We start from the raw sequence: 57708 nt of genomic DNA, 5'->3' as shown, positions 1-57708 counted from the left end.
ACAAGATTTACAATACAAGACTAGGAAAGCCCCAATGAATATAAGTAACAATTTAAACTTCAACATTTGATTTTTAAAGTCGTATCACGATGAGGGGGAGGGAATCTTGGTTGCCCCTCCTGTTAAAACTATTAATAAATACTATTTATTCTAAAAAGTGAATGTTAAATGAAGAAAATCGCTGTTTTCAGGTATGAATAGGCCACAGTTTGGCCCACTTTTACCATCATAGCTTGCATAAGACTGAAAAAACTGAAACGGAAGACTAATTGAATCCAAGCAGAAACAAAGGAATTTTGGACATGAGAAAAATCTTAAGGAATCTCTGCCTTAACTCGATGCTGGATTTATGTAAATATTTCTTATACTTTCTGCAAATCAAAAATAACGAATTAATTAAGGTTTTAAGCGAAATATTTTCATAATTGATAGCAACAATTTAAAAGTAACTAAATTTGCTTATATAAAAATAGTAATTAATAAGTAAATCAATAATAATTAAATCACTTATATAGTAATAATCCTCAACGCCTCGCTCTCTACGCTAAAGTTTTACTCTTTCTCTCAACTCTACTCTTTAAAACAGTAAAAATTTAACATAAAGAGCTGGGCGTTGAGGAGCCCAATTAGATACCAATTTAAAAGTTACTACATTCACTTATATAGTATTAATATATCATAGTAATAATTGTATAATATATGTAATATATTATAGTAATAATATATCAAAACAGCAATATGCACATAATTTTTAACAATAAACATTTTCAGGAGAAAAAAATAGTAATAAAATAAACATAACAGATAAACTTAACTTTTATTATAATTCTTAAACGCCTTTTCCCTAATATATCCCTCAAATTATTCTTGTGCATATAAGTACGTTTAAATAATATAAAAGGCATAATACCCTACTACAAGCTAATAAACTGTTAGCGAACCAACAAAAAACCAGAGCGAATTTCCAACTGGACTCAAAATGCTTTCAGTGAGCTTGTAAGGCGTAATTTTGCTATTGGTGGCATTGGTGCATATAGACTTCAAGAATATTATTAAAATATTTGGAATACTATTATGGAATTCTTTTATTAAATATTTCATTTTAAATAAAAAAAAAGCTAAAGAAAAATTATTCTTTGGAATGAAAGTAAGGGATTGAGATATTTCTGACAGGAGGTTTGATGTTATGTTTAAAGAAACAAAACAAAACAACTGAGTTTGTTGTTCAATTTATGTATGCTGTGGTGCGTATCATGCATTTTTTCGGGTAATATGAAAAACTACAACAATGTTGATTAGTCTATAGATTTTTAGAAAGATAAAATTTACTTTTAAAAATGGCTAAAACAAGTCCAATTGAGTCAAATTTGCATTTTAGAGTCAATAAACACAAACAGAAAATAACAAGCAAATATAATCGGGGTTGACAGAAAAAAAAATGTTCAACAAGGTTGTTGAAAATGTCAAAACAATAAAAACTCGCAAAATTAGAACAGGATACATCAAATAAAACACAAAAAATATAAAACACAATTTAGTGAAAAAAAGTTAAAAACACATTTAGACAATAAAAAGAAAGTTCAAATTTGCAAAATAACCATTAAATAGTTGTAAGATAAAGTGAATTTGGGAGGGAGGGAGGGAGGAGGAGATTCACTTACTTAATATATTAAGTATGTACGTGATGAAAGCTCTTGTATATCTTTCAATGGAACATTTTATTGGGGATATGAAGGAAGATTTTTGTTCAAACAGAACAAAGGAGGCAAGATCAAAGGGGGAAATTGACTAGGGAAAAGGAAACTTAGTTGGAGGTTATGACAGGTATTGGTGGTGAAATGCAAGGAAATAGAAAGAGAAGGGATACAATTCCAAAAACATCCCCCTTGCGAATGTTGATGGTCTAGTAATTAAATTTTGAATTCTGTATGCAAGTCACTTGTTTTTCAAACTAAATCTTTTAGTTGTTAAATCATGTAATTGTCATAACTAGTCAACACAAAAGCTGCCAAATCAATGATTTACTAAACTATTGACAGTCGAAAAGGATACCCTTCGACAACCTAACTATCGACATAATCAGGTTTGAAGTCAGACAGGTACAGAGAAATTTACTGCAAGGTCTTTGAAAAGGCACTAAAATAGGTAGATTATACAGACAGCATAAGAAATTTAATTAAATAATATGTCAAACATTTAGAGTTATGCATGGCGTCGGGTTTAAAGCTCTCCCCCCCCCCCCTACGAAAATGTGTGTATTAGTGCTTAGCTATTTAACCCATCATAATCATTTTCCTTCTTTAGGGAGACTCTGGTGGACCGTTGATGATTGACAATAAGGGTGGCAAGGTTATTCAAGTTGGTATTGTATCTTTTGGTAACGGTTGTGCATTCAAAGACTACCCAGGCGTTTATCAGCGAGTATCCTACTACTTAGACTGGATTGAAAAAGTTATCAACGATTCGTAATAAGAGATGGCCCTGTCAGCACATGACATTTATGTTATTTTATTATTTATTGTATATCTTCGTAATTATAGTATATATAACGTCTAATACCAATCAATGATTCTCTTTTTTTGCTTTTTACAATGCTGTAGAACGATTTCATCATTTTTTCACAATAGTTTTTTGTTTTTTTTCATCAATAGTACGTAATGCTTTTGTCATTTCTTTTTTGGTATAAGCATATACCTATTTTTATGGCACTTGGTATTAAGCAAGTGACATATAGCGATCGTAAATTCTGTCGGTCGGTCTGTCTGTCCCGGTTTTGCTAGTTTAGACACTTCCAGATAAGCTAGGACGATGAAATTTGGCAGGCGTATCAGGGACCAGATCAGATCTAATTAGAAATAGTCCGTTTTGCCGACTCGACCATCTGGAGGGGAGTGGGGGGACGGTTAATTTGGGGAAAATTATAAAAATGAGATATTTTTATCTTATGAACTGGTGATCAGACCTTAACGAAATTGATATTTAGAAGGATATCGTGTCTCAAAGCTCTTTTTTAAATCCTGACCGGATCCGGTAACATTGGGGGGAGTTGGATGGGGAAACTTAAAATCTGGAAAACACTTTGAGTGGAGGGATCGGGACGAACTTGGTGGAAAAACTAAGTACAAGTCCTAGATACATGATTGACATAACCGGAACGGATCTTCTCTTTTTCGGAGAGTTTGGGGGAGGGTTAATTCTGAAAAATTAGAAAAAATGAGGTATTTTTAACTTACAAAGGAGTGATCGGATCTTAATAAAATTTATATTTAGAAGTACCTCGTAACTGAGATCTCTTATTATAAATCCTAGCCGGACCCAGTGTCATTGGGGGAAGTTAGGGCAGGGAGAACCGGAAATCTTGGAAAAGGCTTAGAGTGGAGAGATCAGGATGAAACTTGGTGGGAAAAATAAGCACAAGTCCAAGATAAGAGTTTGACAAAACCAGACCGGATCACTCTCTTTGGGGGAGTTAGGGGGGGGGGGTAATTCGGAAAAATTATAAAAAATGAGGTATTTGTAACTTACGAACAAGTAGTCAGATCTTAATGTAATTTTATATTTAGAAGGATCTTGTGCTTCAGAGCTCTCATTTTAAATCTTAACCAGATCGAGTAACATAGGGGGGAGTTTAAGGGGGAAAACGTGAAAATTGAGGTATCTTTATCTTACGGATGGGTAATCGGATCTTAATGAAATTTGATATATATATAAAGATCTTATGTCTCAGATGCTTCATTTTCAATTCGAATCGGATCCAAGGACGTAGAAGGTTCGAGGGGGGAAACAGAAATCTTGGAAGCCGGAAATCTTGGAAAAAGCTTAGAGTTGAGAGATCGAGATGAAACTTGATGGGAAGAATAAGTACAAGTTTTATAAACGTGATTGACATAATTGGAATGGATCCACTTTCTTGGGGGAAGTTGGGGGGGGGTGTTAATTTGGAAAAATTAGAAAAATTTTGGTATTTTAACGTAAGAACGGGTGACCAGATCTTAATGAAAAGTGATATTTAAAAGGAACTCATGTCTCAGAGCTCTTATTTTGAATCTCGACCAGATCTGGTGACGTTGGGGGAAGATGGAGGGGAAACCAGAAATCTTGGAAAACGCTTAGAGTGGAGAGATTAGGATGAAAATTAGTGGATAGAATAAGCACATATCATAGATAAATGATTGACGTACTGGACTGGATTCGCTCTCTTTGGGAGAGTTAGGGGGAGGGTCCGGTGCTTTTGCGAGTTTGGTGCTTCTGGATGTGCTAGGACGATGAAAATGGGTAGGCGTGTCAGGGACTGCACAAATTGACTTGATAAAGTTTTTTTCCCGATTCGACGATCAGGAGGGCTGAAAGGAGAGGAAAAATTAGAAAAATGAGGTATTTTCAACTTACGAGTGGGTGATCGGAACTTGATTAATTTTGATATTTAGAAGGACCTTGTGTCTCAGAGCTCTTATTTTAAATCTCGACCGGCATTAAGCCTCTGATTTTCCTTTTAAATCAATCTATTGATTTAATATGAATATATATATAATATCAATATCAATCCTGTACGGACTGTAAAGTCTAATGCCGTATCCTTTACCTTTTTTTTATTGATTCTTAGAGTTTTGCTAGAGCTTATGCCATATGAGCTCTTGGCTCTTCCGACTTCGTTACAATTGCCATATCTCTTAGCTTCTTTTTCTTCTTTCTTAGATTTGTTATCTTCTTTTCGTCACCGGTAAACAATTATTTTTGGATTTTTTGTGTTTTCAGTAATCAATGGTTTGGCCATTTTTTCGATAATCTATAAAGGTTTTACTATTTTTTTTGTCAACAGCATATAATGGTTTTGCCATGTTTACACGTCGGATTTGCTATTTTTACCAACAGCATACAACGGTTTTCCATTTTTTGCCAACAGTATATAATAGTTTCATAATTATTTTCTGCTAATAGTATACATCTGTTCTTCTTTTTTGTCATTCTTGTTATTTTTGCCAACAGCACACAACGGCTTTACTGTTTTTGCCAACAGCATATAATAGTTTGTGCTGTCATTACACGTCGGTTTGTCATTTTTCTCAACGGTACATAAGGTTCCGCTATTGTTTCCCCTCGGTACTCATCATTCTCCGTTTTGACAACGGTAGATGCCGTAAAAATTTTTCCATTTTTTACCAATAGAACACAACGGTTTTACCATTTTTTTTCTAATAGTAAATAGTTGTCTTACCTTTTTTTTGTCAGCGGTACACAATATGTTTGTAATTTTTGCCATTATTACACATTGGTTTTGCCGTTTTCATCGACGGCACTTTACAGTTATTCTTTTTTTTTACCAACAGCACTTAATGGTTTCACCATTTTTTGTTGCTAGTAGTAAATACCTGTTTTATCTTCTTTTGTCAATAATATGTAAAAGTTTTGGAACGTCTTCTCATCGTTACCTATCGGTTTTGTCAATTCTGCAAACGGCACTTGGTAATTTTTCTCCTTTTTTTTGCCAACTGTACATAATAATTTCTCTATTTTTTGTTGCTGTTAGTACATACTTCTTTTATTTTCTTTTTGTTAACGGTACGTAATAGTTTTGAACTTTTGCCATTGCAACACGTCAGTTTTGCCATTTTTACCAGCGGCACTTAACTTTTTTCTTTTTACCAACAAAATATATTGGTTTGCCCTTCATATTACCATCAGTTTTGTCACTATTGCCAAAGCTGCATATTAGTTTCTCCATTTTTTTTTTTTTGCTAAGAGTACGTTCTTCTTTTATTTTTACTTCATTCATCACCAGGTCACAATAATTTTACATTTTCTTGCCATTGGCACGCGCTCGTTTTGCCATTTTTTTTCGACGGTATATACGGAATTTGCCTGTTTGCCAACAGTAATACAATGGTTTCGCAGTTTCTGCAAATCGGTATATATCTTGGTCATTCTCCAATAAATTCAGAGCTTGTCATGCACTACGGTAAGTGTCATGTATAGTACCGTTTACAGTTCTCAAATACTCAAGGATGTCGGACCGGGTACATTCACCAAAAGCAGGCGTAGAAAGAAGCATTCATGTTGATTGGGGTGAACGGTGTAGAGTCTTCCTATCGTGGTATCTTTGAAGATGGTAGGTTGGCCGTAAACCCACTGGTTATCTACTTCGATGGTGGTACCGTTGCCATTGTAGGTTTTTTCAGTCATTTTACAATTAGAAATTTCTCTTTCAACGGTCTTCTTACAATTAAAAATTTATCTTTGAACGATATTCTTAAATACCTGTGTCCTGGTCGTCATTTATATTCCCTGTGTCCTGGTCGTCATTTGTGTCCCGGTATCCCAGTCTGTAATTTCTCTTTTTTTCTTTTTTCAGTTTCCTTTTCTTCTTTATTTTTCAGCTTCACTATGAAATACATATCGCCGAACCTTTGTTTTTTTAACTAAAATCTGGTAGTCATTGATGAACTTTTCCAAGTCAAAATCCCAAACCCAATCATCATCGCTATCATTTTCAGTTTTAATATGTTTTGACTCTCGCTGTCCAGGTGGATCTTCATCTAACTGCGCGGTTTTGCGTTCTTTAGCCTCAAGCCTGTTTCCTTGCTGTTCTTTTGATTCCTCGGCACGCTTTCTTTTCTGACTTTCTCTATCAGCAGCAAGTTTTTTGGCATAGACTCTTTGAGCATCTTCATCAGTCATTGTAAACTTAAACTTAATAGAATTCTACGCGAACATATGTCTTATATAACTTGAATGACGTCACCTTCAAAGCAAAATGATGGCAACTAATTTCATGACGTCAGCCGAAACATGACGTCACCTGATCCACAGATCCACAGATCCACAGACAACTTATTTTTATATATATAGATAGATTGCTATAGTGTGTGGCAAGAGTCCAATGATAAAATAAAGACTATTGCAAACGACATAAAATTCATACGGGGACTTTATGTGCTGAATATTATTGCATCAAACTCGCGGTTGATTACCGATGACTTAGCTGAATCCATTGAAGAATGGTCTCAAGAGATGTTAGTTATTTACGGTCTGTCTCGTCATAAAAAAATTTCCATAACGGTTGTTCGTCATAATTGCATTCATCAGGGCAAATGTATGAGAACACTTGCTTTGAATTGTACTTACTATATGAAATCTTAATTAAAATCAATCCCTAATAGCGCTTCTCCTGATGACTTGTGACAATTCACTGAAACATGGTAACAGGTGAAGACCTGTGACATCCCTGTGATACACCTTATCATATGCAAGGGTTTTCAACCTTGTTCTTGCAAAAGTAACTTTATAAACTAAACAAGATCATTGTATTTATTTGAACAGTGGAAACTTACGATTTCATTGTTAGATAGCAATGTTTCCTATATTCCCCCCCCCCCTCTCCTTGTTTTCCAGTGATTTTGTTAAAAATTCCCCTTTATTATAAAAACGGACATATACTTTGTATCATTTTCTTGAATAAGCCGTTTCCTTATTACCACAGCTTGCGGAAACTCAGACTAATCAGACATCATGACCAAGCCATAGAAAACCAAGCAAACTCATAGAAAATAACTAAACTGTAGAAATCGAGAACAACTCTAAAATACAGACCAATACATAGAAATCCTAATCAATGCATAAAAATCCACATGAATAATAAAAATCATATATAATAAAAATTATAAAAATCTAGAATAAAAATCTAGAGCAACCCCATAGAAATCATAACCAATGCATAGAAATCCAGACGAACTCACAAAATTCGAGAGATCAACATCTATAAATCCAGAGCAATGCTTAGAAATCCAGAACAATGCTTGGAAATCAAGACCAATACACACAAATCATGACCAGACCCTAGAAATCCCGATGAATTATTAAAAACTAAGACCAAGCAAAAGAAGGGTGGGGTGGCTGGGCCAGGCCGGCAAGCGCAGCGCCAACTGCGGGCCAGGGCGAGCTGGCACTATGTCAGCGCCTTTTTAAATGTCTGTAAATATACTCATGAGCTAATTTAATGTTGTTTTTTAATGTTTCATGTTGTTTTTAAATATATTTATGTAAATTTATAGTGCATTTATTTATGTATTGAAGAAACTATGTATTCTATTTTTTGAGTATTTATTCAATAGATTGAGGTCAGGTTTGGTTAGTTGTATTTTGACAATGGGGAGTAACTATCAGTATAAAACTCAATTCAGATTATTTCTTTGCAGACCATTAATCTCTGGCAAAAATACACTTTTAACAAAAATAATACAAAATCGTAACCAAATGTTTTTAGAAAATCATAAAAATATCTATTATTGCTATAGTGTGTGGCAAAAGTCCAATGATAAAATAAAGACTATTGCAAACGACATAAAATTCATACGGGGACTTGATGTGCTGAATATTATTGCATCAAACTCGCGGTTGATTACCGATGACTTAGCTGAATCCATTGAAGAATGGTCTCAAGAGATGTTAGTTATTTACGGTCTGGTCTCGTCATAAAAAAATTTCCATAACGGTTGTTCTTCATAATCTCATTCATCAGGGCAAATGTATGAAAACACTTGCTTTGAATTGTACTTACTATATCCTCACTAATAAGTTCTCTTATAACTTTAAACAAGCAAATATATCCGGGTGAACTGGGATTTTTATCCTCGGCATATTTTCAAGTTACTAATAAACCCTATAGTTAATTTCTATTGGATCTCAACCAAAAAAACACCCAAAGAGTTACGTGTAGTCAAATATATTCTTGATAATGAAATTAACGTATATTTACCCGTGAAAAGTAAGCAAGTTCATTAGTCGCCATCATGACAACAAGCCCACTAGACTTCATTAGTCACCATCATGACAACAAACACACTAGACTTGAGATCTCTTGTTCATGTGGACAGGGTTCAAGTCATGGTGTTGCTGGTTATTTGGATTGGATCATTTACTTGGCTCTGTAAACTCAACCAGAGTTGACCCAGTTCTAAATAGATACTTGAAGAAGGTAAACACTGTTTACTAAACAGGAAGGGTGTGCAAATGCATAGAATGACAGGCCCAAAGCCCCTGTTAAACTTCCTGGCTGAAAGGCCATAAAACAAAGATCAGCACTGCCAGTAGTGACTTTAAAAGTCCAGTGTTGTATTCTTTTTTTTAATCTAATTGGCATGTACAGAAAAAATGTTGCTTAGCAATTGGTATCTTCCTATATGAGGAGTTAAATCACCTAAAGTAGGTGCTAGGAACCTCCAGAAAATCTGTTGACCTCAAGAAGGAGCATTCCTCCATTAACTACTACTGTTAGTACCTCCCTATTTTATAAACTTAGAAGTACCTGCAGTTAATATGTGCTAATGTACAAATTAATTAGCAACTAAAATATAAAAATATCAAATATCTACTAGTTTGAACTTACTTGAGATCCACTAGGCTGCAGTAAAAAGAAACAAAGTTAAGACTAGTCTGGTGTTTTGGTGGCCACTTATTCTTAATAGTAAAAAAAAACACAATTCAACCAAAGAAAAATTAAATAAAACAAATCAATACAAATTCAAGACATTTGGCTCTTATGTGCCTGCAGACACAGAAGCTCCCATTATCAATCCAAGTGCTTTTCCCTGACATAACTGAACAATTTTAGCCAAATACAGCATACTTTTGTATTCATGCCCCTGTTGCCAATGAGTAGAAAGTCTCATGTTACCCTATAAGGCTTGCATCTCTGAGTACTACATTGGTTTCTGTGAAAAACAGCAAGAATAGTCAAAACTAATTCAGCTTCACACAGTTTTTAAATTACACTGAATTCCAAATTATATTTTCAAACTTATAGCATGGGACTATCTCAAGCACCAATAAAAAGGGGGGGGGGATATTGCAAGAGAAATAAATATTATATTTAAAAAGACCATCATTTAGAGAGTTAAGTACGGCTCTAATTTTCTTATCATTGTGTTTCCTTTAGAAGAGCAGCTCTAATGCAATTATACCATTCTCCTTGTGCTCTAATTTGTCTCAATTTCTTGCCGAAGTTGCTTAAAATACAATTAGTATTAACTATCAAATCTTGATTAATAACACATAATCTTATAAAACAAAATCTACTCTTTTCTTTAGAATAAAGGAGGCATGACTTCAGCTTCTTTACCTTACTTTAATTACCTGAATTCGCATTTTGGAGGAAAATCAGGTCCAATCTTGGAACTGTTTGGCTCCATTGTTGAGATGGCAGTTAAAATATTTTACAAACAATATAAAAATGGGGTTTTGACTGTGTTTATAGTGAAACGCCTTTCGAATAAGAGTTTGCTAGGATAGATGCAACTAAGGCCCACTTGGTAACAGTGGCCACAGATAGATATGATCAAGGGGACCATTCTCCTGTAATTAAGAGTTGACAACACCACACAACGTCAGTTTCTGATACAGTATGCAAGTTGGCTGGGTATAACAAGCAGCATCAGCATCCTAGCCCAACTCTTTTGTATACACATACATATTAATCACAACGTATGAGACACAGATGATGGGCAGCTAATCCTGAAGGTTTGGCTTTCCATTGCTTGTTAAATCCCCTTTTGAAAACTTTGGCTGATGCAGAAGGTGCTGTCTCCTCATTTAAAACAGTTCCAATCATTAATGAACCTCTGGCTTAAGAGATCTTGCCTAATTCTACAGTTAACTCTGGGCTTGTGAAGCTCCTTAGAATGATCTTGTGTTTGTCTTTTGTTGGGTATCTGAGTAAAGAGTTTATTTTGGGGTTGGTTGGCAAATTTATATGTGAGTATTATGTCACTTTGTTATTTTTTTTTATTCTTTGCAAAAGATCTAATATCCTACAGCAAAAACTAGTTGAGGGATAAATTGTAAAGAGAAAAACAGGGTGATTTTAGAAAAGGTAGATGATGCAATGGCAAAATTTTCACTCTAAGGCTAATAGTTGAAAAGTCCTGAGTCATCAGAACCCTTTAGTCCATACACCCATAAATTATGAACGTGTGCTTGATTCAGCCAACAGAATAGCTTAAGTGAAGATTCTATCCTTATATGTTATAGCCTACCAGACACATATAATAAAGGGATTAGTGCTATGCACAAGAACAACATTGGTACAGTTAAGGCAGGAAATGAGGCTAATAAAACAGTTTTTCTACCATTTAACTATAAAGGAAATAGAAGCTCAATAAGTCTATCTGGCTATATATAGTCCAATATATAGGTTTACACAAAAATGAAAAAAAATAACTTGAACAATGGGATTTTTACCTTGTAACATGTAGCATGTCCATTAATCACATTGTGCTTACCTACATAAATTATTTTTAAATAATAATGGATATTCAACAATCTGAAATTCTTTCACAGCCATCTGTAGTCTAATATTTTTAACAAGTCAAAAAATAAATCCACAATGAAGAACAAGAGCTAAGAGCGCATATAGCACTTGTGACGAGGCAAGAAGAGCTAAGAGCCAAGAGATCATATGGTATGAGCTCTAACAAAATTCTATGAATCAATAGATTGATTTAAAAGGAAAATAAGAGGCTTAATGCCGGTCAGGATTTAAAATAAGAGCTCTGAGTCTCGATGTCCTTCTAAATATCAAATTCACAAGATCCGATCACCCACTCGAAAGTTATAAATACCTAATTTTTTCTAATTTTTCCTCTCCCTTTAGCCCCCCAGATGGTCAAATCTGGGAAAACGACTTTATCAAGTCAATTTGTGCTGGTCCCTGACACGCCTACCAATTCTCATCGTCCTAGCACGTCCAGAAGCACCTGACTCGCCAAATCACTGAACCCCTGCCCCCAACTCCCCCAAAGAGAGACGGGGAATTAAATCATTTAAATTTAAATCATTTTTAAATAATAATGGATATTCAACAATTCTGAAATTCTTTCACAGCCATCTGTAGTCTAATATTTTTAACAAGTCAAAAATAAATTCACAATGAAGAACAAGAGCTAAGAGCGCATATGGCACTTGTGACGAGGCAAGAAGAGCTAAGAGCCAAGAGATCATATGGTATGAGCTCTAGCAAAATTCTATGAATCAATAGATTGATTTAAAAGGAAAATAAGAGGCTTAATGCCGGTCAGGATTTAAAATAAGAGCTCTGAGTCTTGATGTCCTTCTAAATATCAAAATTCATTAAGATCCGATCACCCATTCGTATGTTATAAACACCTAATTTTTCTAATTTTACCTCTCCCTTTAGCCGCCCATATGGTTGAATCTGGGAAAACGACTTTATCAAGTCAATTTGTGCAGCTCCCTGACACGCCTACCAATTTTCATTGTCTTAGCACGTCCAGAAGCACCAAACTCGCCAAATCACTGAACCCCTCCCCTCAACTCCCCCAAAGAGAGCGAATCCAGTACGGTTCCGTCAATCATGTATCAAGGACATTTGCTTATTCTATCCACCAAGCTTCATCCTGATTCCTCCACTCCAAGTGTTTTCCAATATTTCCCCCTCCAACTCCCCCCAATGTCAAAAGATCTGGTCGGGATTTGAAATAAGAGCTCTGAGACATGAATTCCTTCTAAATATCAAATTTCATTTAGATCCGATCACCTATTCGTAAAATAAACATACTCCAATTTTCACGTTTTCCAAGATTTCCAGTTTCTGCCTCCAACTCCCGCCAATGTCACAGGATCTGGTCGGGATTTAAAATTAGAGCTTTAAAGCGCAAGACCCTTCTAAATATCAAATTTCATTAAGATCTAGTCGCCCTTTCATAAGTTGAAAATACCTCAATTTTCAGAATTAACCTCCCCAACTCAACCAAAGAGAGCAGATCCGGTCCTATTATGTCAGTCAAGTGTCTTAGACAGGTTCTTATTCTTCCCATCCAGTTTCATCCTGATCTCACTGCTTTAAGTATTTTCTAAGATTTTCGGTTCCCCTCAACTGCCCCCCCCCAATTACGCTGGATCCAGTTGAGATTTAAAATAAGAGAATTGAGTCACGAGGTCCTTCTAAATGTGAAGCTTCATGAAGATCCAATCACTCCTTTGTAAGTTAAAAGTACTTCATTTTTTTAATTTTTCTGAATTAACCCCGCCCCCCAACTACCCCAAAAGAACGAATCCGTTCAGGTTATGTCAATCATGTATCTAGGACTTGTGCTTATTTTTCCCACCAAGTTTCATCCCAATCCCTCCACTCTAAGTGTTTTCCAAGTTTTAGGTTTCCCCCTCCCCCCCCCAATGTCACCACATCTGTTCGGGATTTAAAATAAGAGCTGTGAGACACGACATCCTTCTAAATATCAAATTTCATTGAGATTCAATCACCAGTTCATAAGTTAAAAATACCTAATGTTTTCTAATTTTTCAGAATTAACCCCCTCCCCCCCCCCAACTACCCCAAAGAGATCAGGTCCATTCCGGTTATGTCAATCATGTATCTAGGACTTGTGCTTATTTTTCCCACCAAGTTTAATCCTGATCCCTCTACTCTAAGTGTTTTTCCAAGATTTTAGGTTTCCCCCTCCCAACTCCCCCCCTTATGTCACCAGACCTGGTCGGGATTTAAAATAATAGCTCTGAGACACGATATCCTTCTAAATATCAAATTTCATTGAGATTCAATCACCCATTTGTAAGTTAAATATTCCTCATTTTTTCTAGTTTTTCGGAATTACCCCCCCCCCCCCTCCCCACCTCAAAGAGAGCGGATCTGTTCCGGTTATGTCAATCATGTATCTAGGACTTGTGCTTATTTTCCCCACCAAGTTTCATCCTGATCCCTCAACTCTAAGTGTTTTCCAGGTTTTAGGTTTCCCCCTCCCAACTCCCCCCCCCACAATGTCACCAGATCTGTACGGGATTTAAAATAGATTCTAATTTAATCTGGTCAGGTCCCTGATACGCCTGCCCAATTTCATTGTCCTAGCTTACCTGGAAGTGCCTAAAGTAGCAAAACCAGGACTGACAGACCAACAGACCAACAGAATTTGCAATTGCTATATGTCACTTGGTTAATACCAAGTTTGGGGTTCCCCACCCCAAACTCCCCCCAATGTCACCAGATCCGGTCGGGACTTAAAAAAAGCTGTGAGACACAGTATCCTTCTAAATATCAAATTTCATTGAGATCCGATCACCTGTTCATAAGTTAAAAATACCTCATTTTTTCTAATTTTTCAGAACTAACCCCCCCCCAACTACCCCAAAGAGAGCGGATCCGTTCCGGCTATTTCAATCATGTATCTAGGACTTTTGCTTATTTTTCCCACCAAGTTTCATCCCAATCCCTCTACTCTAAGTGTTTTCCAAGATTTTAGGTCCCCCCCCCCCCCCCCCCCCAATGTCACCAGATCCGGTCGGGATTTAAAATAAGAGCTCTGAGACACGATATCCTTCCAAACATCAAATCTCATAAAGATCTGATCAACCATTTGTAAGTTAAAAATACTTCAATTTTTCTATTTTTTCAGAATTAACAGGCCCCCCACTCCCCCCCCCCAGATGGTCAAGTCGGGAAAACGACTATTTCCAATTTAATCTGGTCAGGTCCCTGATACGCCTGTCCAATTTCATTGTCCTAGCTTACCTGGAAGTGCCTAAAGTAGCAAAACCAGGACTGACAGACCAACAGACCAACAGATTTTGCAATTGCTATCTGTCACTTGGTTAATACCAAGTGCCATAAAAATCACAAACAAATGCAAAGGACTCCAATCTTGTTGGCCACTTTATTACTACAAAAAGGATTTAGAATTTCACAACTTCTCTGAGGCATTAAAGAAAGTTAGTGAATTACTATAATTAGGATTTACAAGTAAACTATTCTAAAGTAGAATTTGAATTGAAATAAGGTTGAGGTTTAAAAAAAGTTAAATACCATTTGGTTCTCATGTTGGCCAACATAGTTGACACTATTGTAGATTTATACCCTATAGAAAATTGATGTTTTCTTTTATAGCATCATTTTATTTATAACCCATTACAAAAAAACTGGACAGGACCCAGAAAATGACATATGTATATATTGCAACACCATCTCTTCCCTTCTTTTTTAGACTCCATATTTTTCAGTACTTTCTCCTTGATAACCAGGCTTAGTAATAATCTTCCTCTCTCTACAGAACAATTAAGATCACCAACAGAAGCTCTGTGACCATTTGATTGAAAGTTGGTGATGAACATTCAAGCATTGCTTTGTATTTTGTGCCAGTTTCTAGTTCCTGTTATTTTTGTTTCTATATTTATGGCCAGGTCCAATTGGAAACTACAGACAGGTAAGGGAGTAAGCTAAATCCTTCTCAAAATTATATTCTATGTGTGGATACTTGTTTTACCAGTTCTAAACTACAATTTTAGTTTGAAACTATGAACTTAGATTTCCTTGTTTATAAACAAGGAAATCTAAGTTCATCGTGACGCTGACTCCAATCTGAAAGCTTCAGCATTTTTTGTCAATAAAGTGAAAGTTTATTCTTTCAATGTTGACTTTACAGAAGTCATAAACTGCAGTTGCTGTCTTGATTTGATTTTCATCTGAAAGTTGAAGGCTGGCTTTTCTCAAAATTCTCTTTACAGTTCCTCCCAAGCCATCACATATTGATTTCCAGTGGCTTGTTGCAAAGAATGAATGTTCAGCTTTCCTTCCAAATTCTTCATGTTGGTTTGTTAGGTTTTTGAAACTATTTCTATTTTTGTATTGACCAGCACAGCCGTCAGTGAAATAATGAACTTGGTTTAGTGACCAAGAACAATGGTTGGAAATTAAAACTTTATCATCCTTTCTCAAGCAGAGTCAAGCTGGATGAATTGTGCATCCACCTCTGTTCTAGTGATAACTTTGAATTTCATTTTGAATGGTGTAAGAATAATTTTCACTAACATCCATTACTACAATTGCTGTATTCAAAGGCGGATCTTTTTTCATTTTTTTGAAAGTTTTAGACTTTGATTTTGTAATATATGGATGTGGGATTAGGTTTTCTACAGATTTGTTCAGTAAATTAATAAAGCCTTCAACGCTGATTGATTGCTTAACTATTTCTGTCCTGTCAGTATTAACCCATTGGCTTATGATTATTTTTTCTTCTAAATCATAATCTTCACTCAATTTTGCAGTTAAGTATTCAATCAGGGCATCATCAGATGGACAGTTGTCACAATGGCGTAGCATACACTCACTGTTTTCAACATTACAAACCAACATCTTGATCAAATCTTTGTAACTTTATGCTGCATACACATACCGTATGGGTACCTGCTGACCCAGCAAGGACACACCACTTTGGTCTTAAACTGCAAAATTTCGAGAATCCTATTTTCAAGTCGGGGCATTCCCATTTAAAACAAGAGTAAAGCTCTATCAAATTACTGAGAATAAGTCTTTTTTGCCTATAAATATTTTTTTTTTAATGCTCACTTTATCTTTTGCTCCAGGTAAAACTCTGGAATTCTCATCACTTTGGTAAAAGTCTGTGACAGGTTTAACTGTGTTTCGGAGAGTGTGTTACCTTTTTTAGGGTCAGGGATAGCTAGGATACCTTTCTCTCGTTTAAGTTTTCTTGCTTGTTTTACCATATATTCAGTCACCTGAAATTCTGTAGCAACTTTTTTCTGGCTCCAAAGTGAGAATCTGGACTTTTTGGGATCTCCCAACAGACATAAGTTTTTCTTTTAAAAGGCCCACGAGCCTATCAAAATCTTCTGCTTTTTCGATAAAATTTCTTTCGTCTTCTTTTTCATCTTCTGATATTTCAATGTCATAACCTAGAGCTTTGGAGATTTTTTTCTTTACTTCTTTTGTTACTTTTTCAACTTTTCTTTTGCAATACAATCCCTTACTATGTGATGGCAAATTATGAAGTTTAATTGGAGTTAAACCCAAATCATCTAAGGCTGCATTTGTTTGTGAAAGGGAGACATTTCTAGATTCAAACGAATCCAATTCAATCATTAGTTCGTTATCAGATTCATTTTCAGTGATTTTAGTTTTTTCTTCACATAAGTTTCGACATGAAGGGCATATCTTTTGTCCAGGTTTAATAAAAATATTTTTTTCACACAATTGTTTTGAAAAACTTAAAGATACATTTCTTAGTGACTTTTTATTGGCTTTTTGTGTTTTTTTAATGGATCTATGCATACTGTTTGATATTTTTCAAACACACTCAGAAAGTAGTAGCTGTGATGGGAACAAACATTTTTAAATTCAATTAAATCGATTCCAGATCTAAGTTGAATTAATTCTTTTTCTTCCTCGGTTAATTCTGATACAGATCGTAATTTTTTGGAAGGTGTAAGGTTTTTTGGAAGGGGAGTTAAGGGCTGACATGGTGGAAAGGAGTTCCACAAATGGGATATATGCCGACAGGTTGGAAAAGAGTTCCTTACCTGAGAAAATAGTAGATAATAAAAGAATCAAATAATTTTTGAAAAAGATCGAATAATAATCTGAAAAAGCCATACATCTTTTTTGTTTATCTGTTAGCCTATGTATCTAGGAGTATTTAAAAAAAAATATGAACACTCTACCAGGTCTGAGACCTGAGATATTGCAATTTTAGTAAATCCTGACAATGGTTTACAAATAAAAAAAAATTTCTGATTATAATATTTTTATTATTTTTTGGAGTTGAGATAGGTTAGTGAATGTATTTTTTCTTTATTTTAAATATATTAATTAAATATTATGCAAAGTTTCATGGTGATATCTCAAATAGTTTTCAAGATATTAATTTTTTAAGCTACAAGTTACATTGCAAGATGCAAAATTCAAGGCCTAAAATCACGTTAAATTAAGAAAATTAAAGAATTTGTAGAAAAAAAAACTATAAGAGATAGAGAAGTAAAATTTGGTATTTATCAATAGGATAGCAAATGCAATAATTGTGCCAAGTTTCATCAAAATCTAAAGAGGTGGGTTTCAAATTAATTATTTGCTGGGTGATTTGACATGGAATGACCCTTATTGTAAAATTGATTTTTGCCTGAAATGACCCTAGTTCAAATTGCTTCAGCTTTTGAGTCTGAAAGTTTTTCTTCCCTGAGTCCATGATTATACTTGACACTTATAATTCTAGCTTGCAGTGAACTTTTGACTTTGTATTCTACTCTTTCTGTTTCATTCACTTTCTTAGAAATTAATTTCTCCAGTTGGCTAAAAAGTCTAGTTCTACATTTGCTGTTTGATAACCCTATATCTAGGGCTGGTATTGCAGCATCTAATTTGTTAGTGAAAGAATTTAAGTTAACTTCAACCATCAGTTTTATTGCTATCTTGGTATAGCCAACAATACAAGAAAGAAGAGCAAAGATGTTGCTGATTTCTATTGTTTCTTTGTGATCAGTTTCTGAACAGTGGACTTTGCCCAGTGCTTTTTTTCTTCTGTGAGATTGCACACTATCAGATCTGAGGAGACCTTTGATTTTTTCCATTGCATCTTCTTCTATTGAGAATATGATATTTATGAAGAATGGAACAAGACAAACTTCCTTAAGAGATGTCTGAACTATTACTTTGATTATACCAGAGTTGTTTGTCTGTATTTATTTCATGCATTTGGAAAAAAATAAAAAGCTGGGACCAAATTTGAAGTCTTTTATATGGAAACCTGTCTAAAACCTATTCAACTTGAAAGTTAATTTCAAAACTATGTTTTTCTTGCTTTTTGGAGGCAATTTGGTATGCTTTGATCCAGTTGAGTTCCATTTGAAAATGTACTACAACAGAAAGAGAGTAAAGAACCCAAAAGTAGACAGCAAGCTAAAATGTGTAGAGATCAGCAGCATAGTAATACTGCTATGCAATATACATATTTAAGTTAAGTCTAATATCTCTAAAACGTGTGACACTTCAATATTCCAGCCTTGTAAAGGATGACCACTTACCAGGACTGCCCTGTAGCTTACAAAAATAAAATTAAATTAGGTAAAAAATACAAAAAGTTTGTATATTAAAAGTACATGTTGCAAAGCAGCAAAGTGTTCAAATCTAGTATTAAAAATTGTTTCATTCCTTCATATCCTTGGTTTTATGAATCGTTACAGGGGTTTTAAGAATAAGAGAAAGAGGTCTAGTTTTAAATAAGCTTAGTACAAACTTGCAATTTCATGGAAACATGTATTAACAACATATTTCAGCTGCTTCAGACATTTTGGAAAAAAAGACCATGATTTCCCAACAATTTCTTTCTCAGTAGATCCACTGGAATTACTTGGCTTACTGATGGAAATATTTTATAACATAGTTTTAGACCAAAAATTATGTTTTGTAAGGGTCTATACAATAAATCGTTTTCTAGGCAGTCAATTGGTTTTTGTTGAATTTGCATGGCATGGTTCCACTTGACTTTTCTGAAGCTTTTGACAAAGTGTGTCACAAGCAACTCGCAATTAAAGTATGTGCAGTCAAACTTGAAGAGAAATCCCTGCTCTAGATCCTTGAGCTTCTTTATTTGCAATCTTAATGTGTTCAGTTATTTGATGATTCTGGTAATAGTATTCTTTCTTCCTCTAAAGATGTTCTGAGTAGAGTTTCTTAAGGAGCTCCACTTTGGCCTCAAGGCCATTTTAGTCTATAAGTTATTGAGGACTAACACTCTCCCTCTATTATTCCCTACTGTAGGTACCAACTCAAGAACTAGAGGTCATCACCTGAAAGTTGTCAAGAAGTCTACAATATATAGTGTCCACACTCAATTCTTTTCATCATATATTGTCAACAGTTGGAAAAAACTAGCTTATGAAATAATTACTGCTGAATCCATTGATGTTTTAAAACTAAGGCTAAATGCTGAGTGGTCCTCTAGAGAGTGTGAACTCAATTTGTATGCTACTGAACTTGAAATAGTACCTGGTCACAAATGAACCTTGTATACAACTCAAGTCATCTTCCAGAGCTGTATAATGAAAAATCCTTAGATTACTCCCAGCTGTAGTGTATATATATATATATATATATATATATATATATATATATATATATATATATATATATATATGTCATATGTATACTGAAGTTTCTCTTCACTCAAATAGTTCCTATCATTGAGGATATTTTTGTCTAAAAAAGTTTTGTCTGATTCTCACACAAACTCAGGGCTGAGTAAAGAGCTTATTTTGAGGTTGGTCAACATATTTATATGTGAGTAGCATGTCACTGCACCTGTGTTGGATGGTCTGAGAAGAGAGTTTTAGTGTAGATAGCCTTTCAGTAGATGGTTTCTCACTAAGTCAAGAGATGCACTTGGCCCTGCTTTTGCACACCTTAAACAGCTGCATATCACTTTTGTAAAAAGAAACAACAGGGCAGGCTCCAAAGTCAAGAACAGGTCTCACAATTGCCTTATATTAAGTTTCAAATTCTGCAAAGAATTCACAACCCCAAAAATAGTGACAATCCAAAAGCTTATAGTGATAATTGAAAAGGATGAAAATGGGAAAAGAAGGAAATGGCCAATTAACACTTATAGCACATTATAAAGTAAAAATTTCATTGTTTTTATTATTATGATTTATTTGTAAACCTGTCATACAAAAAAAGAAAGATAGAGTATTAAAAAAAAACTGAACATAAACAAATGCAGAGCACACCAAACACTTCTAAAAATCACTATGATAGCATTAGAGACCAAGGATGGTTTAGTTTCAAAAGATGCATATTATATACAGAGAAATGCTTTTCGGCAGATATAAGTCTGCTAAGCTAAATTTTCTTACAAGATAAGAGTTCATGAGTCCATGGGTGGGAAATATGGAAGATACTTTGCAAAATAAAAGAAAACTGAGCAAAGTTTGGACTTGGGCCTATCTGTTTTAGAAAATAGGGGTAAGATGACTGGTACTGGGACACTTTGATAACTCTGCCTATTCTGGGACAGAAGCTTTGATTGGATTGCAACATGTCCAATATTGGGACAAAAGACTTTAATCTTGGATGGATTGGGTCTGTCCAATACTTGGTTTGGGTGTCCCAGAACAGGCAGAGTGATCCAAGTGTCCCAGTACTGGTTGTCTTACCCAATGTTCCAAGACAGTCCTATCTATAAATAATGCAGAAAAGCAACAGAATTATATAGCCAAAGACTATAGCCTATAAGAGAGCAATGGGGAGGTGGGGGGGACGGGTTGCTGGGGATAGATTGTCAACAGCATGACAAAAACCATGAAAGTGAGCTTAAAATTAGTGATTAAAGAATCCTCTTTTGTTCTAGCTTGTCTCCTTCTAGAGAGCTGCTATTGTGCAATTTTAATGTAAAGTGAATTATATCTATGAATGATGTCCAGAAATTTTCATAGCTGTTTTAAGAATTTTGTTGGCTAGTGGGTAAAATTTTTGCAGTTCATATAATGGATTTACCAATAAAGTCAACATAGGCCTACCACTCAATGACTTTTTATGTTCTTTATAAATATTATAACCACTTCTATCAAAAATTCAAATTTAAGCACTTTTTGAGCTCTTAAAAATGACAAATTTTCAATTAAAGCATGAGTTATTGCTTATTTTCAATAAAATAATATTATGTTTTCTCAGTGCTGATTTCTTGGTTGTCTTTAGCAAAATAATACTATGTTTTCTCAGTGCCAAGATTACTTATAATAATTATATGAACTGCAAAAAATTTACCACCTAGCGTTTTGCTCTAAGAGGGTAACCACAAAACTACCACCTTTTAATTGTTTTCTTTTAATTTGATATATATAGTCTATGTGCCTATACCCAGCCTATAGGTGATATTAGAACATCAGAAAGTAGGTGAAATGGTCCAAACATTACTTCACTATCAAAAGAGGGCCTAGAATTAGCAATCTGAAAATACATCACTTCTTTCAAGCATATGTACTTCTAGAGATCCACTACACTGCATATACCTTTAAATTTGAAACTACTAAATTTCCTATTTTACCTAGCCTAACCTTTTTACCTCAGAAGAGCCCCTGCACTGGCAATCTAATTTATTAGTTTTATGTGCAGTAATACCTAAAAAATATATAGGCTAGCCTAGGCCTAGACTTTGAATCAAATAAGCTTTTAATTAAATTGTGGAAAAATAATAATAAAAGGTATACTTGTCATATTCTATCAAAGGCTCAGTAAGTTCCTCTTCAGGTCTCATGTTTAGCCTGTATGTGTTTTTTCCTTGTTTATTTATGATTTTGTTTACATATGCATTATCTTTTTCCTCTTATAAAAAAAAGCGGCGTAGCCAAATAAAAGCTCTTATCTGGGTACACGGCTTATTTCAGGCCTTGTACATTGACAAACAGCAATCTGGATAGTAATTTTGTCGTTCGACTGAAAGTCAGTATTACGAAATTATTGTTCCATTGACAATGGAGATCTTGAATTTATAATCTAGATTAAGATTCCAACAAGTGCGCTAGTAAAGAACAATCAGTTTTATAAAAATCTTTATTTGCACTGACAATTCCAATTTCTGTTTTAAACTATACTTAATCTATAAAAACGCCATTCTTCTATTACAACATGAAGGCGAAACTTAAGATCGCTTCTAATCTAGTATTGCAAAGTTGACATTTAACTCTTTAAGGTTAAATTGGTGCCATGTGTCGAGTAGAATAGTTTACCAAAGTTAATTTCTGATAAAAGGATCCTAATAATATAATAATTTAACATGAACTGTTGCTAACATAAAAACAACCAACTGCCAGTTTTTATTCAGTAATTTAGTTGATTTTGATGCTCCTGGGAATACTTAAGCACAAACAAACCATAGCTATTTTTTTCATATCACTGACTTATCTTTCTTTTGCAAATTAGTTCAATCTGCTTCAATGTAAATGACTATCATTTTGAGGTTATTTTGGTTATTTTATGGTTAAAAGGCTGTTTTTTTTATTATAGTAGATATTAACGAAGTATTATCTTACAATTTATCATTATTACGGAGGAATTAAAGCTATGATGTGAGGCTAGTTCCTAATTGTAATTGTTCTCAGACACCTTCACTTGAAACTGATTTAAAGGCTGATAATCAACAATCTGTATAGAAGTGGATTTCAAGTGCAAGAACTTAATTCTAGGTAAATTATGATTGTTCTGGAGCAGAATGATATTTAACGTGTCATATTCTTAACGTTTGTTATTTAACCCTTTTCTAGGATTCTTTCAGCCAACTTTAATTCAAGTTTGTTTTTATTGCTTTCTAAATTGCTCACATATTCTTTGTCAGTCTTATGTTCTTTTTTTCAAATTGTCAACTTCTACAAGTTTTGAAAGACTTTCATTTCTTATTCTTTTTCTGAAACTTCTCCTTTTTAAGTTTTTTTTAGAGCAGGAAAAGATTTGGTTTGTCAAATACTTAATATTCTCTTTTTCGTCCCTTCTCTTTGAGGACTCTCCTAACAATTCTGATTCCAGCTCTTCTATTTTCAGATAATCAATTCTTGTCCATGATGATTATTTGTCTAATCTGTGACGAAAAATACTGAAAGTGCGCAAAAAAACTATTGTAACTGAATTAGGAGCAAGAAGCATAAATGAACCAAGTATAAATTTAGGGAATTGTCTCCTCAAGTTATGCTAAAATTCTCACCCAAATGTAAAACCCAACGATGTACACTTGATATTTTAGCCAAGCAAAATTAGTCTCAGAGGAGTTCAATTTACTCGACAGAACGATTTAATTTCAAAACTGATTACTTATTCTCTTTGGGCAAAATACTTTATGAGAAGACTCACGAGAAGGAAAATAGTTTTCACTTTGCAGATCAGAGTTTAATGAGACACTGGTAGCAGTTTCTAAAGAGCAAAATAATCACTGGTCTTAGAGATTTCACAACTGAATTCTAGTAGTATTGATTGAGATTTCGTTGCGTGAAGACCTTGTTTTTTTATATTAACCTTTTAATAAAGTAATGTTCAACTTGCGTGATTTCCCCGGAAACATTTATGATCGGATTACTTATTTACTTGCTATTGACATTTTGCTACTTATTATAAATTCCCTCGGGGTTTAGTGGTTTATTAACTGCAGAGACTTGGACTAAGAGATTTAAATAACTGAGAGGATTGAATTTGACTGAACTTCTGGCAACCGTAGCTGAATTTGAATTGAAATTTGTGTACAATTAACTACCATTACTAGTGCTGTTCAGTGTTACCACTGTTTCACTCGAGTCCCAAAGCAACTATTGTGATATGTCGGATATGACTGATGGTAACCACAAATTCCGTCAAATGTGTGTCAGGATGCGGCCGCTGGCACCACATAAGCGTTAATAAATGCGCCCAAATCGGGCTAAACGATCATTTCGGCAAATGGTTATGCTTGGGCTGTCTTGCAAAAGAATTCTCGTGACTCCGAAGTCGCAAGCTTCTCAAGCCCCACAAAAGCCTAGTGCGAAGAGACCTGTAAGAGGAAGCGGAATCAGCACCTCTTCACCACAAATTACTAGGGGACCTAAAACTAACTCTGAACATGAAGAAAGGGATTAAGCCGTTTGCGATAAGTCTAAAAATTCCAAACTATGAATCCGAAACAATCCGTCTAAGTGAGTAAATTAAAACCCTGGAAGCAATTTTATCGGTATGTCAAGCAGAAAATCTAGAAATCCGAACAAGGCACTCAACTTTTCTCTCAGAAATAGAGGAAAAGAACGATCAAATTAAAGTGTTGACAGGCTATTTGGAGGTTAAAGATTTCTTTATAGCAAGCTGAAATAAGAACTCTCGGTGGCTATCGAAATCCGCCCTTGTGACCCTTAGCAAACCTCCAATGACCAAATTACCTTGTCAACGCAAAAGGACATAGACGTCACTGTTGCTAATCAAAATGCACCATCTGATAATGAAGTGCAAAACACAATATGAGGATCTTTTCTGTTGTGTACAAGCCTCCATGTGCTATTTGGATGAATTTTGGCAAGTTTTTCAGGAGCTAATGTGCGGGGTGTCTCGTTCATGACTCGATTTTATTTGTTGATCTTTTTCTTTTAGCTTTTCTGCCTGCGCATATAACTAGCCATTCAGTAATCTTGATTGGTATTATTTTTGTCACTTTCATTTTTTTAATCATATCTATACTAATGTGCTATGTTACGACTTGCCAGTCGTAAGTCCAGTATGTTTTGGTTATAAAATTGATCACATGGTGAAAAGATATTCAAAAGAGATATGGATAGTGAGTAATGATATTATCAGAAAAAAAAAACAATTACAAACCGAATCTTTGTCAATGCAGGGCAAGATTATGAATGATGAGTTTCCAATAGCTGACCATTTCCGATCAGGAAATGTTGGTGAATGCAAATTTTAGCCATGTGCCACTGGAAAAGTTCAAAAATTGGCCAAAACGATCAAGTCAGATTTGGCAGGCTTTGATGGTATAAACCAAAAGTCTTTAAAATTTGTCATTGTATATTGCCTGTGCTCTCCTGTGCTTGAGAGTTTCTATCTTGGCCTTTTTTATAAGCAGCGACTATGTTACCTTAGCTTCTTATAAAATTATGAAAAATAGCTCTTTTTTGAATGGATTCATTTTTTTCTGATTCATCACGGGTGATGCCAGGATACCAAACTGGACAAGCATATTCAAGATGCGGGTGTACAAAGAAATTATAGATCCTTAAAGAATAGGAAAGAGAAACGTTAAATTTATTCAAGAGCTTAAGAAGAGACATGGATGTACTAGATTTATATACAATATCTTTAACGTGTATATCCCAATTTAAATTAGAGGAAATTATAACCCCACGTAATTTAAAGGAAGACACATAATTATTTGGGGGGATAGGGTTGAGGAAAAGGGATGAGGTTTTAAGGAAACATATTGGGATTATCATAGATTTAGAGGCGTTTACTTTCACGTCTAGGACCATAGAGTCATTTGCAATTTCATTGAGGATACTCATAAGGTTGTATACTACGTTTCGGTAGCAGGTTTCAACAACCGTTAGGTCATTAACAAATTTCCGTATGTCGGGAAATTCCTTAGAGAGGCTATTTACAATAACAGGAAAAAGAAGGGGACCTAGGAGAGTACCTTGAGGTACTCCATTATGGACAGGTAAGGAACTGGAATAATGTAGATAGCTTCAAAGACCACACAGCCTTTCCATGACGAAAGTATAACAGCTCAAAATACGGATGAAACCTTTTAATTGACAGTGAACAGATATATAGAATTCTTAACTGGATATTTCGAACACATATACAGCGTTCATCATCAGCAGTAAAACTAAAAGACATCAATAAAAACAAACAAAATTTATACCCAATAAACTAATTACATGATATAGTTTATTGCTCTTATTCTTTTTCAATACAACAGCGGAAGCAAATCTAATTCAAGTTATGATAATTTACTGAGGTCAAACAAAGTAAACCTAATTTCACCTAAGAGCTATGACCTCTGTCCACCTAATATATCAGATAAATCTAATAAACTGGAACTGTAAAGGCCAAAGAGATTTGCTTCCGCTGTTGCATTGAAAAAAATGCATTGAAAAATTGAAAAAAGTGATGTGGACTTTTGGGAGTGATGTGAGTAAAGGGAGGTTTGGGGATAGTCTGAATTGGGTAACGTGATTTGAGGGGTTTAGTTGCCAGTTATGCGTACGTACGTGGGACGAGGGAAACTTTCAAGGGATGGATTTCTGGGGTATGAATCTCTGCATTGATTATGCAGGGGAATAAGACTGGAAGTTGACTGGATCACGACTAAGGGGAAAACAGGGATACAAGAATTACTCCTTGAATATTGTAATGCTGGGTTGAAAGGCATAATTCTGTGACTACAAGGATTCGTTGAGTAAAACAACAGGTATCATGAAAACGCAGATACAGATAAAAGCCGACGCTACTGTTCACTGAATATAAAGACACTAAAAATTTTGAAAAAAACTCTTGATCTTATGTATTTTGAGTGTTATTGCTTGTGTTGTGTTTTCCTCAAACTTGGGTTTGTCATTATAGTACTTGCCCACAGAGTTCTAATGGAATTTAAAGCACTCATGTTTTTATTCACATATCAACAATATGCCGTTTGGGGTTCGAATATTTATTTCGGATTCCTACTTAATAAGAAAAATTGGCGTCGGTCGGCAGCGCGCCACTGTTTCCCCTAAAAATCAGCTATGCGCTATGGAAAGATAATTGGTGTACCATTTTGCTATCGACAACTACGTTTCAAAGCATAAGAAGAAGAAAGAGATCTGAAATTTTAAATCCAAGGGTTATCTTCCTGTGATATTGGGCTTTAACACAATCACCAACAAAGACCTTTATTTTTGTACCTTGTAAATAAAATAGGACACTCTTGTGAGTTCGGTTAGAGCATGGTATATGAAAACTGTGTAACTTGTATTCTGAGGTTTTTATTAGGCTAGACTTAAACAAGTTCTTTGGCCTTGTTGATGTCAGGCTGTAGTTTGTTTAGGCATTAATGACTAAGTGGTTACATTTTAAAGCATATAAGTAATAAACCTCAAAAGGTCAATAATTTAATATATTTTTTGTTGTCCATAGGAGTATAAAAATATAAAATAGCTTAAAGGTATTTTAATGTCAGTAAAACTAGTATATAGGTTCCTCCCTGCCAAGGGTTAAAACTGCCACTAGGATAGTAATAGAATAAAACACAATAATCTGTTTAAAAAAACACTCTGCATGTTATAAAGGTGATAATTTTATTGTTTTCCTGGCAAAATTCTAGTTTAGGGGCTTCTTGCTATCTTGTAAAGTGGTTGAGCTTGATGATTAAAACTCTTAGGAATGCACCAGAGTCTTAAAAATCTCTGGGTAATATATTTTGATGTAACTAACCTCTGCTATTTCTCCTTCCATAAGGTTCTGACCTCTGACTATCTTTAACAATCTTTACATTATAGACTAAAAGTTAAAATTTACATAATATAGGCTATCTCCTGCTCAAGTGAGGCATAAGAAAAGTGTTTGAACCTCATACTGCAGCTTGCTTACTTTTGAAAGATTTTAAAGATCTAAAAGCCTTTTCTTAACTTTTTTGAAAAAATAGACATGGCTTAACTGAAATAAAAAAATTACATTTTCAAAAAATAAAGTCAGTGAAATTGAAAACCTATAATCTAAGCAAAAATTTGGTCAACACATCCTCTCCTCTTTTTAAAGCCGTACTGTTTGCCTCCTTAAGGTGTTTCTACAACATACTTAAGTTTAAAAAGTATCCCAGTAGAAATCAACCAAATTTCTTTATAATTTCCACACTAACTATTATCTTCTTTCTTATAAAGGGTTTTAATTAGTTTTTCTAAAATTACTTGGTGCTTCTTTTTTTCTAAAATTATATTCATAATGAACAAAAGAACAAAAGTATTATTTTTTAATCCCTTTAGTCTAGCTTAAATTCATCCTCACAAATAAATTGTTTTCTCATACTTTTCTGTATCAGCTCCTCTAACCTTATCATATTCTTATAGGTTTAACGCATTCTTAAAATATTCAGGTCATATCTTTTTAACACTTTTTTATCACTAGTCAAGGCTCTGTTCCTATCTTAAACTAGAACCAGTCCAGTTTAGACACTCCCTCTCAGTTTTTAACAACTATATGCATAAAGAATGTTCTAAAGAAACAAAGCTGCAGGATCAGATAACCTACAACCCAGACTATTAAAACAAGCAGTTGAACAAATTGCTGAGCCAGTAGCAGTGATGTTTAAAATATCACCTATTTTCAAAGTTCTCCCATTTGACTAGAAGAAGGCCAACATCAAGTCCACCTTCAAGAAAGGGAGAAAGGACCAAGCCATTAATTATCACCCTATAAGTCTTACTCCTTTTGTATACAAGGTCCTTAACAGTATCATGAATGATGCACTGGTCTCTCATCTTGAAAGAAATCAGTCACTTTCAAAAAGTCAGCATGGTTTCCATAAAAGTTGCTCAATCAACACAAACCTCATTGATTCATATGACTTTGTGAACAGACTCTTAGATGATGGCCTTCTAGTGGGTGTCATATTGCTTGATCAATCAAAAGCCTTTAATAAGGTACAAAATCAAGTTTTTCTCCTGAAACTATAAGCATGCAGTGTGTATGAGGATATACTTCCATGGAAAATCTTACTGAAAGAGCTCAAAGGGTAGTAGTTTATGATGCCACTGTTAAAATTGTTCATTCTAATGAAACTCCTGTAATTAGCAGAGTTCCACAGGGTGCAATCATGGGGCTTATGTTGTTCAGCATATATATTAACAACTATCCAACTCACATGAAAAAACCAATGGGACTATATGCTGATGGTTGCAATCACTTAGGACAGGCTCAAATTAGCCCCAATCATTCAACAATGCAAGCAGATTTAGATGAACTATGTAGATGGTCATCTGATTGGGGTTTGCAGTTCAATATGTTGAATGCAAAGTTGTGCATCTGGGACACAACAATCCTAGATAGCCTTACTATATTGGAGATGACCTACTTGAAGCTATACATGAGGAGAAAGACCTTGGGTTTATTGGAGATAAAAAACTCAAGTTCCTTGGCTACATGCAAGCTCAAGTTGCTTAAGAAAACCAAGCTCTAGGGCTCATAAAACAAAGATTTACCACTAGGAAGCCATGAGGGGTCTTGAAGCTGTACAAACCTTATGTATGTCCACATCCGGAATTTGGAATGACCCTAGTGTCTCCCCATTATACAATGGATGTTAGAGCACTTGAGATTGCCCAAAGGCAAGCAACAAAGCTCCTATCAGTTTTGCAAGACAAGCCATATGAGCAATGCCTTGTGTCCCTCAAACTCCCCACCCTAGTCTATTAAACAAAGAGAGAAGATGAAATTGCTACTTGCAAACTGCTAGCAAATAACCTCTCAAGTCAAGTTTTCTCCTCATCCCTTGCAAGTACAAAACAAGGTAACACAAAAAGCTGCTAGTTTCCTGTTGCCATCAACATGAGTGCTAGCACTTCTTCTCTGTATGTTCTATCCCTCACTGAAACAGCCTCTCCAAAGCCATGATCCAGCCCCAAACCATAGACATGTTTGAGAAAGGAGTTGATCAGGACTTGACTAGTGCAGAGTGTAGGCTATCCTGGGATGTCAAACCATAGTCATGTCACACCACCAGCAAGATGTTTCACAGGAGGCTGGTCACCACCTTACCTTGCTGGACATGCTATTTAAGGTAAGACACCCCTGGGCTTTACAGTCCCTACTGGTGGTGATGATCTCTGTTTCATAGGCAGGAAATACAATGTAGGACTGGGGGCCAACCACCCTGGGCGTTTGCACAGCCTTGTTGTTTACTCTCCTTAGATTTCTCCAGGTACCTATCTAAAGCCAGGTTGACTCTGGTTGAGCTTACAGAGTCAAGCCACTGACTCCCATTCAAAACAAATAATGTGCAGCCACAAGACTCAAATCTCTGTCCTTGTAAACAAAGGATTTTAATTCTATCATGCTAACTACTTGGGTAAGACTAAGCCTGTAACTAAGTAAAATTCATCTGAGTTCCTACTATGTTAATCAGTTGATTTTACAGAGGCAGTCAGATGGCATAATAGTAAAATATTGTACTGGCATGTTAATAAATTGAAAGGGAATAGTCAATTTGGACTCTTCCCAGTTAAAAGTAAGAACAGAGCCACAATTAGTGAGAACAAAAAAAAAGTTCCTAGTAATATTAAGAAAACTCTAATTAAACCCCTCCAAATGAATGGTGATAAGAGTGAGTGGGTAATTATAGAGGCATTAACCTGGTTTCTGTAGGAAGCAAATTACTTAGTATGATGATAGTTTTTAGACTAAAGATGCTATGGCTAAAGTTTTAAGACAACAGTTTAGTTTTGGTAGAGTAGAGGATGCACCAAACAGATTTCCACTCTTAAATTAATTATTCAGAAGTGTCTGAGTAGTCAAATGCCTTTATTCTTCAGTTTTGTAGATTATGAGCATACAATTGATTCAGCTGATAGAAGAGTTTTAGCAGAGGTCCTATCCTTGTATGTTTTACCAGATAAATACATTAAAGTAATTAGTGCTATGTACAAAAATAACACTGCTGCAGTTAAAGTAAGAGGTGAGGTTAGTAACTGGTTTGATATTGAATGGGGAGCTAGGCAGGATTATGCTCTATATTCATTTGTATTGATCATTTTGACAAAGTTTGTTCTAAAGAGCACATCAAAGATTATGGGGGAACACAGAATCCAATGAGGAATTAAAAGTCTCCTAGACTTAGATTATGCTGATGATTTTGGTAAATTAAAGGAAAAGCTGGGGAAATGATTGAACTTTTAGAGGTTTTGCAAGTTCATGGTGTAAGAATAGGCTTGAAAATTAATGTCAAGAAGATTGAATCATCAAGACTGGGAATAAGTGCAGGGAAAGTGGTGAAATTGGATTTGGTTTGTACCTTGTTCTAAGGAGCACAGCAAAGGTAATGGGGGAACACAGACTCAAATGAGGAATTAACTGTCTCCTAGACTTAGATTTTACTGATGATTTTAGTAACTTAAATGAAAATGAATGAGCTTTTAAAGGTTTTGCAAGTTCATGGTGTAAGAATAAACTTGAACATTAATATCAAGAAGACTAAGTTGCTAAGACAGGGAATAAGTGGAGGTAAAGAGGGAAAGTTGGATAATGAAAAGTTGATTAAATAGTTTGCTTATCTGGCTTAGATAGTATTATTATTAAATATGATGGGTGCAGTGAAGATGTTCAAAGTAGAATAAAAAAGGATCAGGATGTTTTTTAATAGTCAAAAAAAGCTTGGAAGAATACCTTCATTTGCACCACACAGCAAAATAAAGTTCCATGCTGGATCTGTTCTACTCTGTGTCAATGATGATAATTTGGAAATTCATGGTGCTATTAGCCCAGGGAAACTGGATGGGAGAGTTTGTTGGAGAGATGCAATTTAATTCCACTTGTTAATAGTGACCATAATGTAGGTATGGTTCTGATAAATCATTCTCCAGCAGCATAAAGCTGTCCTAATTATATTCCCATGGCTTATTGTTCCATGCTTTGTCTAGTCTTGTCTTAAATGAGGCAGTAGTGGGTGCAGTTGTGGTCTCATCTTGAAGGTTGTTCCAGTTGTTGGAAATATGCTTGTTAAAAAGGTTGTGGTGCATTCTGGTTTTCCCCCTTTGCTTTGCTAGTGTTTGTGAGGGTTCTCTAGTGTTCTGTTGACCTGTATGTTATGCAAGGAGGGTGTTGTTTTGTTGACTATTATATTTGTTTGTCAGGATCATATCACATCTGCAACATTTGAAGACTAGAGTTGGTAGTTCTAGGTGCTCAGTGGTCAAGTATGGTTCTGCAGTGTTTCATGACAGTGGTCAAGTGTGGTTCTCAAAAATGAAAGAGGATTTGCTAGATGTTTTCCAGCAAAATTCTGGGAACATCCTTGTAGGGTGTGAAGTGGGACGTTTTGAATAGATTGGGATGGAAGAATGTCTACAGCTATTTTGACCTCTGGTGGCTTGGTATTGCAGTGAGTTAATAATAGTAGTAGTTACAGTAACACTAGTAGTCGTAGTATGCAAATAGTGCCTCTTGATTACTTCAGCAGCCCCCCTCCAACTCAACATACTCTGAAAGTTTTGACTTTATACCCTAACGTGTTCCTGAGATATCACTGATACATGCATATACTATGTTTTTGGTTTATTTCAACATCTCTCTCATTATTCCTAGAAAAGTTTACCTTAATGCCCTTAGCCTTAGTAATAGCACTAGTAGTAATTCTATTATGCAAATAGTGTCTTTTAATTAGTTCAACAACTCCTCAACATGCCCTGAAAGTCTCAATTGAATACCCTAAGATGTTCCTGAGATATTGCTGATAAATTGTTTGGACAACCTGTATACACATAGTGTGTTTTGGTTTAGTTCAATACCCCCCTCAACATTCCCTGAGAATTGCACCTTCATACCATTCAAAAATGGTATTTACACCTTCATACCATTCAGTCCATTAAAAAATGGACTTGATCAATTCTGGAGAGAACGTTTATATTCGCATGACTGCTAGAACAAGACTTTAACTTTGAACATCTAGAGAGTGTCTGACAGGGAAGTTTTCTGACAGGGAAGACACTGGACACTTTAAGTTAATACACTTGTCTTTATTTGTATCAGTATCAGCAATAGTAGTGTGCCCATTTTGCTTGTTGGTTAATTCAATATGCCCTGGAAGTTCCAACTCAGTACCCTAAGCTGTTCTTGAGACAACACATTAAACCCTTTTGAGAACCTGCATACACATGGTTTGGACTGATTTTACTTCAATGTCTCTCTAAACATTCCCTATTAGTTTCATCTTAGTGCAATTACACATCTTGGAGTCTCAGGATCAGACTGTTTTTTTTTCTTTTTCAATAACAAATCCTATATTTAACAGGGAATAGACTACATAATTTACAGCTCTTGTCCCAAGAGCTGTAGAGAGTCAGGTCATCCCTGGAAGCATAGATGTTAAAACTTTCTGCTATCTTGAACAAAATGGCTATATCAAAATGCCTTTAGGATCAGATGTCCTTAGGTGAAGGATAGCAAATAGATTTTTGAGAATGGGGCTGGTTGTGCTGCGGGCACTCAAACTTTTGATTTCAAGCCAAATGAGGCTCCCCTGAAGTTTCTACAATAAATTCTTCCATATGAAGTGGCCTGGTAAAAAAATATATTGAAGCCATATTGCTCTTTGTTAGGCAGTGCTAATGTGATGCCTATGATGGGTAATTTATCTACATGGATAGAATATACCTTCAAACCAGGCCTAATACGATTTCCATACATTAATGCATGTTTTTACACCCCTAATGAGCAGAATATTTTCTCTTTTTTTTACAAAACCTAGTGGATAAGATAGCCTTTCCAATATGTGTGCTCATTTAGTTCTACATTTATATTAGTACAGTCAAATAAAATTAACATTACTATATTAATAGGGGCTCTGCCTAAAAAAAAAAAAAAAAAAAAAAAAAAAAAAAAAAAAATCCTGTAAAAATAAACATAGAATACAATGTATAACATATGATTCATGTGTGCATAGCTGTAGTACCATAGCAAGTTAATGTTTCTTGCTCTGTAGCCCTGAGACTGGTCCTTTTAATCATGTCATGGAGTAAAAAAGACATAACACATCAGGCTCTAGATAAGAAGGAAGGGGTGGTTTGGTTTGAGCACAATCTCAAATTTTCACTATTTTTTATATTTTTACTTATTTTTCAGATACACAATGAGCACAAAAAAGTCATATGCACCCAGCATTGCTGGGACTGGGTCAATTTATTCTATGGCCACAACTGTAAGAACTGGTATGTCCAGATCAGTGAAATCATTAAGAGTCCCGTGGTATAAAAAACCAATTGTTCAAGATGCAGTGATCACTGACATACAAAATGGGGCAAATTATAATGCCATTTTTTGTGTGGTAAGTAATTTGATGAAAATGCTGTTAAATAGTAAGATCTGTATTTACATATAAATTTGAAAAGGCCACTCAAAATTATGTATAAACAAGTATAGGCACATTATTTTGATTAGTGTGTAAGAATTACTAATTTGATGTTTTATATCATATTCAAGTTTAAAAAAAGAAAACAAGAACGCAGATTTTTTTTATGCAAAAATTTAATCTGCAGTTCATCCATCACACTGTGTTTTGAGAAGTGTTTTATGCTGCTTGAAATGTTTCTGGACTTCTGGTATACATTGTATGAATTTTAACTTAATTCACACAATGATGCTGTTGCAATACAAATAATGATTTCTGAAAGAACTTTCTCAAAGATGGCAAAGATTCCTTAGTATAGATGGTTGGTTGACTCTCTGTTTTCCATGTTATTGACAAAAACTGAAATGTAACAAGCATTGGGGATGGTGAACAAGGATGGGGGAAGTATTTTATAAAAATTTTGAAAAATTGGACCTAATCAGGTATTTCCAATCCCTGCAGGGACACATGCTCATAGAAATCATTTATCAATAAAGCTGACAACATTTTATGCACCCTATTCAGCTATTGAAATATTCGAAAGTTGCAGTGTTGTCAATGCAGTACAAAATACCGTTTTTGGTACAACTTGAAAATACTGGCACAATGCAGTACATTTGGATATTTCATGGTACAACCCATAATTTCTGGTACGTTTGACTATATCTCCAAGCCGTCTCGTTGAGATTCAAGCCAACAAAATGGATTTTCATCAAGATGACACCAGATGAAATCACTAGATGTTCAATTAAATTCAAGATTGGTTTCTGAGAAAGGATGAAGATATTCTTGAAAAATTGTTTGCTTTTTAGTATATTTAAGTATTTTGTCTGTGAATTGGAAACTGATCTGAAATGCTATAACCATGCCACAAAGAATCTTTTGGGTACAGTTTGGTCAAAAAACTAGTACAGTTTAACTCAAAGCATTGGCAACACTGTTGGTAGGTAGTACGTCAGTAAGATAATGCTTGTGGAACAATAGCCTCGTGGTTATACTTGAAATGATAGCCTACTTTAAGTGCATTTAGTTTGAACTAAGGAGCAAAATAAGAGTGTTAGGATTTCTTTTTCAAATCCATATAAATGATCTCCAAATTTTTTGCCTTCAAGTGATGAGTTGCCAATATTGTTGGCAGATGATACAACAAGTAGTTTGAAGGTGGGATAAAAAGAGGGATTGTAACTGCCTTGGAAGCTGTTGCTCTGAGTGTAAGTTCTGGGTTAGCATTAATTGACTAATCTATAATCTAGAAGAATCAGAATTGGGATTTTTGGGAGAAGTACAAAGTCAGTGAACCATGTTATTTTGAATGTTAATATTGGGTCTTCTTTCTTAAAAAGAGTGTAAAAATCTATTCTTTTTAACGCATTAAGGATGTTGAAATCAGTAATAATTGACAAATAATTCATACTACACAACAAAACAAACTAGGTGATAATGTTTTGAATGGTTTTGAGACAGAATAATTTTGGCACATGTATGTTTCTGGGGTTTGAATTCACTGCAGGGTAATTTCTTCAGGCCAAAAAACAACAGAATATTAAAGTTTTCTGATTTCAGGATTCCCCAAAAGCCTCCCAAGAAAAAGGAAATTTATTATAATGAATGGCTAGAATTTGTTTTCCTTTTTTTTAACTCCCTCACGTTTGCAAAATAAGTTTTTTATATCCAAACTCACCTTTTCATCTCTAGTCTTGAATTTTTATTGCCTGTTTATACCACTGTGCAAAGGTTATGGTGCTCTTAAGTCCTTTGTTGATCTTGCTTTGATAATCTTGGTCATGGATTCTTGGTCTTGCTTCAATAATCTATCCTTGTTTTGAGTTTAATATTTACTTTAAACTTATTTTTTTTAGTCTCTACCCCCTCCCAAATCAGTCCAACAGGACCCTTAGAAAGACTGAAAAATCAACCTAAACAAGTAGCTTCTCTGTGTACACCCCCTCTCCCTAAAAAACTAGTTCAATAGCTCAACTAGTTCTCCTTTAAGGATGAGTCCATTTATGCAAGAGTAGCCTAGAGCTAGAATATCCGTCATTGATTATTTTGCTTTCCTGATCTTTGTCACTTGCCAATTAACATTTTTTTTCCTGATTTTCCTCTTTTTTTCAAACTTCCTTTTTTTAAAGAAAAAGTTTCATTTAAAAGGCCATGTATCTTTTTTGGTTCTTTTTGTTGCATTGTCTAGGAGTATTTTTCTAAAATAGAACTGTGATATAGTTAAAGGAAATTATATACAAAAGAATAAAAAAGTTTTTTTTTTACAAACTGGAAGTGATAGAAGATTTCTTTTTCAAGGAGGAAATATTCACACTACCTAAAGAACTGAAAAATAACAAGGCCTTATTTATGGATAGTGATGTAAGAGAATTTCTGAAGTATGGTGGTTGTGAAATCAGGTAAATTACTGAAGGCTATGGTTTAAAAAAAGAGAAGCACCTAGATCTTTTACCAGAACTTTAATTAAAACCCCCCTTTATAAGAAAGATGTTAACAGCAAGTATTAGCAAATGATACAGAAGTATTAGCATGATTTCAGTAGGAAGCAAATTATTTTGCGTGGTAGTACTTATTAAACTAAGGGAGACTGTAGATAAATAGCTAAAATTCTAGTTTAGCTACTTTTTGCTATCTTGGAAAGGGCTTAGGAAACTTTCAGGGATGGGCCTATAGACCAAAGTATGGTTTGGGAAAGAATTTTGAAGTGCCTACCTACATCCCTTCTCCCTCTAAAGGGCAGTGACCTTTGATGACCTCTAAACATCTTTGTGTTATGGAAGTAAAACCTAGCAAAACAGATCTTCTGCTTAAATGGAGTACGACAAAACTCTTTTCAGCTTCACAACTTTGTTCAATCTTAATTAATCGATCTATGAGATTTTAAGGATCTGCAAATACATTTCCTAAATTTATAAAAAAAAGAACAACTCATTGATATAGCTTAAAATTCTAGTCTAATAACAGGAATTGCATTTTCAGAACTAAAACCAGAGAAAAAGAAACTGATAACTAAAAATTAAATGGTAAATGTTGTTTTGCCAAAATTTCACTAGGTAAATTTCTAAGACTTTAGAAATATTCTTTAATATTCTATTGTTTCAGAACTAAAACCAGAGAAAAAGAAACTGATAACTCAAAATTAAGGTAAATGTTGTTTTGCCAAAATTTCACTAGGTAAATTTCTAAGACCTAGAAATCAGAAGAGGATTAACAAGAAAGCTTGGCAATACCTTCCCAGAGTATGTTTTTGGACACCCCTTTCCAAGACAGCAAAAAGGAGCTAATAGAGAAGAACAAAGTGATTTTAGACAGGGAAGAGGATACGTCACCTACATATTCACTCTTAGATTTTTCAAATACTTTCAAATTTAAAATATGGTCAATCTTTAAATGTAGGGAATATGTCACAATACAATGTTTCACCGTCTGTAGTAATACTTTGACTTATCCTGTATCTTTACTTAGACATCGCTATTGTGCTGTCTGTGGTTTTTTTTTCGCCTTTGGCCCGCTGATATCAACGCTATTTATTAACATGAATTGGCGAACCCCCAAACACATTAATTCAATAAAAAATCATAAATAATATTTAAATAAATCGCATATCTTATAAGTTGAGTACAACAAACTAAATCTTACCGAGTTAAAAATCCATTCAAAATTACGAACAAATGACTAGCAGAATATCCGAACCTCGGGTGTTATTCTTGTCATTAGCCCCGTTAATAGTCAATAGCCCTGGATCCCAGGTCTATTGACTAGCGCAATACCCGGGCCTCGGTTATCGCTCTAGTCATTAGCCCTGGTAGTAGTCAATAGCCCTGGGTCCCTGGGCTATTGACCTAGAGCTTGGTTCATTATGAGATTTAGTATCCTGTGCTGGGCGTTGGGGGAAGTGGAGGGGCGATACGTACTGCAACATTAGTGGTGAATCTGGCTGAAAAAAGCCAAGTGTATAAGACATTCGCCTTCTCCTTCTCGAAAGCTTGTTCACGCTGTACTACTGTCTTCTAGAGCAGCTCATTGCTGACAATTTTAGTAAAAGCCGAGCACCAACACTAATATTTATGATTGTTTAATGTGTGTTTATTGTTTAGAACGCTTTGCGTAATGTATTTAAATTCACCAAGTAGCGTGTTTTTTAAATAGTTATTTTTCTTCATTACCGCTTGAACAGCACCTGCTTAAATAGCACCCCCTTTTGTCCCCCCCCCCCTCAATAGAAATACTGTAGCTACGTCTCTGAGTAGAGTCAAAAATTAATGTTAATTAGACTAAGTTGCTGAGGCTAGGAATAAATGAGGCTAAAGAGGCTATGTTAGGTATCGAGTAAATAGATCTAGGAATAACTTAGCTTACCTTGGTAGGTATTAGCAAAGAGTATTATTTATTGTTTATTTAAAATAAGTTTAGTGCTAAAATATGCTACCATGTTACCATTGTTACTACCATTGTTAAAATATGTTACCATATTTTAGATATTAGCAAAGGTATTAGCAAAGAGTATTATTTATTGTTTATTTAAAATAAGTTTAGTGCTAAAATATGCTACCATTGTTACCATTGTTACCATGTTACTATTGTTACCATTGTTACTACCATTGTTAAAATATGTTACCATATTTTAGATATTAGCAAAGGTATTAGCAAAGAGTATTATTTATTGTTTATTTAAAATAAGTTTAGTGCTAAAATATGCTACCATTGTTACCATTGTTACTACCATTGTTAAACTATGTTACCATATTTTAGATATTAGCAAAGGTATTAGCAAAGATGGTGCATGCAGTAAATAGATAAAAACTAGAACAGCCAAGGCTATTCTACTTTTTTCAACCAAGAAGTATCAAAATTTTCTTAATCTGTCATTAAATTAAATTACTTTTTAAGTTTAAGTTATCAAAATAGAAAAAAAATATCAGAATCTTTCCATTCTGTTGTTTTAATGACTTGATATAATTTTTATATAAACATTTCATACGTTTTGTTTTTCAATGTGTCTTTATTTAATTTTTGTAAATCACACCAGCACAAACACCAAAAACAAGAAGAACAATGGGGAATTTCTCAAGGCAGTGGGAAAGAAATTAGAATGAATATTTCGGCTCTGGCCGTCCTCAGCAATACAAAAAATATATAAGAAAAAAAACTTACAACAGGATAAAATAAATAAATAGCGACGTCTTCGTCGCTATTTATTATCACACCAGCACTTATGTAAAACATAAAATATTCAGAAAACTAAAGATGTTTTTTTTTTTGTTTCACCAGGTGATTGGTGCGTTAAATCTAAGATCTATTATAAACTTTCTTCTTGATATTCCTGTGTTGTTGACCATATTGTCTCATTTTTATATTTTTAAAATGGTCTCATTTTTGTCTAAATTTTCTATATATTTTGTTGTCTTTTAATAAATGTCCTTTCCATTTCAGTTTGTGAGTCTTTTTACAATTGCAACTGCCATTTTTGACATATATTGCTTAGGAATGGTCTATCCTGGAGTGCGCCACTATGGATTTTTTATTATGAATTTTCAGTTTGTCTATGTTGGAAATCGACACGGTAGGTTATTCACTTCTTGTTCCTATCTTAAATGTTTTCAACTTTTCTTTCATTCATTCATATTTTCTGTGACGTATTTCAGTTTTTGGTGTCTACTTCTCCATCTAATTTTAAACCTCTTCAAGTGCTTCATAACAAAGCAAAGAGGATATCTTTGACACAAAGTAAGTTAGTAAGACAGCACTAGACCCTTAAGGTCCAAACCGGTGGTCTCCGTTTCATGGCCCTTCAGCCAGAAAATGCAATGGGGGGGCAACCATCCTGTGCTTTCACACACCCTTCCTGCTTATCTTTCCCAGATTTCTCCAGGTACCCATTTAGAGCTGGGTCGACTCTGGCTAAGCCTACAGAGTCACGCCACTGATCCCTGTCCCAAACTAATTAACTGGTTACAAGTGGGATTGAACCCGTACCCCTTGGACAAAGAATTCCCACACCAGCGCGCCAACCACTTAGCCAGGACGGCTTAAAATGTCTTTTTACACAGATGACGAATCATCACTTAGGCACCTATGCGAACTTCTGGGGATTTCTTTAGATAGACTTTATTTGATGCCGCTTTCTATATTTTGCCATTTTGTATCTATAGTTAGTTTTCCCCTAAAAATTCCAATTTCACAATAACCTCACAGCCTATAACTTAAATTTTTTTTTGTTTCTGATGAAACTCATCAGATGTCAAGAGGAGGTTGGAGCCTTCGACATACTGACTCAAATTTTAGTACTTCACTCTAATAATACCATGATAAACATTAATTTTCAAGTCCCTAAAAGAAAACATCAGACGTGTAGCTGAGTAGTTCTTATTTTATTATTATTGTTTCATTTTATCTTTTTTTCGTTTTGTGTATTTGGCATCATTTCTATGTTTCGTATTAAGAAGATTAATGTTTTTTGTTTTTTTGTTTGTTTAAAATAAGTTCAGTGCTAAAATATGCTACCATTGTTACCATGTTACCATTATTACTACCATTGTTAAAATATGTTACCATACATGTATGCTGTGTTAAAATTAATATTTATTTATTGCTAATGAAACTGTTCTAATCTTCTCTACTTAGAATTTATTTAGATAGCCTGAGAAAATTTACTCGGTTTTAAAAAATAAGGGCATTATTGCCTAGAGGGGAGATATGTCTGGAGCTTGATGAAAATTGCTCTATTGAATTCAACTTGCCAAAAAATCTTCGAAGGCTCGGCCGACTATATACAAAATTAAAAGAAAATGTATTTTTGTTAAGAACAACGGTTAGAGAAGCATGTTTATTTTATTTTTGTTTGTTTGTTGTTGTTTTTCTTTAAGAATTAATCGTTTAAAACCAGTGGTTCTCAATAGAATATTAAGAGAGGACTCATTCAGATAATTTTCTTCTTTTTTTCAAATCCCTTAATAAGAAATAGAAGGGATTGCGCCGCATAAAGATGGTTTTTCCGTTATAGTGTGCTGCAAAAAGATAATTTTTGGCCCAAACAGAGCCAGATGCTAACAACTGAAAGTTTGTGAGACCATATTCCATATATAAATCTGTATAGTGTCCATGCAAAAAAAAGAAGAGGATTACCGACAGTAATTTTAAAGCCTCATTTGAACAAGATTATTTATCTCAGACTCCAGTAATTTATGATCAGTATTACATAGTTTCATTCTATTTTTTAAGAGGTAGCTGGGGGGTGCTTCCTTGGATGGCGGGAAGGTCAGAGCCTCAAAATTTGAATTTTAGGGTGACAACAGGGATGAAATGATTGTGGGACATGTCATTCCAAGGTTAAAATTGCCCTAAAAACTGTATAAAGAAGAAAAAAAAATATAAATCCACTTATTTGGTATTTCAGACCCCATCCTAGAATCTTATCGTTAGGGCTGGACTTTTCGGTTGGGATCGTATTGAACCAAGTACAATTACTGATAACAATTTTCCACCTGAGAGCTAAAATGGCACAAAACTGTCTGTTTTAAGTGTTGCCACTCATCGGCGCAGAAGGCCCTGTGACAAGCAGGATTTGGTCGCAGTCCCTAGAGTTCCCAGACATTATCGCATCAACGGGTCTTTAAGTAGAGAAAAGACTTAGTTTGAACTGCTGTATCCTTTTTAATTAACAAAAAAAATGTTAGAATTTTTATAAATCTAAAATATAAAAAGATGTTATTTTATCTATTAAATCTATATATAAAAATATATATCTAAAGTATAAAAGATAATATGAAAATGTAACATATTTTTAAAATAAAACCTAAAATGAAATATAAATGTAAAAAGCGAAACTAATTCTTGGAAATTTCTGGATTTTCAAATTGGACTATCTTCGTAGATCCATTGAATTTTATCTTTATTACGTGACATTTAATATCGAGATATTATGTGAAAAATGAAAGTGTTATAAAGAACAGGGAGTTCAGAGGGGTAGATGATGAAAGAAAATTTTGAAAATTTTAAGATCAGTGGATAATACTTTCAGAATGGATCTACAGCACATATTTGGTCTAATTTAGCCTAATCCACATAAACAAATTAACTCTTAATGCTGATTGTGAATGTAAAGTTTTCAGTAATTTCTAATCTAATCATCAAAAGGTAAACAGATGGTTTTCTTTATTTTTATTTTATCAGATCTGGTACTAACGTCATAATGATATCGTAAATGTTTTTAGTTTTTTTTTATGCTTTCCTGTTTTTCCTTTCATTTGCCAAGACAAATTCTTAAAATAGCAAGTGAAAATCAACGAACCTAGTTAAACCATCAGAATATTTTTGAGAATTTGGCCATTAACCGCAATTTCTGTATTTTTAAGTGATCCTTTTCTTCATTTACCTTATACCACCGAATTTGGTACCAGCATCATAATAATAATGCAATGTGTTTTAAGTTTTCTTTTTTTCACCCATTTTGTTTCCTTTGTCCGAGAAACCTGTAAAATAGTGGTAAAATTTTTTACAAAAGTGAGCCGAATCCGCTAACAAATTTTTTTTTTTTTTGGCTCACGACCAAAATTTCTACCTTTTCAAGTTGTGTTTCTTCTTCTTTTTTTTTTACCAAATTTGATACCAACATTTTCTAATAATGCTGATTTGTCTGAGTTATTTTACGTATTCAGTGGCTCGTAGACTTTAAGCATATTTGGTAAGGACATGTTCCAGTATTTTGTTTGGGAGGGGGATATTTTTATTGAGGCTGGGACTTTACAAAAATCTTTAAAAACGCATCCGAAATTTTTATATGTACATTTGTTACGTTTTTACGAGTCGGACAAAAAATTCAGGGGAGGGTTCAAACCCTTTACCCCGCCCCCCTTTCTGGATACGGTCTTGCCATTTGTTTTGGATGAAATTTCCAAACTATGTTGAAACGAACCTGCTATTCAATAAAAGTTTATATATTAAAAATTTATATATTAAAATTAATTTTTTATTTAAATTAATTAATTTAAATTAATTAAAACTTTAATTAATTTTAATATACTACAATTAATTTTATATATTAAAAGTTAATGTATTAAAAGTTTTTAATGCCTCCGTTTTTTAGTGCGAAATTGTTTGATCGTATTTGCGCTGTTTTCATTCATCGCTGCCGTTGCTTTGCTTGTCACCAGTGTGATATTTCTCAAAGCTCTAAGGAAGGTAAGTGTTTCTTTTTATAATACCAAGGACATTGAAAATGACATTGGATTGCATTGATTAGAATTAAACAAAAGTACATATTTTAAACACCTGGAAAAACTGGGAATTATATTTATAGCTTAAAAAGGCCTCCTTTTGCAGTTATTCGGTTTTGATAGTAACAGGCGTCAAATTTAAAAAATTGAAACATGGGTAACAAAATCAGCAAAAAAAGCTAAAACACCAAACAGTTTAAGAAGGTGAAGCTTTCCGTTAAATTTATAGTTAATTAAAAATTCAAATAAGGATAAATCCTTTTAAAAGATAGTGATAAATTTTCACAAGAAATTACTAGATATTTCGGTCGCAAATGCAGTGACCGTCATCAGTAGTAATACTAAACTAAAACAATTAAAAACAATAATTTATATAAAAAATAAAATAACTAAATATTGTTTAATAACCTTATTTTTTTCAAAGCAAAAATGGAAGCGAGACTCTTGACCTTCTTGGTTTATTTGAACTAACAGCTGGACAGAGGTTAATGGCGTTGGGAGAAATAAACCCCATTCTTTTCAAAGCGAAAACGGAAGCGAGTCTCTTTGAGCTTTTTGGTTCCATTTCTTTAGTATTATTTGAACTAACAGTTGGACAGAGGTTCATTGAACGGAAGTGAGTCTCTTGACCTTCTTGGTCCCGGTTCGTTAGCATTATTTGAACTAAGAGTTGGACAAAGGTTAATCGCATTGGGAGAAATGAACCTTATTCTTTTCAAAGCGAAAACGGAAGCGAGTGTCTTTGACCTTCTTCGTTCCGGTTCGTTAGCATTATTTGAACTATCAGTTGGACAGAGGTTAATCGCATTGGGAGAAATGAACCTTATTTTTTTCAAAGAAAAAACGGATGCGAGTCTCTTTGAGCTTCTTGGTTCCGGTTTGTTATCATTATTTGAACTGAAAGTTGGAGGAGGTTAATCGAATGAGGTGAAATAAACTGTATCTGACAATAATAAATCATCGTAAATAGAGTTCAAACCAAATTCACCGGTGTCTCTATTATAGCCATAAATTTCTAATAAAGATGGCAAAGTCTTCTTTGTCTTCTAATTGAAAACGAAATGTTGAGTTGATAGTTTTATAGTTGAATGGTCTCGTTTCCTCATAAATGACACTGCCTTTCTATGACGAACTAATTAACGTCAAATTTGTACTTGTCTTCGGGAATCAACAGATTGTTAATATTAATGTCATAAAATTAATTACGTTATGTTAATGTTTGTTAATGTCATGATTGTTAATGTTGACAAATAAACGTCAAAGTTTCAGAAGAATCAACAGAATGTTAATGTCCCAACATTATTCATGTCATGTTGCTGTCTCTTAATGTCAAGATTGTTAATTTCAACTAATAAACGTCAAAGTTGTAGCTGTCTTTGCAAATCAACAGATTATTAATGTTAGTGTCAAAACATTATTTATATTGTGTTAATTTTTTGTTAATATTAACACTCACATGATTGTTAATGTTGACAAATAAATGTGAAAGTTGTAGTTGTCTTTGGGAATTAACAGATTGTTCATGCTTGGATTTTTACAGACGAACAACGTTGTCAAATTTAGATAATTAGTTTTGCTTACTTATAATCGTAATTCAATATTGCAACACTGGTGAAAATGTCACACTTCCCTAAAAGTTCAAAAAGAAGATCTTAAGCTTAAAGTTACGTTTAAGGTCGATTGGAAATATCGTAAACTAGAATTTGGCGAAGATATCATATCCATCTGCCATTTTTTTTTCATTCCAAATGTTTCCAAGAAAGACATGGAAAAGCCCTGCTTGGTTTTTTTATTAAAAAAATTGAATCTTTTGCAAAAGATTTGCGCCACAAAATCCTAAAAAACTTTATTTTTAAATTAGTTTAATTTAACTAATTGAAATTAATTAGATTAGACTTGAAGTCTGTAGCCAAATTAAGAAAAACGGAACGGGTGTGAAATAATCAGCAAAAAAAGCTGAAATATACTATACAAAATAGCTTAAGAAGGCTTAGTTTTCCTAAAAAATTGTGATTATCTTAGGGAATAAACAGGTTGTTCATGTTTGATTTTTTACAGACCAAAAACGTTGTCAAATTCAACTAATTAGCTTTGCCTATTTATTTTCACAGTTAAACATTGTAACACTGATGAAAATTCTGACTGCTGTAAAAGTTCATAATTTTGAAACAAACAAAAGAAAAATCCTAGAAGATCTTGGTTTTTAGGCTTAAAGTATATATCGACGGGCAATATCATAATTTTGTTCAATTGTATTTTGGCCTTCTATCAGCCAAAATTGCTGTTTTGCGCCCAGAAATTCCAGAAAGCTTCCTTTTGTTGCGGCTTCATTTTCAGGGGGTTCAAGTCCTGGTATCGCTGGTTATTTGGTTTCGAACGGGGGTCAATGTTGTGACGGCTCAGCGGTGCCTGAGTTGACCCAGCTCTAAATGGGTACCTGGTGAAATCTGGGGAAAAACACAGGAAGCGTCGGATGATTTGGATCCAACCACACATTGTACTCCTGGTCAAAGGTATCAAATCTGTCTGTCGGCACCTGCGCAACGCGGACCTTTGATCAGCTTGCGGACTTTTTTGTTTTATTTATTTTTACGCTACTAGACTTAAGGCTAGTCTAGAAAGCTAACATGGTTTTGTTTTGATGTCCTTGGTAAAACGTAATAATAATCCCCTTCATTTATAACCATGGTTGTCTGAGATTTGGAGGTTGTAGATTCCTTTAGTGTAGCTCAGTCATAGGCAGAGTTTAGTTTAACATTTTTGTGTTTATTCATAAGAGTTGCGAGTCAACTCCTAAGCGATCCAGATTTATAGATAGATATATTTGTTTTCATACATACGGCCTGATTTGCATAATCAATGTTAATTAACTCACATTTCGAAAATGGGATATATGCTGAAGAATTTGGCAAAATAGGGTAAATTTGGAGATGTTACCATTACCGAGCTATGAACTAAATGAACATAGAGCTTGATGCCTCTTTTATGCTCTTTCCAAATATAATAATCGCTTTTTCAGAGATTCAATTTTAAGCCTTTTATAGACCCTTAAAGATGAAACATTTTTATTTTTATTTTTTTTTGGCTATAGAAAAGGATTGGAAACAACAATTATTACTTCACAATATGCAGAGTGATTGTAGTTAACAAATTTTGGCTGCAGAACCATTATAGTTCCCCCACTCCCTCCCTAATGTGTAAATCTATAGCTCAAATTACAAGCTTCTCATGTGTTTCCTGGTTCTTGATTTCGTCAAAGTCGGTTGAATCTACGGGTACACAAGTTTAAACAGGAGTGTCGCTGACAGCTTAAAGTAAACGCTGCAATTTTTTAAAAGACGTATAAATTGCTTATTCAATTGGATCATGATGATGCCTGTGGGCTATCGAGTTTTCGACAAATCTGAGTTATAACTCCGATAAAATAGGTTCAAATTCACTGTGTTTGAGATTTGGTCAAAGACTGAGTCCAGTGTTTGAACGCCACTTAAAATAATTGAAATACCTAACAGTCCAAATTATACCTAATAAATACCTTATAGGTTCCAATTTTAAACTACCGCCTTTTAGCCAACTACCAATTTTAAACTACATTAGAAATACCTAATAGGTTCCAAATTCACTGCGTTTGAGATTTGGTCGAAGACTGAGTCCAGTGTTTGAACGCCACTTAAAATAATTGAAATACCTAACAGTCCAAATTATACCTAATAAATAACTTATAGGTTCCAGTTTTAAACTACCGCCTTTTAACCAACTACCAATTTTAAACTACATTAGAAATACCTAATAGGTTCCAAATTCACTGCGTTTGAGATTTGGTCGAAGACTGAGTCCAGTGTTTGAACGCTATTTAAAAGAATTGAAAGACCTAACAGTTATACGTAAACTTATGCGTAACTAAATATGTGTACAGCTAAGAACGTAACCAAAGAGTGCGGAAAATGGATAAGCGAGGAACCTCTAGTTCTTCTATGACAAAATGAGAAACAAATAACGAGATCTAGAATTACAGAGCAATATTTCTAAGTTGGTTGTGTAATCCCGAATAAAAAATTTTGTCCATTCCTTTAGTTTTATATATATTATTACATTTGCTGTAAAAGACGAAGATAAAAGAAACATTTTTGCCAAAAGGGTACAACTGGTGTATCTCTGTTCTTTTTTTTTTTTTTTTTTTTTTTTTTTTTTTTTTTTTTTTTTTTTTTTTTTTTTTTTTAGCCTGTGATATTAAGTACTAACCTAGCCCAAATTATTTTATAATCAATTAACCTTGATAAAAGATTCACACTTTCAGAAAACTTAAATGGACCTAGATCTTTGACTGGAATTTAGACTTTAACAAATTAACATAAGGCTGTTTTGAATATTCCTAGTTATTTTGGGTAACGCTCAACTGTTAGTGGCGGTAGTTTAAATCCTTCTAAGCCTATGCTAAAGCAACAAAGTTTCTTCTCGTAACAATGCTCTATCTTTTTCGAGACTGCCTACCACCAGTGTTACCAGATACTTGGCAGAAGACTGCCAAGCCATGAAAGCAAAAGTAGATCGAATAGATCACTCCTAGAACTGAATATGCCGAAGGCAAGGCCGTATCCAGAGCCTAATCACCGCTAATTTGGATTTTGAGCGTGCCTTTGTGAGCTATTCAAGAGTGATTTATATCCATTGTATGTTCCTAGAATGCAACTCGCCTACCTTTTACTTCAACAGAAGATCCTATTTTTATCCTGATACAATTTTATCACATGAAAATAAAAAAGCAGTTTTCTCCACTATATAATTGACGGCAGAAGTCGAAAGGAGATGTTTGTTTCTTATCTACGATAATTCAAAGTTGATGATAAGTTAAGTATATTCAAATTTAATTCATTTTTGTGGTTTTTCGCAAGGACTAGGAAGAGTTGAAGGAGGAATTTTTTTTTTTTACTTTGATTGAAAAGGAGGAATATGAAAAGAAGATACCATATTAAATGATAGTCCTTATTAGGGATAAAATAAAGGCTGATTGGTTTTGGCATAGTACTTAGGGACTATTTTCTTTAGTATTTCTGCTCCGTTGTTGCTTACCTTTGTTATAGTTAAGGTTGGCCTCACAATTTTTTATCATAGGGTATACTAAATTATTTTTGGATGCTTTTTTGTTTTATGGTATTTCAGTCATTTTAGTACTTTGCGGTTGCTTCTGCGGATGATTATTGTTGGGTGTCGGGAATTTCCTTGTCTTTAAAAATTCTTCTTTTTATCTCCATTTCATAAAAGGAATTTTTCCATGGGGCAACGCTGAATTGAAATACTAAATATTGTAAATTTTTTTGGTGTATTTTTTGGTTGATCGTAATTTGAGTAAGAACAGTGTGAGGTTTATTAATTTAGTCTATTGAGGATAAAAAAATTCAAATCTTTTTTCTTTCAGGAAAACGAGAAGAAAATAGTTCCATGGCTCTACTGTGGCGCCATCTTCTATTTATGGCGCCTCTTTGCATTCATTTTTGCGACCATCGTTAACGACATGATTTTCGCCTATAACATTATGATGTGTTTGCTTTGGATTTTTATTATTCTAGCGGGGGCCTATGGATGGATTGTCTCCTATTCCTTGTATCTCGATCTTTGTGATCTAACACGACTTGAAGACATAGCCCACTTGAGGGTAAGTTTTTATCATTTGGCTTTATGGCACTTTCAGTAAAGTTTTGTTTTTTGTTGTGTTGCGTCAGTGTCACTTATATGTCTGGCGATGGTATTAGATGCTATAATCGAACTAAGTTCTCAAACATATTTGTGTTTTCACCAAAAAATCTGCATATTTACCGCATCATTGGCCGGTCTTTTTGTGTCTTGGACTTCGCGAAATTGTGTATAGCTACCATGGCTAAGGCTTGGATTGATGTAGCAGTGTATAATAAGGATCATAACTAAATGTTTCCAAGAAAAACATGGTAAAAGTCCCTCTTTGGTTTTTTATTGAAATTAAATAAAAACACTATTTTTTTTTACTGAAAGTAAGGAGCAACATTAAAACCTAAAACGAACAGAAATTAGTCCGTATATGCTAAAATTCGAGTCTTTCTCTTAACTCTACTTTTTTAAAACAGTAGAAAACTCTAGCATAAAGAGCGGGGCGTTGAGGAGGAAAAGCCCCTTACATATACAGACTAATTTCTGTTCGTTCTCAGGTCGTAACTTTTGATAGGTAAGACTAATCCTGATGAAACTTATATATTTAAAATCAGCATTAAAATACAATTCTTTTGATGTAACTATTGGTATCGAAATTCCGTTTTTTAGAGTTTCGATTACTATTGAGCGGGGTCGCTCCTTACTACAGTTCGTTACCACGAACTGTTTGAAATTGATTTTCAATAAGATAAGTTATAAAAGAAGTGCAAAATTGCATAGCATTGAGCACAAAACATGACAAGTTTCCTGCAGAATTTTTTTTTGTTTTGATTTTCCCCCTCCAACAAAAGATTTGCAAGAGGTTATTCAGAATGTTGTTTTTAAAACAAAAAATCTGCTAGTTCCTTTTTTCTATGTTGATTTTTTTCCTATATTCTCTATGTTTTCTATATTTTTTAAATATTTTTCTATACTTTTTTCTATGTCTCCAGAAAGAAGGGGGAGAACATTAGATCGGAAAAAAAATGAATTCATATCTGTAGCCCCGATTATTTTTGTCATTTTGTAGACTAGTTTTTTGAGTTGAAATTTGTGTTAAATTTGACGTTGAGGCTATAAATGAAAGGTTAAAAACTTATTATTTCCACAACATCCCCAATTCATAAGAAATTGCAGCTTAAATTAGGAAGTAACTGGTGAAAGAACTTGTCGGACGACAGGCATACAAATAAAAACAAATTTGCTCTAATCGTACAACAGAAAAATACTTGGTTTAGGAAGCCATTATGTAGTCACGTGGCCATTTTCAAATTAGTGATCGGTTGAGAGTTACGAACACTTACCGATTATTTAGAGCAAGACGAACAAGCTGACAGTTTTTGATAGTAAAACTAAAAAGTTTGTGTTAAAAATATTATGTAGCCGATTCTGCTATCGGAATCCTATTTACTTACATGTATATGTATACAGTTTACCTGACGTTAAGGTTATAAATAAATATGATATTACTTCCACAGCTTGCTTAGTTTATACGAAATTACAGCAAACATTTTCAAGCATGCCCTGCTTCTTTTTTGGTATCTTTGTCGGGTTATCTTTGGTATCTTTGTCGGGTTGGGTTTCTTCTTGTTTCATGATGTTAATAGGGCTCCTTGAACTTAGTAGCCGAACATTTTATTTCCAGGACTAATATTTTTACGGTTGGTGCTCTGTGAGTTACGTTTTGTGGAAAAGCTATTCGGGCATGAAATGGAATGAATGTGAAATAGAAAACACAAAAAGTTACGCTAAATTGTGACAATCTTGCGATATATTTGGTGGGCCGAGGCCTAATACTACCTCCTCCTCTCTAGATAAATGCTTGTCTCCAAAGAGTTCATAGAATTCAATTCCCTTTAACACTAAAGTTTTTAAATGTGCATACATAAGCAAACCTTGATATTAGCTGTGTATTGCCCTAACTGTGTGAGAGACGCAGAAACGTTCCTGGGGGGGGGGGCGACCGGGACAGTTACCTTGGATGCCGTGGCTTGGAGGCGCCGTGGTTGGAGTATTGCCAATTTTTACTTCAATTCATATGTTTTTTTCCTTATATTTGAGTCAGGAGGAGGTGTTGTAATTAGTTTTACCCCAGGCACCACCAACCCTAGGAACGGCTGTGGAGAGACCCCAATAAAAAAAGATGTATTATTTTTTCATATTTTCCCGAGCGTTTAAGGCATTATTTAAGTAACTGAACAAATTTATGTTTAAACAGTTGACACTACAAGAATATATTAAATGGTTTGGATCTTCTTGGTTCCGGCTCGTTAGTATAATTTGAACTATCAGTTGGACAAAGGTTAATCGCATTGGGAGAAATGAACTTTTTTGACCATTCTGACTTTGACCAGCCAAATTAAGTGTTGCGCGAAATCATGATAATTTTACTCTAATTTATCTAATTGTGTAATTTAATTTAAAATTAGATGGTATCATTTAAGCCAGGCTGACAGCTTTATACTAATTTAATGAGCTTGATGAATAGCTTTAAGACTTGTATATCTCCTAAATTTTCCTATATACAATAAATCATACTTTATACTTATTGCTGTATTTGCTCTAATATTAGTGCAAAAAATAAACAGATCACCTAAACCAAGTGATATAACTTTCTGAGTTCCAGAACTTGACAATGCTGACTCTCGTGTATACTAAGAAAAGTTTTTACCTAGCTTGGAAATGCTAACGTACCAAATACATATAAATAAAAGAAGATTTGCCGCCAAAACTTTTCTTTTAAGCTGAAAACAACGATGTTCTAAGATTTTGTTTTGACTATTTCAAAATTATGAATTTTCTAGGGCAATATTAAATTTTTGTCAGTGTTGCCACGTTGAACCTTGAAAAAATAAGCGAGATTAGTTTAATTTGATAATGCTTTTAAGTATGAGTATAAAGATCGTTCAAAGCCATTGGTGGCACATAGGGCGTAGATGATTATTGACATTTGAGTTGTTGGGTCTTTTTTACGGGGACAGGTAGCAAATATATCATCCAGCTTGGTCAAACTCCAGGCCCCTTATAACACATTTACTACTACTGGTAATAACTCACTGCAGAACCAAGCCACCTGAGGTCAACACAGCTACAATCTGTATCTACACAAATACAAACATTAGCTATCTGTAGAGCCCTAAGGATAACTACAACTTCGAAAAAAATTCCTCCTTCTTAAGCTGTTTGTGCCAAATTTGTTTAGCTTTTTTTTACTAATTTTCCACCCAAGTTTCTTTTTTTTTAATATTGGTGCTCGTTACCATCAATAACTGCATCCTACAATATTAAGAATTCTAATTTCTTAGATTTGAATTTTAGATTTTTTTTTAATTTTTTTAATAGATTTAGATTTTTTAGATAGATTTCGTTTTTCTTTTAAAGAATTTTTAAAATATTCTAAATTTTTTCTAGATTTTTTTAGATTTTCCCAGATATAATTTTCATTGGCATTAATACTCTAATGATGTACAAAATTTGTATGTTTAAACAGTTTTGTTATGTTTGGAGAGATTGACAATATGGGGGTCAGAGGATTTTTTTTACAGTGGGGGAGAGGGTCAAAAACTGAAAAACAGATTTTGGGCCACTTCCTAGGGCCTTTGGGCGAATTCCCCTCCTTCTTTGGTCGGGCATTCACACAAAGAAAAGAAGAACCAGAATTAGTTTTAATGTTGGTTTAAATTTTATGGTTTATGGCTAATGGTTTATAGTTAATTTTATGGTTTTTGCTTTCAGATGGGTACAATGAGCTCATTAAATGTTGGTTTGAGCTCTCGACCAACGACGCCGTTCAGCACCGTATCCACATCTCACATGGTTTGAGTGATTTTAAATATTAAATTTATCCGTCCATTATGTGTGTGTTATTTGTGCTAATATATATATTTTTATCTGTTTATAAGGCATTCTTGCATGTGTGACATATCATATGAGTATCATGGCACCTGGATGTGTTTACATTCTAAACAGGCTTAGATGTTTTAAGTCTTAGAAGTTCTTGGTTGTAGATAGCTATTTTACTTCGGGGGAAGGGAGGGGGATTACTGTTTTGCAGCGCTTAGCTTTACACTCGCTCTTTAAAGTTTCTCTAGAGGTGAACATTTTTCTACGAGTATAAAATGTCCCGCGTTAGAAAAAAGAAATAAATTGGATATTTTTTTTTCTTATTTTACAATTTACATGAAGTTAAACAAAATATTTTATGAGTTTTAAATCAAATGTGGTTTAATTTTCTTTATTTTTCTGCTCGTCTTTAAAATGTGGAAGGGCCTATGTCCCTGCCTTAAGAAAAATCAATAGCGATATTGGGAAGTGTAAAAAAAAATTCGGCCACTGTTATCAAACAAATGTATTTTGCGTTAGTTACAATGTATTTCGAATGTCATATGCCGAAATCTAGTATTTACTCAAAAATAAGAACTGAGCTAAGGGGAATCTCCCCTAATTTCGTATGGCAAGTCCAATGGTCTCGGTAGCAATTTTTTGACCGGTTTTACTTTCCGTGATACGATCTTGTATCTGCAATACTAAAAAAATTCAATTCGTTTTCCATATTCAATATTTAGAACGGACATAGCAGAGCTGTTAAACCTAAAATCTACACTCAACGGGAAATAGAGAAATAAAGAGAAGAAAGAAAAATCTGGGAATCCTATTGACGGAATTCCGTCCTATGATGGAATGGTTATCTTCTCGAAAATTTGAAAAAAAAGCAATACTCTGTTTTGGGTGAGGACATTCTCTTTGCTATGAGAAAAATATCGGGATTGTGCGTCAGAATTAAAAACTTATTTACTTTATTTTAAATAAAAAATCCTAGAATTAGATTTAATTCCTGTTAAAATATTTGTACTTTTTGCTTGCACTCCCGAATTACGTCCAATTTGGAGTTAATCCTTTAGAACTTTGACGCCAAAATCGTGTTTGAGTGACAAAATTTAAACACAATTATCTGTGAATTTAATTTTGACTGAAAAACTGAGGTTTTCAAAACAACCATATTGATTAGTATTTCCACTTTGTGGTTCATTTATCTCTGCCATTATACCTATTTAGTTCTAGATTAGGTATAAAGCTAATTCTTGAATCCCATATTCATTCTACCGTCTTATTTTATGACCTTCACTGGATATCTTGATTCTTATCAGTACGTGTTTAACCTAGGGCTATATCCACACAGAGGGGGGATTGGGGGGCTATCTTTCTATTAAACTGATAGCAAATATAAAAATCAATTATCCATGGTTTCTCTAATAAGAAAGAAGTAATTATTTTGTTGTTACTGTAGTTTAGAAGAGGCTTGCACTACGATTGCCATAGTTTTCTTTCGTCGATGTTTAAAAGAACTGAATAGCTGTTTGGTTAGAATGCGTTTAAAGATAGAACACGAATAAGGTAATAAAAATGTGTATTAACACTTAAATGTGGAGAAGAAAGGGAATGAATTCTTTTATTGTGATAATCAATTATCTTATTATAATAAATTAAATAAATTTATTAAAATATGATGACGATCTACTATCAGTGGTAGATAATAAATCGCCATCTATTATTTATTAATAATAGATGGCAGTCTTTTATCGCGATCTGACATGAAGGCCTTCGCTCAAAGAAAATTTGCTTTTTCTACGAGAATTTCCTCTCTTTTTCTCAAATTTTTCTTTTAAAGATTATTTAAACTGTAGAATCGACTGAGGACAATAGTTGTCCCAGTTATTGTTGAGTAAAGAGTCTCTACCTCTTTATAATTTGTAGTAGGCTAAAGAGAGCTTGTTCTTTTACGAGCTCCCTTGCTTTCTCCTCCATGGTACCAGCCAAAGTCTCCTAAGGTTCCTTTGCCTTCGCTCGCCTGTCTTCATTTTCTTCTAGAAACGTTGCCTGTTAAAAAAAACTTATTTAGAACATTTATTCTTTACAAAAGAATGTCGAGAATATTAAAATAACTTGTCAAGTAGTGATAGTTTAATATTTATAGTTAAATAAAATTTGCTAAGAAAATTTCTAAATGAATTGATCGCTTAATGGACATGGCAACACTGTTTTTCAACATACCGTACGATCATGAATAGCTTCAAGGCAGTAAAATACTCGGCCTCCTTTTTTCAACATCGCAGTATAGGCCAATTGGGCATATGGGTGAAAGTCAAGAATAGCGGCTCTTCAGATGGAGACCAATAACAAAAAGAGACACATTCTAGTTAGATTGCTAATTTTGTGTTCATTTTTATAGAATTTTTTCACGTTTTTGGCAATTTGCTCGAGCCTTTCTTCTAAGTTTCTTATAGCCCTAGGCTATGCAAAAAAAAACTGAAAAAAACAATCACGGAATTTTTTTCTTTATAATATGCTGCAAGTATCGATGAAACATATTTTCTTGTTTTGGATCAGTTGTTTTCTACATAGCCTAAGGTTATATGAGACCATTAGAAGAGAGGGGATGAATTATCAAAAAACTCCAACAAAACGATGAAAATAGCATAACACTAGCAATCAAAAATGTCTCTCTGTTGTTCTAGCATGTCTCCTAAAGAGACGCTATTCCTGACCTTTATAGGATCTCTGTATTAATTAACTTTTGTCTGTGCTCATGGTGACTAATTATTTTTTCGAGTGTTGCATTGCTTGTTCTATATTTCTGATTTCTATTCAGTTAAAAAATCTATGGCCTTGATCTGACCTTCAACGTGAAAAGTTTAGTCTCCTTATTTAATGCCCGAGCCACACCATAGTCACAGTCGATGAAAAGAAGTTAAATTTTACGAACGAAAGGGGTTTTTCTTGGTTTGACGATATCTGTATTTCGGAAAGGAAGGTAAGAAGTTGGTTTGAAACTGCCATCACTGTTCTCAACTACTTTGTTCATGCTGCCTCTTCTTGTCAGGCGTCGGATTCCTGTTACAAATAGAAAAAAAAATATGCTGCTTCAAGCGTCCATCTTTTCTAGTTTCAAAAAATTACGCCTTAATTTTTGACTGATTCGTCAACCAAAAATTTCGTGTTTGAAAGTTGTTTCAATTCAAGAAGTTATTGATTGCATACATAATTAGTGCTGTTGTGTGTAATTTTTATTGTATCGAAAAGTGCGACTATAATGTGACCCGGGCATAAAACTGCAATTTTTGCTTGTTTATTTAGCATGTGTACGGTGTATATCTTTAACTATGTACAAATTAATCCGTCCTTTCTGTTTTGTATATTTCTGCCAAATAAAACAATGTAATTGTAACGATTTCTTCTATATATTATGGAGAGACTTTCACTGTGTGTAGCGACAGAATAGTTCCTAGGGTTGGTGGGGCTCGGGAAAATCAATTATAGTGCCCCCTCTCGAATCAAATATAAGCAAAAAAAGAACCAACCGGAAAAATTGGATCAGTGGGCAACCCCTCAGCAACCCCCCCCCCCCCCCCAACCACCTTTGAACAGTTTTGTGTAGCGAGCACATTATAGTTGATGCTAATAGTGACAGGAGGAGCATTTACGCTATTTTTACCATTTTATTAAGTATTTTTTTTATTAATATTACAAAAATGTATATTTTACTCCTTATGAAGCATCAAATTAAAAAGAACACATACACTAAAGAGAATAGGATGCATGTTAGAATCGGTACTGGCGCTTGCATTAACGCCATCTAACGTTTGGTGACTTTGTTTGACCCAAAATTGCTACATACTTGTTTTTTTTAGGTACTTTAACATACAGGGAAGGATAGAAAAGTAAAATTTCAATCATCAGTATGCCTGCCAGCTTCAATTCAACTAGCCTACTTTGAATTCAAGTTTTCCCAAGGTGTCCTGGGTCTATTTTGTAAAAACTGGATTTTGACTTGAAGCGATCTTGAAAATAAATTTTTTTTAGTTTTTCACTTTCAGCTTTAATCCTATTGTACTGCTGATTAACCACATCGAATATCCAGTTTTCAGCTGCTACTTTTTGATGAAGTCACCAGACGCTATACTCTAGGTAAGGTTAGTAGTTATTTCATCTCTATCTTTTTATGTTAAACCACCAAACCTGCCACTCCTAAATTCTCTTTGATATACTCCTTTTGTTATTCTATTCTTAATTTTCAAAAAGTAAACTTAATGATTTAGCTAGGCTACCGTGCAGAGGTTAAGTTATATATCCGATCTGCTTAGGTTTGAATACTATCAATTCTATGAGGAGCGACGTCTCTCGAGAAGACCAGTTAACAACCCAGTCGTGTGATATTGCAGTGGATTGATGCTCTGCTTGAGACTACGAGGCCCAGGGATCGGTCCCCGCCGCCACAAGGCTGGGCGACAGGGTCGCTACTTGCCCTCGCAAAAAAAAGATCCAGTAACTGAATCGACGGCTCAACGCTGACGCCGATGTCGACGCCAGTACTATCAATGCCTCTGAGGGATCTTTTATTATCTCTTTTTATAGTGTTACGACAATGTGCAGTAATGGAG

At 34.2% G+C, this 57708-nt stretch overlaps 1 protein-coding gene across 5 annotated transcripts; it reads left to right on the top strand.

Annotated features, from left to right (window-relative positions):
- The first annotated feature begins 27058 nt into the window (after positions 1-27058).
- Positions 27059-57137, top strand: LOC136038867 (uncharacterized). Of its 5 annotated transcripts, none has more exons than XM_065722327.1 (7): positions 27059-27140; positions 34127-34328; positions 39828-39957; positions 43480-43574; positions 49026-49262; positions 53006-53086; positions 56959-57137. In XM_065722327.1, the coding sequence occupies exons 2-7, from the start codon at positions 34134-34136 to the stop codon at positions 56965-56967; spliced, it is 747 nt and encodes a 248-aa protein (XP_065578399.1). In that variant the 5' UTR covers positions 27059-27140; positions 34127-34133; the 3' UTR covers positions 56968-57137. The 5 variants fall into 5 exon arrangements, with proteins under 5 accessions (XP_065578399.1, XP_065578401.1, XP_065578396.1 ...); XM_065722324.1 differs by having other exon boundaries at positions 27096-27226; XM_065722325.1 differs by having other exon boundaries at positions 27120-27246.
- The last annotated feature ends 571 nt before the right edge of the window (positions 57138-57708 follow it).

Source organism: Artemia franciscana, chromosome 18 (genome assembly GCF_032884065.1).
Source record: "Artemia franciscana chromosome 18, ASM3288406v1, whole genome shotgun sequence".
In the NCBI taxonomy this organism is placed as follows: Eukaryota; Metazoa; Arthropoda; class Branchiopoda; order Anostraca; family Artemiidae; genus Artemia; species Artemia franciscana.
Note: the sequence above shows the minus strand (reverse complement) of the source record. Positions and strands in the feature narration are given on the sequence as shown.

What these genes read in the sequence shown, in the direction of transcription:
- LOC136038867 (XM_065722327.1), top strand. Translation starts at nt 34,134, where the DNA reads ATGAGCACAAAAAAGTCATATGCACCCAGCATTGCTGGGACTGGGTCA. An exon ending in CTATGTTGGAAATCGACACG is followed by an intron (nt 39,958 to 43,479) that starts GTAGGTTATTCA and finishes TCCGTTTTTTAG; the next exon opens with TGCGAAATTGTTTGATCGTA. An exon ending in AAGACATAGCCCACTTGAGG is followed by an intron (nt 49,263 to 53,005) that starts GTAAGTTTTTAT and finishes TTTTGCTTTCAG; the next exon opens with ATGGGTACAATGAGCTCATT.